This window comes from Hyla sarda, chromosome 4, assembly GCF_029499605.1.
Source record: "Hyla sarda isolate aHylSar1 chromosome 4, aHylSar1.hap1, whole genome shotgun sequence".
In the NCBI taxonomy this organism is placed as follows: domain Eukaryota; kingdom Metazoa; phylum Chordata; class Amphibia; order Anura; family Hylidae; genus Hyla; species Hyla sarda.
The window spans coordinates 361,776,029-361,848,117 of NC_079192.1; the positions used below are offsets into that span (position 1 = coordinate 361,776,029).

The 72,089-nt window shown below is 42.2% G+C and overlaps 1 protein-coding gene across 1 annotated transcript; it reads right to left on the reverse strand.

Annotated features, from left to right (window-relative positions):
- Positions 1 to 5,978: 5,978 nt before the first annotated feature.
- CXCL14 (C-X-C motif chemokine ligand 14) lies at positions 5,979 to 46,819 on the reverse strand. The gene is made up of 4 exons (XM_056516650.1): positions 46,504 to 46,819; positions 45,998 to 46,103; positions 25,211 to 25,321; positions 5,979 to 8,962 (listed from the first exon to the last, which is right to left on the reverse strand). Exons 1-4 carry the CDS (start codon positions 46,565 to 46,567, stop codon positions 8,947 to 8,949), a joined length of 297 nt encoding a protein of 98 aa, XP_056372625.1. The 5' UTR covers positions 46,568 to 46,819; the 3' UTR covers positions 5,979 to 8,946.
- Between the last annotated feature and the right edge of the window lie 25,270 nt (positions 46,820 to 72,089).

Below are 72,089 nucleotides of genomic sequence, written 5' to 3' on the forward strand. Positions count from 1 at the left end.
TGATTGGTATGGATTTTATTACTGACTTACCCCCATCCCATGGCAACACTGTTATTTGGGTGGTCGTTGATCGATTCTCCAAAATGGCACATTTCATCCCTCTTCCTGGTCTTCCTTCTGCGCCTCAGTTGGCTAAACAATTTTTTGTACACATTTTTCGTCTTCACGGGTTGCCTACGCAGATTGTCTCGGATAGAGGCGTCCAATTCGTGTCTAAATTCTGGAGGGCTCTCTGTAAACAACTCAAGATTAAATTAAATTTTTCTTCTGCATATCATCCCCAGTCCAATGGACAAGTAGAAAGGATTAACCAGATCTTGGGTGATTATTTGCGACATTTTGTTTCCTCCCGCCAGGATGACTGGGCAGATCTCCTCCCATGGGCCGAATTCTCGTATAACTTCAGGGTCTCTGAGTCTTCCTCCAAATCCCCATTTTTCGTGGTGTTCGGCCGTCACCCTCTTCCCCCCCTCCCTACTCCCTTGCCCTCTGGTCTGCCCGCTGTGGATGAAATTTCTCGTGACCTTTCCATCATATGGAGAGAGACCCAAAATTCTCTCTTACAGGCTTCATCACGCATGAAGAAGTTCGCGGATAAGAAAAGAAGAGCTCCCCCCGTTTTTTCCCCTGGAGACAAGGTATGGCTCTCCGCTAAATATGTCCGCTTCCGTGTCCCTAGCTACAAGTTGGGACCACGCTATCTTGGTCCTTTCAAAATTTTGTGTCAAATTAATCCTGTCTCTTATAAACTTCTTCTTCCTCCCTCTCTTCGTATCCCTAATGCCTTTCACGTCTCTCTTCTCAAACCACTCATCCTCAACCGTTTTTCTCCCAAATCTGTCCCTCCCACTCCTGTTTCCGGCTCCTCGGACATCTTCTCGGTCAAAGAAATTCTAGCTGCCAAAAAGGTCAGAGGGAAAAATTTTTTTTTAGTGGACTGGGAGGGTTGTGGTCCTGAAGAGAGATCCTGGGAACCTGAGGACAACATCCTAGACAAAAGTCTGCTCCTCAGGTTCTCAGGCTCTAAGAAGAGGGGGAGACCCAAGGGGGGGGGGTACTGTTACGCCGAGCGCTCCGGGTCCCCGCTCCTCCCCGGAGCGCTCGCTTCACTCTCCCCGCGGCAGCGCTCCGGTCACGTCCTCTGACCCGGGGCGCTGCGATTCCGCTGCCAGCCGGGATGCGATTCGCGATGCGGGTAGCGCCCGCTCGCGATGCGCACCCCGGCTCCCCTACCTGACTCGCTCTCCGTCTGTTCTGTCCCGGCGCGCGCGGCCCCGCTCCCTAGGGCGCGCGCGCGCCGGGTCTCTGCGATTTAAAGGGCCACTGCGCCGCTGATTGGCGCAGTGGTTCCAATCAGTGTGTTCACCTGTGCACTTCCCTATATCACCTCACTTCCCCTGCACTCCCTTGCCGGATCTTGTTGCCTTAGTGCCAGTGAAAGCGTTCCTTGTGTGTTCCTTGCCTGTGTTTCCAGACCTTCTGCCGTTGCCCCTGACTACGATCCTTGCTGCCTGCCCCGACCTTCTGCTACGTCCGACCTTGCTTTTGCCTACTCCCTTGTACCGCGCCTATCTTCAGCAGCCAGAGAGGTGAGCCGTTGCTAGTGGATACGACCTGGTCACTACCGCCGCAGCAAGACCATCCCGCTTTGCGGCGGGCTCTGGTGAAAACCAGTAGTGGCTTAGAACCGGTCCACTAGCACGGTCCACGCCAATCCCTCTCTGGCACAGAGGATCCACTACCTGCCAGCCGGCATCGTGACAGCATAGTCCATATAGGCCTTAGGGAGGCCGGTTACAGGGGGAACCACAGGGTCACGGCAGGGAGTACTGGGAACCGGTTTAAGGCAGTCCTTGAAACAAGAGGTACCCCAGCTCTTGATCTCCCCTGTGGACCAATCCAGGGTTGGGGAATGGCGTTGAAGCCACGGTAGTCCAAGGAGAATTTCGGAAGTGCAATTGGGGAGGACCAAAAACTCAATTTTTTCATGATGAGGTCCGATGCACATTAGGAGGGGCTCCGTGCGGTAACGTATGGTACAGTCCAATCTTTCATTGTTAACACAATTGATGTAGAGGGGTCTGGCGAGACTGCTTACCGGGATGTTGAACCTATTGATGAGAGAGGCCAAAATAAAGTTTCCTGCAGATCCGGAATCCAAGAAGGCCATAGTAGAGAAGGAGAAGGTAGATGCCGATATCCGCACAGGCACAGTAAGACGTGGAGAAGCAGAGTTGACATCAAGGACTGTCTCACCTTTGTGCGGAGTCAGCGTGCGTCTTTCCAGGCGGGGAGGACGGATAGGACAATCCTTCAGGAAGTGTTCGGTACCGGCACAGTACAGGCAGAGATTCTCCATGCGGCGTCATGTCCTCTCTTGAGGTGTCAGGCGAGACCGGTCAACTTGCATAGCCTCCACGGCGGGAGGCACAGGAACGGATTGCAGAGGACCAGAGGAGAGAGGAGCCGGGGAGAAAAAATGCCTCGTGCGAACAAAGTCCATATCCTGGCGGAGCTCCTGACGCCTTTCGGAAAAACGCATGTCAATGCGAGTGGCAAGATGAATGAGTTCATGTAGATTAGCAGGAATTTCTCGTGCGGCCAGAACATCTTTAATGTTGCTGGATAGGCCTTTTTTAAAGGTCGCGCAGAGGGCCTCATTATTCCAGGATAGTTCAGAAGCAAGAGTACGGAATTGTATGGCGTACTCGCCAACGGAAGAATTACCCTGGACCAGGTTCAGCAGGGCAGTCTCAGCAGAAGAGGCTCGGGCAGGTTCCTCAAAGACACTACGAATTTCCGAGAAGAAGGAGTGTACAGAGGCAGTGACGGGGTCATTGCGGTCCCAGAGCGGTGTGGCCCATGACAGAGCTTTTCCAGACAGAAGGCTGACTACGAAAGCCACCTTAGACCTTTCAGTAGGAAACTGGTCCGACAACATCTCCAAGTGCAGGGAACATTGTGAAAGAAAGCCACGGCAAAACTTAGAGTCCCCATCAAATTTATCCGGCAAGGATAGTCGTAGGCCTGAAGCGGCCACTCGCTGCGGAGGAGGTGCAGGAGCTGGCGGAGGAGATGATTGCTGAAGCTGTGGTAGTAGCTGCTGTAGCATCACGGTCAGTTGAGACAGCTGGTGGCCTTGTTGCGCTATCTGTTGTGACTGCTGGGTGACCACCGTGGTGAGGTCGGCGACAACTGGCAGAGGTACTTCAGCGGGATCCATGGCCAGATCTACTGGCACGATGCCGGCTGGCAGGAGGTGGATCCTCTGTGCCAGAGAGGGATTGGCGTGGACCGTGCTAGTGGACCGGTTCTAAGTTACTACTGGTGTTCACCAGAGCCCGCCGCAAAGCGGGATGGTCTTGCTGCGGCGGTAGTAACCAGGTCGTATCCACTAGCAACGGCTCAACCTCTCTGACTGCTGAAGATAGGCGCGGTACAAGGGAGTAGACAAAAGCAAGGTCGGACGTAGCAGAAGGTCGGGGCAGGCAGCAAGGATCGTAGTCAGGGGCAACGGCAGGAGGTCTGGAACACAGGCTAGGAACACACAAGGGAACGCTTTCACTAGGCACAAGGGCAACAAGATCCGGCGAGGGAGTGCAGGGGAAGTGAGGTATACATAGGGAGTGCACAGGTGAAGACACTAATTGGAACCACTGCGCCAATCAGTGGCGCAGTGGCCCTTTAAATTGCAGAGACCCGGCGCGCGCGCGCCCTAGGGAGCGGGGCCGCGCGCGCCGGGACAGGACCGAGGGAGAGCGAGTCAGGTACGGAAGCCGGGGTGCGCATCGCGAGCGGGCGCCACCCGCATCGCGAATCGCATCCCGGCTGGAGGCGGTATCGCAGCGCACCCGGTCAGTGGATCTGACCGGGACGCTGCCGTAGCGAGGATGTTGCGAGCGCTCCGGGGAGGAGCGGGGACCCGGAGCGCTCGGCGTAACAAATACTAGAAAGCTTAATTTAAAAAAGTTTTTTTCTGCCCTCGGGAATAAACCCCCGAGGGTTGAGGACTTCACTGGAGGACTTCACTGAATTTGTAAACTATCTAAATCATAATAGCATGAATATTAAATTTACCTCCAAATGGGACACAAAAGAATTGGAATTCCTGGATGTGCAGGTGGTGGTGGAGGATGGAATGCTAGTCACAAAAGGCTACAGAAAGGCTACAGCCTCAAATTCTTATTTGCATTTCTCCAGCTACCACCCTGCACATACCAGGAATGCAATTCCATATGGGCAATACTTAAGGTTGCGCAGGATTAATAGCTCGGATGAGCATTTCCTAACGCAGGCAAATTAACTTACCCTGAGGCTGAAAAATAGAGGGTACCCCCTGATGTGCTACAGCTAGCTTTTGAAAAAGCACACAAAACTAATTGCATGTCTTTGCTGGAGTCGAGGAAAAAAGTTGGCCGTAAGAAAAAAACTAGTGTTGGCGAGAACGTTAAGTTTGCGTGCACATTTAAGTTTAGCCCGATGGCAGATGCCATTAAACAGTCCATCCAGTCCAATTGGAGTCTGATCGAAAAAGACCCGTCTATGGGTAATGTCAGACTCCAAAAACCTGTAGTCGCATTCAAAAGAACAAAAAACTTAAAAGATGAACTAGTGCCTAGCAAACTTAGTGAAAAGAAAAAAGAAACATGGTTAGACAAAAGCTCCCCGAATGGGACCTTTAAATGTGGGAGGTGTAAATGGTGTTCTTTTTTCTGCGCAGGCAAACAGATACAGTTAGGCGGACATATGAAAGATATTACCGAATTCATATGTTGCAGGACTAGTTACGTGGTCTACGCGATTACATGTTCTTGTAGCCGGTTTTATATAGGGAGCACTGTGAGAGCCTTAAATACACGTTTCCGTGAGCTTGCATGGTCCATCTGCTCGGGAAAAGGCTCCCCCCGGCTAATAGAACATGTAAAAATGGCCCACAATAGTGACAGTAGTGTACTAAAATTTATGGGAATAAAAAGAATTATACCAGAAAAAGGGCAAGACAATTTAAAATTACTAAGAGAGATCGAAGCAAAAGGGAATTCTTAAAACCAGAGCACAAGAGCAACCTGGAATGAATGATAGAATCGATCTCGGGGATTTCTTGTAACATTGCTTGCTACAGTTTTTGTATTTTAATGTTATTACATGTTTTTAATACACTTACTTTTGTTGAAGCACCTCCCCGTGGATTACGTCAGCAAAAGTTCACGTATATAGCTGACTCTCATGGGACAGGTGGGATGGTCTGTTGAAGCACACACGCACGAAACAATTGTTACCACCTTCTTCCTGAACAAGGCTGGCGTCCGCCCTGCAAGGCGAAGTGCTGCCACATACCTGCACCGATGTCTAAAGAATAAAGCCGTTTGTTTCCAACTACAACGTGGTGAGTTGCCCTCTTTCATTACCTGCTCTGTTGTGATTGCAAAGTATATTTGAACTTTTAGAATCACCTCTAGAGGAAGACTGAGTCCTAAGATAGCATGGGTCCTTCGCTAACCACTATAGCTATAATAATGTCTATTTGAGTGGAGAACATTTTCTCAACAATTAATGATATAGTGATTTTAATATTTGGTAGATTACTTGCATGTGTCCCTGAATAGTCAAAAGGGTGGGGGGTGAATGCTAGGAAAAGGGAATGTGACACCCCTTAAATGTGATTTACACAACCCCTAATAACACCTCTGACCCTAGTATTAACACCCCATTCCTTGTCAACTATCCCTATAGCTTGATAGCAAGAAAATGAAAAACACCATTAGAATCCAGGCACCAAAGATTATAAAATATCAACAAAAACAAACCTGTGGTGTGCTGATTTTTTTGTACTCTTTTTTTAAGTGTGAGTCCTGCAAAACCCTATGCTATTTTCACTCAGTTTCTAAAAATGATTGTTTGACTTTGTATGTGAAAGTACTATGAACAACCTACATGTGCAGTTATAAATATCAAAATAAAAAAAAGAAAGCACGCCAGACATTTTCCCCAGTTTATTTAAAAAATGAATAAGAAAGCAACATGCAACTTTTCTACAAACTGAATATACTTAAATAAAATGATAATTTAGCAGTACAATACAAATACCAATAATATACACATTTATAGTATGAATCTTTTATCATTATAATCTATTTACATATTATGAAGTATTCATCTCTCCAACTACGTTCTGTAGGAAAGGATCAAATGCATGAGTATTGAATGAAATACTGACTTATCAGGCTTATATACATACAGAAGAGTAAATGTAGTGTATAAAGACTAGCAATTTGTAAAAATACATGTATAATGTTACTAGTGTTTCAATGGGAAAAAAAACAAGTGGGGGTAGGGTTGCTTTTATACTACTTTATATTACTTTAACACAGCCACATATTTGGGTCTGTACTATGGTTAACAACATAACCAATATTTACTATAAGGTTCCATGTTCTAAGTTCAGTTTGAGGGAACCCAGTAGGGCCAGATATTGTTGCCATAATATAGATGCTAAATTGCTGCTATCTTAAAGTGAATCCACAATACACACCACATTTAGGGGCAAAGTCACAATTATACATTTAGCGTCTTTAGCTTTCTAATCTGTCAAATTCAGAATCCAAATTTTTTGTTTTTCTTTTTTACATTTTTTTAAATGATAGTCAAAAGTAAAAGGATGAAAAAATATGAATTTAATTTTAAAGGAGATCTGTAGTGCTCTGAACTTTATACCCTATCCTAAGGATAGAGGATAAGTTTTAGATCGCGGGGGGTCCAAGCGCTGGGGCCCCCCGTGATCTCCTGTACGGGGCAACGGCAATGTGCAGTAAAGGGGCGTCCCGTCCCCACTTGACGCGGCAGCCAGCACGCCCCTTCATGAATCCCATAGAGATACAATTATACATTTAGCGTCTTTAGCTTTCCAATCTGTCAAATTCAGAATCCAAATTTTTTATGTTTTTCTTTTTAATATTTTTTTAAAATGGAAGTCAAAAGTAAAAGGATGAAAAAATATGAATTTAATTTTAAAAGAGGTCTGTAGTGCTCTGAACTTTATCCCCTATCCGAAGGATAGGGGATACGTTTTAGATCGCGGGGGGCCCAAGCACTCAGACCCCCCGCGATCTAAAACTTATCCTCTATCCTTCGGATAGGGGATAAAGTTCAGAGCACTACAGATCTCCTTTAAGCACATTTACATATGATATGTTTGTATGTATCTAATGACATTAAAGGCAAAATATCCATTTTTTTTATTGATCTGTTAAGTAGATTTATACTTGATCCAACTGACAAACAGTGTTAAGTTGCATAATTATATGTTCATCACCATAAAATTCTTATTGGTACACTGGACTCTGTAGAGCAGTATGAATCAGTGGTGGAGGGCCACATGTGGTTCTTAGCCCCCTACATATGACATGCCATCTTTTGATGGTTCTTGAAACTGTTGTGATCTAGTGGCGCCATAATGTCATAGCATTACTAGTATTTGTTACTGGGCCAAACCTGTATTCTTGCAAATATAAGGGATATATGATATTCTGTTACCTTCAAGAAACATGATTTTAAATCTGTAAATTTTAGGTTTAAACTTATTTTCATTCTCTGTTGTAAGTCTACAAATGGGGCATACTGAAATGTAGAGATGACTGCTTAGCTCAGAAATATAATGGAGAGGACTACTTAGACTTCTGTGTTTGCAGGCTTAGACTGGGTTTACATAACATGAAATTTTTTGTGAGCATGGTATATTCTGTAGTTGATATCATGCAAATTTTTTTCCAGATTACAGCCGCATTTTTGTGGCAAATCGATGTGTAATATAAGATGTGTGCAGAATTTAAGGTGTGAACCCAGCCTTTACAGTAGAAGAATGCAGTTGAGTAGAAAGGTAAAAACGACAGATTCTGAATGAGCATCTTTTAACCTATTTCCTTATTTTTTAAGGGGGGGGGGGGTGTATTAGAAGTGGCAGAGTCTTTTTCAGGTAAAAGCCATATTACTAGCCCAAAAAATTTACTAGGATTCTTAACTGTTCAGAGTGGCTCAACCTGATCTGTCATATCTGAAGATAGCGCGTGACCTACAGGTTGGGTATTTCTGCTCTAGGGGATGAACAAAATATGATACATCCAAATACCGGCTTTCTCACTTAATTGAATGCTGCATTTTTTTTTACAAAAATGTATTATTCGACTTGATGTTAATCATGTAGATAATTTTTTTTCTTTGTTTTTATTTTTTTTAGCGCGGGGGGGGGGGATTTTAAAGAAGTTATTTATTTCATTAGAAAAATATTACACTTGCTATAAAAAATAAGAAAACAACTTTTTTTATGCCTAATTTGTGCTGTCATACTTTTGTGGAAAGATGCTATTATTGAAAATCTTTTTAAAACAAAAAAACCTACGTAATGTAATTTATTAGTTTAAAAGACTGCTTATGAACCCTGACTAAAAAATTTAATAAAATAAGAATGGTCAAAGAAATAAAATTACTGAGATTTTTTTTTATTTTCAGAGAAACATATTACTTTTCATTTGTTGCACATCACTAAGATATGTTGTTAAGATAGAAAACGGATAATTGAAATAAATATGTAAAGAGGAAATTGGTGAACCAAAGTAATCTTTTTTATCTACATACTTAATGAACTTATAAAGCTCATACATACTATGAATCTTTATTTTAAACACACACAAGGTATCATAGAATTATAACACAAAATCTTTCCATTTCCAGAATAATAGAGACAGTTACAGCAGAATTCAGAAAAGTATGAGAAAACTATGGATTTCAAAGGTCTTCTTTCTATATATGGCTATAAATGTAAAAATGGACCCATGTTATAATATGAGCATAGATTGTCTGAATACTAGGAAAGACATTGCTGATTTGCTTGTGCTCCTTTTGGAGCAGTAGGTTGCCTCTGTCATTGTATCTTGCAGATGGAATCTCCTCTTAGTCTGCATACACTCTAAAGAAAACAAATGTTAAACACAAATTAATAATTCTTCCATTTGGAAAATGTTATATATCATAATATTGTTGATGAAAAACATTTATATGCATATATTTATTGAACATGTGTTTCAATCTAGACAACAGAAGCAATGTTGAAGTCATCTATACTGTTTAGTAATTTATTTAAACTAAATAACCTTTGCATGGACTAGTCTCACTATATCTCAGGTTAGTTTGTATTTTGGACAGAAAATATATTGAGGAGCGAATGAATATTGCTGTTGCTGTTTTTGTACTTCATTATGGGAACAGGAATGCAAACCATATGTCTGTATTATCATCTGACTGGTAGTTAAATTGCTTGCTGATCCCCATGCTTTGCTGGTATGAGGAACAACCATACCACAACATACAGGTGGATCACATTACTTTCCAGCAGATATTTATGCTACTGTATAAAACAGTTGATGATGTGTGTCACATCATTATCAAAACCAAATGTGCCTTCTATATACAAGATGGGAAGAACCTACAAAGCTGTTTTTTTTTTGTTTTGTTATTTTTTGTTTTTGTTTATGTAGTGGCATACAGTTATTGTCATTATCCATATCCCCTGACCCTGTGCTCAACTGGGCTTACCATCTAATATTCATACAATGTAATATTTCAGGCACAAGCATTTTATTCAGATATTGGCCCAGATTTACTACTGTTGTTGTGTTTTGGATTCCTAACAACTGAGTTTTTTCACCACCAGATGTATTCATCTGGTACATGTCAAAAGAAAATCATGGCACACCCATAAAAAGTGGTACATTGCACTCCAATCAGGTTTTGACAAACCATTAATCGACTACTATGTTAATTTTATGTAGATTTTATACATTATACTCTTTACAATTGAAACATTTCCTATAAAATAAAAAATGAAAGAAAAAAGAAAGATATTATTATTGTTATTAATATTATTATTATTAACCCGTTGGGGACCAAGGGCGTACAGGTACGACCTTGCGTCCCGGTACTTGAGGACCCAGGGCATACCTGTCCCATTACTGAGGTTTGAAGTGTGCTATCGGCCAATCAGGATGATGCCCGGCATTAACCCTTTAGACGCCGCGATCAAATTTGATTGCGGCATCTAAAACTAAAGTAAAAGTATCCCGGCAGCTCAGCAGGGCTGATTGGGACAATCACGGTGAAATCATGTTGTCCCGATCAGCTGAGAGGAGGCTCTGCAGGCTCTCCATAAATGTACGATCTAATATAATATGTTTATCTAAACTGCACGGTCAATCATGTACACTAGCGAATGAGCGAATCGAAGCTGACGAACCAGAATTCCTTACAAATTTCAGGAAACATTTAATTCGCAACGATTCTATCATGCAAATCGCCTCATTTAACTGCATTTTACAGCATTCCATGCTCCAGGGCATCAAAAATGGCAGATCCACATGCCAGTACATGGGGCAAGGGATGCTGGGAAGGTGGGAAGGCAAGGCGGAAAGGGAAGTAGGCGGGATGACCCTGAATCACATGCAGGATGCAGCCTATCAGCAGCCAGTCACCTCTGTGATGTCACAGCCCTATATAATCGGCAGCCATATTTCCGGCTCCTCACTTCATTACAATACACTGCAGAGGGATCATAGGACACAGAGCCTGTGTGTGTGTGTGTGTTACAGCAGAGAAAAGCACATTCCAGCAGTGTTTACATCCTCCTGGTCACATCAGTGTTCTCGTGGACAGAGAACATTGTTTTTTTCACGGGAAAGGATTAATTTAATGCAGCTGCAGGCATTAACCTCCCAGTCACTTTCTTCAGCATAGTATTACAGAGAGGAGCACATAGCTGTGTGTTGCCTCATACATTTCAACAAGCTGCATCAACTTCATAAACCTTAGCAGAGGAAGTGGGAATAATTTTTTCAGTGCAATTCAGTGTCTTTGTTCCACAAAAAATCATCTACTGGTTATACTAGTCTGTAGACGGTATAATACCCAGCAGTCCATTCCTAATAGTCTTTGCCTGAGTGCAATTTTGTGTTTAGTACAAAGTTTTTTTGGGGCTGCAGCACTGTTGTGTACTGCTGGTGTTTTACAAAAATATATATTTTTTAAGGATACTGTAGCGCATTTTTCTGTCATCATCAGTGCATACTGCATACCTACATCTAAGTAGTGTACTATTTTGTACTTGTACTTGACGCTAAAACTTGGGAGTTAAAAGTTCAATTTCAAGATCCTCAATTTCAATTTCAAAATCTTACATTTCTATTTCAAATTCTTAAATTTCAATGCTCTCCTCATGCTTTTGCCAACTCCACGCTGTGCCATTCAGACACTATATGGTATCCTCATGCTTCAGCCAACTCCAGGCTGTGTCATTCAGCCAATATATGGTTTACTGATGCTGCTTGGCCTGGGTCGTTCATTCTTTGTTGTGGTTCTTCAATTGCAGAATTAAGTTGTATCATGTTTTCCTGTTCCTCCGATGAGCTAATGTGACTGGAACACACAATACTCATATTGTCATCTAATGAATGATCCTTTTCTTTAGAGAATGTATGTATAATTTTATTATTTTGAATGTCAGGTGGTATTCTGACAATTTCTGATTATAAAGGAATTTTGGAACCTGGGACACAGGTAAAAATAAGTATTTTTAAGTGTAATGTAGCAAATGTTTCTGCCCTCATTAGTGCATACCACATACCTACATCTAAGTAGTGTACTATTTTGTACCTGTTAATCTGCCAAGGGCCTATATACTGTGAAAGGACAGCCAATAGTACACACCTGCTGCTGTATTGTTTTAAGCGAAGTGAAGCGTTTTGTACTCCCCTCATATACTCAATAAGTATGTCAAATAAGTATGTCATAAGTATGGCAGAGTAGTGAAATTTCAATTTCAAAATCCTTAATTTCAAATTCAAAATCTAAAATTTTAATTTAAAAATCATACATTTTAATGGTCTCCTCATGCTGCTGCCAACTCCAGGCTGTGCCATTCAGACACTATATGGTCTCCTCATGCTTCAGACAACTCCAGGCTGTGTCATTCAGCCAATATATCGTTTACTGATGCTGCTGGGCCTGGGTCTGGGCCTAAACATTTTTTATGGTATCACTAGCTACCCTAAATCTTCAATTTAAATTTCTAAATTCGTCTTTTTTTTCTTAGGGATTGTCAAGCCCTGGTGTCTACACATGCTGATGCCAACTCCAGGCTGTGCCATTCAGACATTATATAGTCTCCTCATGCTTCAGTCAACTCCAGGCTGTGTCATTCAGGCAATATATGGTTTACTGATGCTGCTGGGTCTGGGAATAAACATTTTGTCATGGTAGTACTAGCTACCCAAAATCTTCAGTTTAAATTTCAGAATTCATCTTTTAATCTTAGGAATTGTAAAGCCCTAGTGTCTACTCTTGCTGCTGCCAACTCCTGGCTGTAACATTCAGACACTATATGGTCTCCTCATGCTTCAGCCAACTCCAGGCTGTGTCATTCAGGCAAGATATGGTTTACTGATGCTGCTGGGCCTGGGTCTGGGAATAAATATTTTGTTATGGCAGCAATAGTTACCCAAACTCTTCAGTTTAAATTTCAGAATTCATCTTTTAATCTTAGGGATTGTGAAGCCCTAGTGTCGACTCATTCTGCTGCCAGCTCCAGGCTGTGTCATTCAGCCCCTATATGGTCTCCTCATGCTGCCAACACCTCCACACTGTGTTATTCAGCCACTATATGGTCTCCTCATGCTGCCAACACCTCCATGCTGTGTCATTCAGCCACTATATGGTCTCCTCATACTGATGCCACCTCCAGGCTCTGTCATTGTGACGCTCTGGGGCAATGATTCTATAAGTGATGCCTGTAATCTGCACGTCATTCTTAATAACAGTATTATTTCACTACCCCAGCACACTCCATATGCATGTTAGAACACAGCAAAGTGTTCTACTACCCTATTGAGGCTCTCTGTAGGCCAGAAATAGGCATTTTTATATATAGATTTGCCAAACCGATTTTTTTCGAACAATTCGTCGAATCGGCCGAATCAAATTCAAATGTTCGCTCTAATGTACACGTAAAAAAAATACCAAAGTCCAAAATTGTGTAATTTTTGGTCAATTCATATACCATTAAAAATTATAAAAATTGATCAAAAAGTCCCATAAAAACAAAAATGGTACCAAAAAAAACTTCAGACCACGGCGCTAAATATGAGCCCTCATTCATCACTGGATGTGGAAAATAAAAAAGTTTTAGGGGTCAGAAGATAACAATTTTAAACATACTAATTTTGGTGCATATTGTTATAATTTTTTTACAATAAAATAAAACCTACATAACTTTTTTTTTCTTTATTTCACCCCACAAATAAGTTTTTGTTTTTTTACGCAGAGTGTGTCATAAAATAAGTAATGTCATTACAAAGTACAATTGCTGGTGCAAAAAACTATTCCTTATGGGCCTGTAAAATTGAAAGCCTTAAGGTTTTTAGAAGGGGAGGAGGAAAAGACAAAAGTGCAAAAACAAAAATTGGCCTGGTCCTTAAGGCCAAAATGGGCTTGGTCCCCAAGGGATTATTATTAATAATAATAACATACATAAATAATTAATCATTTTAAGAAAGTAATTTTCCATATTTATAGTATCCTGTATTTCAAATTGGTAAAAAAAAAATCAAATTTCAGTTGTTGTTTTTTGGGTCAACTACCGGTAAACTATTGACTTGACAATGTAATTTGCTGGGTTGGGTTTTTTATTTCAAAGAGTTGCAAATGCATCCAATTTTGTCTCAGGGAAATCTGCACAACAATAATCTGCACAACAATTGTGTTGCAAAAGCCCACTCAAAACTATTTGAATTGGATTTGTAAATCTGAGCCATTATTGAAGGTCAGATTTAAATTTGGGATCCCGATGCTGCAAGGCATCAGTGCTAACCACTGATCTACAGGAAAATGGTATTCCCCCTGTACATATCTCAGAACATATATTTGGTGTCAGTCTTAGAATCAGTATTCTTCTTCATGGATTAAAAGTAATAAAGGTATCATGATTTCTTCTTAAATGGACATCATAAAAGGTATGTCACTTGCTTGGTAACCCTCCTTGAGCTTATACTTATTAGCTGACTTTAGCTGTCAATGTATGGCATAAAAGTAAAAAGAAAAGCGCTCCATAGAGTAGTAACGTTTAAAACCCAGTGGTGAGAAGAATATATTGATTTACTGCTCACCCCTGGGTGGTTGTGTAACCTCATACACAACAATGATAATAGTGTGTAATGGTAGGTCGTCTGCTGCCCTCCGGTAAGTATATAGCAATAGAGGAATTGGTTTCAACGGAACCCGGCTCCACGGAAGCCAATTCCTCTAATGTTTTGGCATAGGCAGCCATCCACTTTAATTGCTTTAATTACTATTCCCTTCTGGGCTTCCCTGCAACACCAACGACAACATGATTGAACTTGATGGACATGTGTTGCTTTTTTTTGTTAACTGTAATAGTTATCATAGCTTTCTATCAATCAAGATTTTTTTAAACTTCTTATATCATAGATAAAGTAAAATTCCCTAAAGACATAGGGAGGAATATATAATTGTTTTTACCCTAGCTTTGGTGTTAAAAACTCAATAGGGGATTTGCACAAAAATTTTGTGACTTTTCAATTAGACTTACAAGTAAACAACATGGTTGTGACATGGTTAGCTTTTTGCAGCCATTGGTGATTTTTCAACTGCACATTTTTAAAACTATTGCAAAATGTTTTTGCAAATACTAAAATTTTGTGCAATCTCAGAAATCTGCTTAGATCTATACTATTTAGCTATTTAAAAGGAACGTGCACCATTTTGATAAATTTTAGGGAAGTACTCAAACTCCAAGGCAAGCTGTGGCAAAAATAGCTTGATCTTCACAGACAATAATAAAATCTCCAAATGAATCTGAAGGTAGGCAAACCCTTGCCTCAGGTCTCCTTATGGGAAAAGAAATGATGCCAGAAAGATCATTAAATGTTCATTTTTATAGTAAAGGGAAAATGTTCATTTTGAATAACTTTCAGAAGTTACACTAATGCACATCACTGGCAAAAAACATAACCTTTAGTCCAGTATTTCATCTTTTTTTTTTCCCCTTTCTTCTTAGAGCAACAGTTACCTTTTACCTCTACCCTTCTACCTCTATAGTTATGCCACTTTGTTCACAGTTAGAAGCTGAAGGCACTCTGACATCGATGTAGGAATGCACACATGGCAGCCTGCAGAAACACACTAGGAGCTGGTAAAGCAAAAATATTTTAAAGGGGTACTCCTGTGGAAAACTTTTTTTTTTTTTTTTAAATCAACTGGTACAAGAACGTTAAACAGATTTGTGAATTACTTCTATTAAAAAATCTTAATCCTTCCAGTCCTTTTTAGGGGCTTTATACTACAGAGGAAATGCTTTACTTTTTAGATTTTTCTGCTGTCATGACCACAGTGCTCTCTGCTGACCTCTGCTGTCCATTTTAGAAACTGTCCTGAACAGGATATGTTTGTTATGGGGATTTTTTCCTGCTCTGGACAGTTCCTAAAATGGACAGCAGAGGTCAGCAGAGGGCACTGTGGTCATGACATCAGAGAAATCTAAAAAGTAAAGCATTTCCTCTGTAGTATACAGCCCCTAAAAAGTACTGAAAGATTACGATTTTTTAATAGAAGTAATTTACAAATCTGCTTAACTTTCTGGCACCAGTTTCCATTGCTTTCAACAGAGGGTATAGTTTGTTTTTTTGCCCTTGAACTTTAACTATGATTTGCCATACAAAAACAATTTCAGCTCTCCTGCAGATACCTTACCATGTTTTTCAAGGGTAAATTTGACAATATGTCATGAAATGGTGACCCAGTCCCCAAATACTATTGATTCCCTTAAGTCTCACACGTTCCCTTGTTCCTTTTCAGTCAACAAAATGAAAGAATTTAGATTCCTTTCTTCTTTCGCTACTTGCATTAGTGATCCTTTTCTTCACACCTCTTCCAGCTTTTTCCCTGCCTGTCAGTACTCTCCTATGAATATCAATAACCACTCTGGTGACTTGTGCCCCATTTCTGGCAGGCTTTATACCTATGAATCCATTGAAATGTAACCACTTTAATGCCAGACATAATGAACACAGAGATGACACCGGCTACTTATACTGTAATACCTGTGAAAATGTGCAGAGAACAATAGTATAATAATATCAACAACACTGGACTACACAGAATTATCCATATTCTGCCATGCATATCGGAGCCTATATATTTGACAGCTATAGTGCCGTGCCTCTCCGCTCTTAACCCTTTGCCACAAATGGACGTACATTCACGTCCATTTGCGGCTCCCAAGGTATGATGCGTGCAAAGCAGGTGAGCGTGTATCATACCAAGTGGGGTGATGTCTGGCATTAACCCTTTAACCCTAAAACAAAAGTATAAATTGACGGTTAGCTCAGTGGTGCTGTCCGGGACTGCGGCGGTGAAATCGCAGTGTCCTGAACAGCTGGCAGGACGCGAGGAGGATCCCTACTAGGGATCGACCGATTATCGGCTTGGCCAATATTATCGGCCGATAATCACGATTTTGGGCATTATCGGTATCGGTATTACCTTGCCGATAAGCCGATAATGCCCCGCCCCCCGCACCGGGAACGCTCCCCGACCCGCCGCACCGCGTCGCACCCCCCACGCACCGCCCCGGCCCCATTGCCTCCCCCATCCCCGGTTTTATTATTACCTGTTCCCGGGGCTCCTGCTGTGTCCTGCGTTACACTGTGCGCAATGACGATGTGACGTGCGCGACGTGACGTCACCGTCAGGAGGACGCCACCAGAGCCAGATGTAGAGTGGACCCCGGGCACAGGTAATTATAAAACCGGGGATGGGGGAGGCAATGGGGCCGGGGGGGATGGGGAGTGTGACGCGGTGCCGCGGTAGGGGGCGTGGAGCGGTGTGGCAGTGGGGGGAGCGGTGCGGTGGTGGGGGGAGCGGTGCGGGGGTGGCGGTGATAGGACCCCCGGAAAGGCAGGGGGAGAGTAGCGGGTGGCGGCGGCGGTCTATGGCCCCGCAAAGCAACTGCAGTGCATTGATTTAAAGCGCCCACTTTAAATCAATGATCTGCAGCGGTGTCGCGGGGGGATAAATAGCCGATAACTTATACCGGAATATCGGTATAAGTTATCGGCTATCGCCCCTAACCTCCACCGATTATCGGTATCGGCCCTAAAAAAACGATATCGGTCGATCCCTAATCCCTACCTGCCTCCTCGCTGTCCGATCGCCAAATGACAGGTCCGTGCCTGAAATCCAGGCAGAAGCAATCAAGCGGCGATAACCCCGATCAATGCCATGCTATTGCACGGCAGTGAACAGTGTAAGAGATCAGTGTATGCATTGTTATAGCCCCCTAGGGGGGCTATAATATTGCAAAAAAAAAGTGTAAACTAAAAATTTTCTAAATTTGATTTAACTCCTTCCCTAATAAAAGTTCAAATCACCCCCCCCCCCTTTTCCCATTTAAAAAAAACCTGTAAATAAAAATAAACATATGTGTTATCGCTGCGTGTGTGAATTTCCAAACTTTAAAAATATATCATTAATTAAACCACACGTTCAATGGCATTCATGTAAAAAAAAAAATTTATAAAAAGTGATCAAAAAGTCTGATCAAAACAACAATGGTACCAATAAAAACTTCAGATCATGGCACAAAAAAAATGAGCCCTCATACCGCCTCTTATATGGAAAAATAATAATAACGTTATAGGGGTCAGAAGAGGACATTTTTCAACGTATTAATATTTGTGCATGTAGTTATGATTTTTTTTTTTTGTAGTAAAATAAAATCTAACCTATATGAATTGGGTATCCTTTTGACTGTATGGACTTACAGAATAAATATAAGGTGCAATTTTTACCGAAAACTGCACTGTGTCGAGCCGCTAAAAATTACAAATTTTTAATTATTAATAGTATTACAAAGTAAAATTGTTGGCGTAAAGAACAAGCCCTCATATTTTAGGTGGAAAATTGGAAGTGTTATGATTTTTAGAAGGTGAGGAGGAAAAAACAAAAAATCGCCAAAGAGGGAAGGGGTTAATTATATACTGCTCTATAATAGATTCAATGCTCTCTGACACAGTTCTAACCTTGTAGCTACCCTGGCTACATGATTACACATATATTTATCTAGCTGAAGAGGTCATGTGTGTGGAAACACTCCATCCATATCTAACATACTTTCGACACACACAGTATTTCACCTTTTACAGTTTAATCCAAGTTAATGTCAACCTGATATGAATTAGCAGGGAATAAGTTAAATCATCCATCCAGACTTACAAACCCCTCACAACCTGAGACAGGAGCTGTCAGGTTTTTGATAAAATTTGCAAATTTAAGGCTCTATATATAAGTTTCTGTCTTCTTGTGGCTGCATGTGTAGCTAATCTGGATTCTACAGGGAAATTTTCATGCCCACAGCTGGGGCTTTTTCATGATGGACTGACACATGCTTCCAAATAAAATAATTAGAGTGAATTTTCTAGTCTAATCAGAACTTGCCGCCCTCGAGCAGAAAGTATGAACTCCACTCATAGGTGCTATTAATAGACGTCTACTGCATCTCATTATCACATTCCTGACAAGGACGGAGCAGTCTGGGAATGGTTAGCTAAGCCTACAATGGATTCAAAATAGTTGGGAGTAGAAAAATTCTAAAAACTTATATGAAAAGTCTTCAGATTCCATATATATTATATCAGCCCCCAAATTGTCCTTGTTATAATGTTGTATGTTATGTCAATTTCAAAAGTATTCAGTTTTTGGTCTTCTTATGGATTTGATATGCTGTGCAGTGCCAACAAGGTTGAGCTCTTGTTTATACCAGAGACAGAATCTATATATATAAAACCAAATGTGTGTATGTGTGTGTGTGTGTGTGTGTGTGTGTGTGTGTGTGTGTGTGTGTATGTATGTGTGTGTGTATGTTCCAGCATCAAGTCCAAACAGCTAAAGATATTAACATGAAACTTGGCACACATGTTACTTATATGTCAACAACAAACATAAGATAGGTGATTTAACCCTTACTCACCCCCAGTTGCCAGGTGCGGGGTTTATGTATTAAAGTCCCATACATGTCAATGGGAAATATATGTTACTGCATAACTTCCAAACGGCTAGAGATATTTCGATAGTACTTGGTCACATGTTACTTATATGTCCACTTAAAATATAGGATAGTTAATGTAACCCTTAAGGTTGAGATAGGAGGTCGGGATAGGAGGTCGGGATAGGGGGACGGGATAGGAGGTCGAGATAGGAGGATGGCAAGGGAGGTTGGGATAAGAGATCGGGATATGAGGACAGGATGTGAGGATGGCATATGAGGTAGAGATATGATGACGGGATAGGAGGTCGGCATAGGAGGTCAGGATAGGAGGTCAAGATAGGAGGTCGGGATAGGAGGTCGAGATAGGAGGACGGGATAGGAGGTCGGGATATGGGGTTGGGATATGACAACAATATATGAGGACGGGATATGAAGTCAAAAGCTTCCTCCTTTGTTTATTTTCCTCCCCAACAAGGATTAGGAAGGAAAAACCGGGCAACGCCGGGTATTCAGCTAGTGGCACATAAATCTGGGTTATTATGCCTCATACACTCATATGAATTATTGGTTCCACATGGTTCCACTGTACTTGTTTCATATAACCCCATACGTTTATATGAGTCCATATGGTTATTGTATGAGTTCCTTGAATGCGTGCAGTATGTCCCCCTTCACACATAGAAATCATTCCCAGTCTGTGATGTCCCCCCCCCCTTATCCCCAACCCGTGCAGTGTGTCCCCTTCATACATAGAAATCATCCCATGTCTCTTATGTCCCCCCTCCTTATCCCCAGCTCGTGCAGTATGTGCCCCTTCACACATAGAAATCATCAATATAGGATAGTTAATTTAACCCTTAACTACCCCAGGGTCAGGGTTTTTGTTTAAAGTCCCATGCAAATCAATGGGAAATGTATGTTCCCACATAACTTCCATAAGGCTGGAGATATTTCAATACCTGGTACACATATTACGGGTTGGGATAGGAGGCACGGGATAGGAGGTCAAGATAGGAGGACGGGATAGGAGGTCGAGATAGATGGACTGGATAGGAGGATGGGATAGGAGGACAGGATAGGAGGTCGGGATAGGAGGTCGGGATAGGAGGACGGGATATGAGGTCGAGATAGGAGGTCGGGATACGAGCAAGGGATGTGAGGATGGCATATGAGGTCGAGATATGATGACGGGATAGGAGGTCAGGATATGAGGATGGGATATGGGGTTGGGATTTGACAACAATATATGTGGACGGGATATGAAGTCAAAAGCTTCCTCCTTTGTTTATCTTCCTCCCCAACAAGGATTAGGAAGGAAAAACCGGGCAACGCCGGGTATTCAGCTAGTGGCACATAAATCTGGGTTGTTATGCCCCCTACACTCATAAAAATTATTGGTTCCACATGACACGGTGTAAGAAAGTGCAAACTGTACTTGTTTCATATGACACCATACATTTATATGAGTCCATATGGTTATTGTATGAATTCCTTGAACCTCTGAATGAGTTTTACATGGTGTTCTGTTTTGGGACAGTAAGAGTTCTGATTATTTTCTGCATTTACTGCAGTCAATAAAGTGAAGTACAACTTTTTAAAACACTCATAGTAAAAAACTCAAAATAGACATATGGTGCACGATTGACACAAGGAGGCATGAAAACCTCCATAAGATAACCACCATGGCTGAGACAAGGAGTAGACAGGGAGGAAGGATAAGTGACCACCTAAGGCAGTGATGGTGAACCTTTTTGAGCCCGAGTGCCCAAACCATAATGCACGCCAACTTTTTTTCCCTCAAAGTGCCCGCACAGCAATTACATCAGAATGCTGAGGTTTATGTTTGGAAAAAAACAACTCATACAGTTGCCATAACTAATTAACATCTTTTGTTGTGTGTTTGAGGGGTGCTGTGTGTGTGTGAGGTGCTGTGTTTGAGGGGTGCTGTGTGTGTCTGAGGGGTGCTGTGTGTCTAAAGGTGCTGTGTGTGTGTGTTTGAGTGGTGCTGTGTGTGTGTGAGGTGCTGTGTGTGTGACGTGCTGTGTGTTTGAGGGGTGCTGTGTGTGTGTGGGGGTAGGGGTGCTGTGTGTGGGGGGGGTTAGGGGTGCTGCATATTATTTATTTTTAATACATATAGAAATGCTCATTTATTTATATTTGACAATTATCCCCCTCCACTCCTCTCTTCTTTTTACCTTTAGAGAAGGAGGGAGGAGGACACAGTCAACCCTCGCGGTCCAGTGGTAAGTATGGTTTCTCCCGCGCATAATGCTGTGTGGCGCCGCAGCGCTCCACACAGCTTGCTCGTAGGAGGACGGATCTTTTCAAATCCCTCCTCCTACCTTTTCGGTTCAAAGCAGAGTATTCTGTGTGGCGCAGTGACACTCCACACAGCCTGCTCGCAGGAGGATGGATCTTTTCCGATTCCTCCTCCAGGCTTCCAGGTAGCATAGGATGATTTCCGCCCGTGCAGTATGTCCCCCTTCACACATAGAAATCTTCCCCAGTCTGTGATATCCCGCCCTATCCCCAGCCCGTGTAGTATGTCCCCGTAACATATAGAAATAATCCCATGTCTCTGATGTCCCCCCTCCTTATACCCAGCCCGTGCAGTATGTCCCCCTTCACACATAGAAATCATCCCCAGTCTGTGATGTACCCCCCCCCATCCCCAGCCCGTGCAGTATGTCATCCTTGACACATAGAAATCATTAGAGAGGGGAGATGAGGAGCCATGTACGTCCTCTCTTCCCTGCTCTTCTGCCTTCTTTTCCCCATGGAAATTTGCATCCTCCAAAGGCAGAGCAGGGAGAGGGGAGATGAAAAGCCGTGTATGTCCTATCTCCCCTGCTCTGCCTTCTTTCTACCATGCAGACCTGCGTCCTCCGGTAGGGGGATGTGAGGGGGGCATGGCTTCTTTCTCCTGTGCAGACCTGCATTCTCTGCTCTGCCTTCTCTCCACCCAGCTCTAGCTAAGGAAACCTTGGAAGAGCTGAGGGAGGAGCAGTCACAAGTCTGCACGCATCACAAGTTTCCACCTCACACCAGCGGAGCACATCAAAAGGCATCCATGGCGAACTATGGCCACGTGCCCACAGAGGGGGCTCAGCATGCCACCTGTAGCACTCGTGCCATAGGTAAGCCATCACTGACCTAAGGTGTCACATAGCAAGAGGCTGAGGTACAATTGTATGTACATAGTCAAGCCCCAACCCCCCATCCCCCTGTGCTTCATTGAAAGCCTATTTGGTTGCTAATAATAATTTTTTTTTAAGTGCACAAAAAATGGCGCTTTACCCCAATAAAATAACTATAGTGGCTACTAAGTGTTTCCTTTTTCCAATGTCAATTATAGTACTGTACTGTGTAAATCATTAGCCCAGCAAGTGCCGGCCTATTTAGCGCACTTTCACCAGCACTATGTCATGGTATAGCAGAGGGAGTTTATGACATTTAGAATTTACCCCAATAAAATAACTATAGTGGCTACTAAGTGTTTCCTTTTTCCAATGTCAATTATAGTACTGTACTGTGTAAATCATTAGCCCAGCAAGTGCCGGCCTATTTAGTGCACTTTTACCAGCACTATGTCATGGTATAGCAGAGGGAGTTTATGACATTTAGAATTTACCCCAATAAAATAACTATAGTGGCTACTAAGTGTTTCCTTTTTCCAATGTCAATTATAGTACTGTACTGTGTAAATCATTAGCCCAGCAAGTGCCGGCCTATTTATTGCACTTTCACCAGCACAATGTCATGGTATAGCAGAGGGAGTTTATGACATTTAGAATTTACCCCAATAAAATAACTATAGTGGCTACTAAGTGTTTCCTTTTTCCAATGTCAATTATAGTACTGTACTGTGTAAATCATTAGCCCAGCAAGTGCTGGCCTATTTAGTGCACTTTCACCAGCACTATGTCATGGTATAGCAGAGGGAGTATATGAAATTTAGAATTTAGAATTAAGGGCAATGAAGTCCATGTATGTGTACTATTGAAAAACAGCCTAGCTCTGTTCCTGTCCCACAAAATGAAGAGAATGAGAAATAGCTGTGCACTATGGAGGGAACTCTCAGGGGTTTTTAAGGCTTAACTTAACAAAACAATGTAGTTTTTTTTTTCTTTTGAAACGACGTGTATGCTTAAAAGGGGTTATACACCATAAGGTAAGTTTAGCACCTACCTGCCAGACAGTAATGAACATGCTTAAGAAGGATCTGCGCTTGTCTTTGGGTTAAATGGCTGTGTTGTGAAATTACCATAAAAATGTGGCTTTCTTTTTGAGAACCTCAGTATTTCATGTTGAAGTTTTCTTTTTTACTACAAATCCCACTTTCCTACCTCCCACACATCAGCCACCCCACCCATTGAACAACAAACAAGCTAGATTCAATGAAAAAGGTCAGTGCTTTCTAATCAGGGCTGTTCCACACATTGAAGCAGACAGGCTCCTTGTCATCACCTGACTAGTGATGTCAGGTCTCGGCCGCAGTATCCTGGGGAATACCCGAGACAGGAGTAATTTCGTATGCTGTTAAAAATGAACATCCAGAGCAAAGATCACATAAGAATACGAGACCAGCCTTTAGAGACAGGTACAGACACTATATTATGAACTACACTAAATTTACAGCTCCTGTAGCCTAATAAAATAAAATAAAAAATCCTGGAATACCCCTTTAAATAAATACATACATACAGTGAATAAATAATGATATATTTACTATTGCAGAATTTATCTGCGGCTGCTTTACCCCCTTTATGTGCACAGACCACACACCAGTTCCCTTTCTTATCCTGTAAGAATAGCGGAAGTTCTCATTAGTAAGTTTCACTGATCAATGAGTATTTCCTGCCATCAATGAGGAGAAAAGTATTCACTGGTGCATCGAAGGTTCTAGCAGCAGAGATCACAGCTCAGTGAGGGATTATTCACCTAACTGTAGCATTGATATTGGTAGCAAATTAAGTCGCTAAAACAGGCGGTGCAGCCTGTAAATATCTTTATGTGTGAACTGTTAGGTGCATAGAGTTTATTGGTTAAAGAAGGGAGGGGTGAGCAAGTGTCATTGGCCCTGTCTATCAAGGGAGAGAAGTCTGGATTTATGGAAAAGTTTACTGCTAGGGGGAACCATGGGGCAATTAAATAATAATTTACATCGGTGCATACACTGATGCAACCCATTTATGTTATAAAGAACAATGTTAACGGCCTATGTCTCAACACGTCTGAAGATTTTTCCATTATCTAATGTTGAACATTATTTCGAAGTGTCCTTATCATTTAGGAAAAACCTTGTCACATCTCCCAGAGAACATCATACGTTTTCATTGGTCGAGGTCTCCGTGCTGAGGCCCCCACTTATTGGAATCAGTCTGGAGAAGTGCATGCTTAAGCGCTTCATCTCCCCGCTATCCGTGCTCTCCATCCAGCTTCACTAAACAGCCCATAGGCTTACAATTAAACTGGATGGAGATTGCTGCAAGCCAGGGAGTGAAGCGCACTAACGTGTTTCTTTTTCCTCGTTATAAGGATAAGTGAGAGTCTCAGCACTGAGCCCATGACCAATGGCTCTGAGACATGTTCAAAGTTTTTCTAAATGACAGGTACGCGTTAACCTTTAATATACTTTCTTTCCCCCATGCTATAGGAATTAAGTTACATAAATGTTAAGTATCTATCATTGCAACAAACTTCTGACTTCGCAAAGTAACATATTTTGATCTGTGGGGGTCTGGGTTTTGAGATATCCACTGAATCACTTTCACAAAGAAGTAGAAGTGCTCTGCTGAGTGCTGAGACCCTTTGTTCAGCTGTTCTCAGAAATCCATGTATCACTCTGCTTTGCAAGGAGAACCGAACGGAAACTGAAGGTCACAGCACAGTATAGCTGACTGTTTCTGTCGCTTTATTTTAGAGATCAGTAGTACATTAGCAATACTTTATTAGTATTATTAATATTATATTAATATTATGGTACATATATATTTATATACATATATATATATATATATATATATATATATATATATATATATATATTTGTAGCAGTTTAAAAAGTAGTAAAAGTTGAAGCAGCATCAATAATGACTGAACACCTACCTGTTCTTTTCCCGATATATTGTGTACCACTTGAGGAACTTCTTTGTACTGTGTAGTTTAGGGTGTAAGCAGTATTGTTGTCCTCTTAGCCGGGATACATGCATGGTTACACTAAAACAAAAACAAAAATGTATGTAATATACTACCTAATAGAATCAACATCCATAATTTAAAAATGGTTGAAAAATAAACAAAAATACATAGTCTCAAACCTGTATAAAACATTTTCTTGTCAATGATATCTCTCATATATGCATTTATTACATATTGTATAATATACTCTATTGTTCTGTGCAAAAAGCTCTTCAGCATGTGCTTTTTAATATACAGTCTAGTTTAATGTAGAGTCAATCAAAGAACAGCTTAATTCCAGTACTGTGGCCCACACATGCTTATATATAGTGGAGGTAAATCCTTATATTCACCTACTGTATACCACATTACAATGAAGACCCACTACACCATCTTTATAAGGTGCAGTAAAAAAAAAGGATCCAAATAATCCCATAGTAAGCTCTATGCCAGTGTTACTAGACAATTTATTTGTGATGGAACTGACTAATGGTGGACGGAAAAACTAATGTACTCAACAATTGCTGATTATTTATGACATATTATCACTTTTTCAATAGTCCTCTCTTTAACACAGACAGGACATAAAGAAACAATTCATATGATCTGTTAACACCAACCGATGAATGGAAATACTTTTCAGACCAGATTTACTATTTCTTTCTTTATTAAAGGGGTATTCCTGCGCTAAACATCTTATCCCCTATCAAAAGGATAGGGAATAAGATGTGAGATTGCGGGGGTCCCCAGGGGCGGGATCCCCATGATCTTACATATTATCTCCTTTTCTTTTGATAGGGGATGAGATGTTTAGCGCCGGAGTACCCCTTTAAAGCTTTTATGTCCTTTTATAGGTTAAGAAAAACGTTACTATGTTATGTTTTCCTCCTACTTTTGATTTATATTAAACTGTGTATATTTACAAATTATATATCTGGTCCCAAGGATAAATGCTCCACAGCCTTCTCTTTCTCCCATATTAAATAGCTTAACATAAAGAGCCTATTAAATTGATATCCTGCAAAGAAAAAGTTACAGGTAAACAAGTCTCATGCCCAAAGTTTTTTTTAAAGGGTAATATTTCAAAAACAAGTAACATCCTTGTGTGCTTATGTGGCCACAGTGTACCCTCCTCCATGTAGACCCTACTACTCTACAGGCCCTGCTCGCTCCGCGTGGTCTATAAAGCAACTTTAAGACCAAGGAGTGCAGAAAAAGACGGGTTCACAGCTGTTTTAAAGCAACTTTGGCCATGGAACTAGGTCCATTGCTCTTTATAGGGATTCTGTGTCAGCTAACACAATTGAATAAAAACAATGAATACCACACATATAAGAGTCAGAAATATCGAACAGATTTTCCTTTTATTTTTTAAAGGTTAGGAAAGTTGTAAAAAAGATGGCATATTCGCCTCTCCAATCTCCCTGTAGCAGAAATCCAAATTTCTACTGTGGAATCTATAACAGATTTTTCCAGCAGAAAAATCCATTATTTGAACAGGCTCTTAGTGCCCCCTAAAGCTTAAACTAAAACTTCAGGCAAAATTAACATTATTATACAGACTAAAAAAGGCTATGGCAACATTGTGCCGCTATAGGACGTCCCATGCAGCCGTGTTTTCTCCTGCATGCAGTGATCACGATTTGGTACCTGTCCACTCTTGTTAGGCACAGGGCAGTGACGTTCCAGAGACAAAAAAATACCCTTTCAAGCAATTGTCCCCTTACCCAGTACTTTCTTATCCCTCACTGCAGCAGTCAGTGCCCCACAGCTATTGGCTGTTTTGCAAGGTACTGTCCAATTATCTCCAAAAATGTATAGTATTTGTGAACATTATGGTGTCTGGTAGCTGATTATTCCTCTGTATAGTGCCAATTTAACAGTGATATGTATTTCTTAAATAATGCACATTCCATAGGTGCTGCTTTGATGTGAGTGTAGACCATGGTTGGAGGCACACAGAGATAGGACTTCAAATGAGGGAGACCTCAAAGAGTCCTTTTGAATCTGTAAAAATCATTAACCTGACTAGAATCATTTCTAAAGTTCTTTGAACAATCCACATTTTTATGTCTGTTTTTGTGTTTCGTTGAGGTCTACTGTTGAACTTTCTCCATGGATCATTTTCCATCTGGGAACATATAAGAGTTGGTTCTGGATTTTTGGCAAAAAATCTGAGCTTTGAGATTTTAAAATTTTCGGAGCCAAACTGAAACAAGAGCATCACCGGCAGCATATACATTTTGTTATTGAATGCAATATTCGTCCCCTCCATAGCTTGACATTCTTTCTGCCATTTAATTCTGATTAAAACTGTTGATTAAAGGGGTACTCCGGTGAAAACCTTTTTTCTTTTACATCAACTGGTGCCAGAAAGTTAAACAGATTTGTAAATTACTTCTATTAAAAAATCTTAATCCTTCCTGTACTTATTAGCTGCTGAATACTACAGAGGAAATTCTTTTCTTTTTGGAATTCTCTCTGATGACATCACAAACATAGTGCTCTTTGCTGACGTCATTACAATAATAATAATAATAACTCTTTATTTATTGTTGTCCTTAGTGGGATTTGAACCCAAGGCCCCAGCACTGCAAGGCAGCAGTGTTAACCACTGAGCCACCATGCTACCTTTAGCATAGATATGCTATGCACGGTTGCTAAAATGGACAGAGATGTCAGCAGAGAGCACTGTGCTCGTGATGTCATCAGTGTTCCAAAAAGAAAGGAATTTCCTCTGTAGCATTCAGCAGCTAATAAGTACTGGAAGGATTAATATTTTTTAATGAAGTAATTTACAAATATGTTTAACTTTCTGGCACCAGTTGTTTTAAAAGAAAAAAGGTTTTCACCGGAGTACCCCTTTAAAACAGTTTTTACTAGACGAATTGCAATTAAACATAATTTATATGGAGACTAAAACCATGACAGCGAATTAAGAAAGTACTGCTAAATAGAATTGAATTTTCAGCACTAAGGGCTTTGGTAAAGGTAACAAAAAGAAAAAGTCTATAGAATCCTTGTAGTAACTGGTTAGTAATCCCAAAGCATTCGGAAGATTTAGATTTTTTTTTGTAGGAATTATTTCATTTACACTTATTACTGTGATAAACAGAAAAGTATCAAACTGATCAAACAGTGGGGGAGATTTATCAAAACCTGTGCAGAGGAAAAGTTGACCAGTTGCTCATAGCAACCAATCAGATCACTTCTTTCATTTTTTTTAAAAGGTCTCTGAAAATGATAGAAGTGATCTGATTGGTTGCTATGGACAATATCACCACTCTTCTTCTGCACATGTTTTGATAAATCTCTTCCAGTGTCTATCTATAGAGAAAGAGAAAATGACTAAACTTTGTCAGTTGTTTCCCCTATTTATTTAACAATTTAGATGGGGATTTGGTATTATAAGGAATCTGTCAGCTGGATAGGGTATAAAAGGAAATTGTACCTTTTCTGAAGCTGGTCGTGGTTGCCAAACTTATAAAATCACCTTTTTATTTCTCAGCCAAGCGTCAAGAAGGTTGGACTGAGCTCCTCAAGTGCCACAGCCTTGCATGTCTCCTAGCTCACCCTCACCTCCCAGCCCCCATGACATGAATGCCCTATAGGTCAGTCAAGGAAGGGCTGGAAGGTGTGGGTGTGCAAGGGAGTATTCATGTTTCAGCACTTGAGAAGCTCTGCTCCAACTCCTTGACACTTGGCTGAGAAATAAAAAGGCTCCAGGACAATGTAAGTTCTGTTTTTTCTTTAGGTCCCCAATTAACCACTTTAAATGAAAATGTAATTTTATGGCCAGTTTCAAAAGGCTATAATATATTCACAACACCTTGACTCCAATAGTATTAAAGCATACCTGTCAGATCCTACAAAAAAACAAAACTGTTATGTTACTCGCCCTCACCATCTACATGTAACTCATCCTGATCATCAACATGTAATTCTTGTGTCTCTATCACCCATAATTCACTTAAAAATAGCATATTACAGCTGCTCAATGTTTTTTTCCATCTTGTCAAAGAGAAGGGGCAGGTCCCTCTCTTGCCTGCACTATGATGACTCCTCCCCCTCCTTCACTCTGCTGACTCACTGCTCTGGGGAATGAGCCTGGCAGCCCTGCTCTGTAACCCTTTCCTCTCTGGATTTATGCTGTACACACACACACACAATTATTATTGGAGATTGCCTGCACTCTACCATCAAAGACAATATGGTGATTGTATAACTTACATCTTCCTATTCGTGGGTGTTATCCCTAGGCAGTCCTGTAATGCTGGGACTAGTAGTTTTGGAAGAGTTGGAGGTACACTGTTTGGTTACTTTTTTGCAGCAGTGTTGTCTTCAGCTGTGTGCCTACAGCTTTTGCAAAACTACAACTCCCAGCATGCCCATACATCCTTTGACTGTCCAAGCATGCTTGTAGTTGTAGTTTTGCAGCAGCGGGAGACATATGTTTACTAAAACTCTGTGTTACAGTAGTGTTGCTGCAGTCTGTGTTCATCCTGCAGCCTTATCAGTCAGCCATCTCGCGCCAATGACTCTTGGACACCCTAATCCTGCTGTGGGACTCATCAGTGTCCCAGGAGGTATGGGGACTCCTAATGGTGGGATTTCAAAGGCAGTTTTCTTTAATGAAATGTGAAAACTTTTTAAAGAGGTATATTAGAAAAATTATTGTTTTACCAAGATGTCAACATATGAAAAGTTTTGTAAAATCTGACTGTGCCCATTTCAGCTAAACTCTGATGATATATACTTACAAGTTAGCCAAAACTTGTGATCTCATGTATATGGCAACCTCTTGTTACCTAGTGGTGGATTTTAAGAAATGGGGGCTTAGATTGTGAACACCAATGGGGTCTAATATCGATATAAGTGATGACAAGCTCTGTACAGTTTTACAGAATATTATAGTATTTTTTAGATAAAGAAATTCCAAATTTGCCCAATTCTTTGTTACCACCACTTTTTTTTTGCTCTCCACATTGAAATAAAGAACCTCTGGGGGTTTGGTGTGGTGAATGTATTATGGCCATGTACAACTGGCCCAAAAGAATACACATGGCATTGAGCAGGTTTCTAAGTGTAGAAGTCTAAAAGGGCTCTGCAAATCTGTTCACAAATAGATATCACTACTTATATTAACTTACAGAATAACGCTGTAATTGGTACATGAAAAGCTCTTTTATACTTTTTGAACAATACTATTTTATATAATTAAGAAAATGTCTTCTAAATAAATTATATTTGTATTCTCTGCCTGTTTATGGAAGGTTTAGGTTTCAGTTCATAAATGACATGAAATAATATATACATGTGACATTCTGTCCTAGTGCCAAAAAGACTCTACCATCCTACTGGGCCACACATGTTGGGTAAATTAGACCCAGATCCTGCAGCCCCAAGCCAAATAACAGGATCTGCCTGCTCAAGGAGAGTCTGACCTCGGCAGTCCTATGTGACATATAAGCGTTCTAATAATGTCTGTTGTCAATTTTAGTATTGTTTTGAAATAACCTCCAGTATCAGTGATTTTTAATATATTCCCAACCGCACTTTGAAAAAAGAAATACATTTGGCTGCAATAAGATAACTAAGCACGCATACCAGCTGTGCCTGACAAAATGTAGGTCATCTGCAGTTAAACATTTGAAAGACCTGGCACCGGAACAAAATCTGCAAACACAATTTATTAGTAAACAATCTGTGGTTAATTTCCATTCTCAAGATGAGCCAATGAATTTGCACTTCTTGGTCTGAATGTGGATTATCTGGTTAGGTATTTAATCCTGCCACTTTCACACAGAGTATTCTCTTCTTGCTTTTGCAAAGGAAGTGCCAGCCTGTCCTCCGTATTCAGTTTTTTGTAGCCTAGCATACTATGTCTGAGCTCATGTTTCAGGGTTTTGTTAAAGCGGTCAATTAGTACAAAGTGTTTGTATAATGTTTCTTTTGAAAGAGTACATCAGAGACTTAGATAGTGTTCTGAACCGCACACCGTGCTAAATGAATTGTCAGTTTTGTTTTGCTAACTTTCCATTGGGTCAGTGTTTTTAAACTATTATGTATAATGTTACATATATAATTTAGCTGTATGTGACTGATTTGATTAAAGGAAAGCTGACAATGAAGGATTCTTTCCACTGATGGGGGAGGTAATCATAGGTAAATCCCAAGTTCTGAATACTTTACTTCTGGACTTTACTGACACTATATTCAAATGACCAACCCTTTCTGTTAAAGGAATACTGTAGTGGAATATAACTTCTCCTCTATCCGAAGGATAGTGGATAAGTTATAGATCGCGCAGGGGGGGGGGGGGGTCAGACCACTGGGACCCCCGCGATCTCCTGTGCGGGGCCGCGGCAATCCGCATGAAGCGATGTGCCGACCCCCGTAGGAAGTCATGCCAGACACGCCCCCTCCATGTATCTCTATGGGATACATGGTGGGGATGTGTCGGCTGCTGCGTCATGCGAGGGACGGAACGCCCCCTTCCTGCAGACTGCCCCAGCCCCGTACAGGAGATCGCGGGGTGAGGGTCCCAGCGATTGGACCCTGTGTGAACTATAACTTGTTCCCTATCCTTCAGATAGAGGATAAGTTATATTCCAATACAGTATTCCTTTAATTTTGCTAATTTTACTTTACATTACTTTCACTCATAGCATGTGCAACAAAAAAAAAAACATAAAAATTATACCAAAAAGTGTAGCTGCACCTTGTATTAAAACATATGTCTATAGGTGGAAAATACTCTAGATTCATCTGCATTTGAAAAAAAAATACTTCATACAAGCATCAGACTTCTCTCCAGTTGAAGAATCATCTTCAAGTCTTAAAATAATGTCAGGTCTGACCTGGCATTAAGTAACACAGTAAAATAAAAACATGGTTTCCAGCTCCAGAAAAAAGAATAAAACTTCAAAACTTTATGTTTTCAAAGTAAAAATGCTGCATACTGAAAGGTTAAAATATGCAAAAAAAAAATGTAAAATTTTGAGATAGTACTGCTATGCTTTGAGAAATGAATCAAGTATAGTGTAGGTGAATAATTTTTGTGCACCAAATTTTTTATTTTTTTTTAAATTGCAGGTGATATGGTGTTAGTACACTTTTTACTAGGGATGTCCCGATACCGATACTGGTATTGGTATCGGGGCCGATACTAGCCATTTGCATGGTATCGGGGACTCGTTTAACCCCTTAAGGACTCAGGGTTTTTCCGTTTTTGCACTTTCGTTATTTCCTCCTTACCTTTTCAAAATCATTACCCTTTCAATTTTCCACCTAAAAATCCATATTATGGCTTATTTTTTGCATTGCCAATTCTACTTTGCAGTGACATTAGTCATTTTACCCAAAAATGCACGGCGAAACGTAAAAAAAAAAATTGTGCGACAAAATCGAAAAAAAACGCCATTTTGTAACTTTTGGGGGCTTCCGTTTCTACGCAGTGCATATTTCGGTAAAAATGACACCTTATCATTATTCTGTAGGTCCATACAGTTAAAATGATACCCTACTTATATAGGTTTGATTTTGTCGCACTTCTGGAAAAAATCATAACTACATGCAGGAAAATTTATACGTTTAAAAATGTCATCTTCTGACCCCTATAACTTTTTTATTTTTCCACGTACAGGGCGGTATGAGGACTCATTTTTTGCGCCGTGATCTGATTAATGGTATAAAAAGTGACCAAAATACGCTTTTTGGGACTTTGGAATTTTTTTGCATGTACGCCATTGACCGTGCGGTTTAATGAATGATATATTTTTATAGTTCGGACATTTACGCACGCGGCGATACCACATATGTTTATTTATTTATTTTTTTACACTGTTTTATTTTTTTATGGGAAAAGGGGGGTGATTCAAACTTTTATTAGGGAAGGGGTTAAATGACCTTTATCTCAGGCACGGAGCAGTCATTCGTCGATCGGACACCGAGGAGGCAGGTAAGGGCCCTCCCGGTGTCCGGTCAGCTGTTGGGGACGCCGCGATTTCACCGCGGCGGTCCCGAACAGCCCAACTGAGCAGCCGGGTCACTTTCACTTTCACTTTAGAAGCGGCGGTCAGCTTTGACCGCCGCTTCTAAAGGGTTAATACCGCACATCGGCGCGATCGGCGATGTGTGGTATTAGCCGCAGGTCCCGGCCGTTGATGAGCGCCGGGACCGATGCGATATGACGCGGGATCGCGGCGCGATCCTGCTTCATATCGCGGGAGCCGGCGCAGGACGTAAATATATGTCCTGCGTCGTTAAGGGGTTAATGTCCCCGATACTAGGGATCGACAGATATCGTTTTTTAGTGCCGATACCGATAATCTGTGGAGGTTATGTCCGATAGCCGATAACTTATACCGATATTCCGTTATAAGTTTTTGGCTATTTACCCCCCCACCGCTGCAGATCTTTGATTTTTGATCTTTGATCAATGAACTGCAGCGGCTTTTGTGGTGCCATAGACCGCCGCCGCCACCCGCTTCTCTCCGCCTGCCTGTTCGGGGGTCCTGAGTCCTATCACCGCGACCTGCTGCCACTCTGCTGACCCATTCTCCTGTCCTCCCGTCCGCATCATAGTGTTCCATGGAGGAGCATGGGACACACACGTCACTCCGCCTTCTCCCCTGCGCCCAGCGTAACGCTACGGAGGAAGCAGAGTGACGTATATGTCACATGCTCCTCCATAGGATGCCATGATGCAGACCGGAGGACGGGAGAATGGGGCAGTGGAGCAGCAGCACAAGCACCCGACAGAGGAGGTGAGCTGCCTGCAATGAGGGGGGGCTTCTGCTGTCTAAACGGGGGGCACTGCTGCTGTCTAAACAAAGGGGCCCTGCTGCTGTCTAAATGAGGGGCCCTGCTGCTGTCTAAATGGTGGCCCTGCTGTTGTCTAAACGGGGGGGGGGGGGGCCCTGTTGCTGTCTAAATGGGGGCCCTGTTGCTGTCTAAATGGGGGGCCCTGCCGCTATCTAAACGAGGGCCCTGCTGCTGTCTAAATGGGGGGCCCTGCTGCTGTCTAAAATGGGGGCCCTGCTGCTGTCTAAATGGGGGGCCCTGCTGCTGTATAAACGGGGGCCCTGCTGCTGTCTAAATGGGGGGCCCTGCTGCTGTATAAACGGGGGCCCTGCTGCTGTCTAAATGGGGGCCCTGCTGCTGTCTAAAATGGGGGCCCTGCTGCTGTCTAAATGGGGGGCCCTGCTGCTGTATAAACGGGGGCCCTGCTGCTGTCTAAATGGGGGGCCTGCTGCTGTCTAAACGGGGGACCCTGGTGCTGTCTAAAGGGGAGGGCTGCTGTTGTCTAAAGGGGGGGCTGCTGCTGTCTAAAGGGGGGGCTGTTGCTGTTTAAATGGGGGCCCACTGTCTACATGGGGGCCCACTGTCTACAGGGGGCTGTGGTCTACAGGGGGGCTGCTGTCTACAGGGGGGCTGCTACTAATGACTGCCGGGGGGCTGCTGCTAATGTCTGCAAGGGGATACTACCTACTATTAAAGACAATCTTACAGCAGAGTCACCTGCACTAACTTGAATTTATAGGTAAATAGTGCCAGTGACCCGGTTTCTATCGCTGCTCACCATGTGGTCATCGGTCTCACCGCCAATGCAAATTCCCTGTTCTGTCCAATGGAGAAGAGAGAAATCTTTGCTCATACTACAGCAGCCACCTCCATTGTACACAACAAGGAACCCACATATACGGTAACCAGCGACAGAAACCGGGTCACCCTGGTGTCAGATTCCCTTTAAAATAAAAGTACTCGTACTTGGTATCGGCGAGTACTAGAATTAAAGTATCGGTACTCATACTTGGGCTTAAAAAATGGTATCGGGACATCCCTACTTTTTACCCTTCAGTACACCACTTTGTATGGTTCCTTCTCTGCTACATTTTTCTTTGACTTTTGAACCCATTGCACAAAAAAAAATACTACTTTTTTTAAATGCTGCCCACAGGCAGTTTTGTAAGCTAGGTCTGGGCTAGTATATGTTTGCAGTGTAATTAAAAGCATAGCGCTACAAAGTCGCACTTAATACACTCCAAAGTGAAAAACTTAAAATGTGTACCAACATTTTACTGGGCTTTATTTTTTGTTTTATTTCATAGAATATTCATTTTGTTTGGTACTTTAATTTTAGATATATATATATATAAATGTGAGTCAAAATATTTCTGTTTGTGCTACCAGTCTAAGGTTCTAATATGTTGCTTGTGGTGCTTCTTGGACTTGTTTTCCTCTTTATGCCTAAACCAAGTTTCTTGTTGGAGACAAATTCATGTTGCCAGAAATAAGAAATACATAGTTTTTTTCTAGGCATTAAAGAAAATGTCCAGCGGTTAGAAACGTATCCCCTCTTCGAAGGAAGTGAAGAAAAACTTGCCATCCCCTCTCCGCCCCCCCCCCCCCCCCGAGATGGAGATCATGTGACACTTTGTCCTGGCATTAAGCATTCTTGCCTGGTAAACCATTCCTCTACAGTCAAGCCACACACCTGTTATATCATCATTCAATTCTCCATCATAGTTAGTCAAGCCACGTCCCTTCTAACATCATATAGGAATGCCCCCTTTCTTCCGGTCTTGGCAGTGAGGACTGATGGGAAATGTAGTTGTAATAGAGTGTGCAGGAGGAAGGAGCAAAGAGAAAATAAAGCAGTGGGCAGAGAAGGATGGTGAATCGGGGAGCAGTGAGTGGTGCGCAGGAAGTGAAGAAAAACTTGCCATCCCCTCTCCGCCCCCCCCCCCCAACAGAGATGGAGATCATGTGACACTTTGTCCTGGCATTCAGCGTTCTTGCCTGGTAAACCATTCCTCTACAGTCAAGCCACACACCTGTTGTATCATCATTCAATTCTCCATCATAGTTAGTCAAGCCACGTCCCTTCTAACATCATATAGGAATGCCCCCTTTCTTCCGGTCTTGGCAGTGAGGACTGATGGGAAATGTAGTTGTAATAGAGTGTGCAGGAGGAAGGAGCAAAGAGAAAATAAAGCAGTGGGCAGAGAAGGATGGTGAATCGGGGAGCAGTGAGTGGTGCCAGAAACAAGCTAGGAGAACTATGTAAATACATGCCACACCATGTGGAATAATTTTTTTAAGGTCCCTTTTTTAATGTCCCTTTTAAGAGTCTGTTCTACAATTTTGCTTATATGTATCAGATCTTTAAAACTGTATATCCTTTGACCTTACCCAAACACCTTATAATATAAAGACATCTTGCTCTGTTATTGCAATCTGTCTCCACCAAACTACCTCTGAGCAGATAACTTTACTGTATCATACATAATTAGTGATTTTACTACTTCTCAATAAATTGTAGCTTGCATTTCCAGATTATTTGTTGAGGTTTCCCCGCTGGTGCAGTAGAAGAGCGGCGAAAGGGAACGGATAAACAAACTGATCTGTTCAAATTTATCTGGAACCTCAACTGAGATACGCCACATGGGGGAACACATCTTTCAGCATTCCCCCGTCTAGCCTGCAGAAATAATTGAGCGCTGGACCTACAGCCAACTGATGCACTTTTCCATTAATTGTGGCCAGTTACTAAGCATGATTACTGGCTATATGTTGCGGCGAGCGCTCCGGCCACTCACGATGGCCATGTGTGCTCTCCTCCTCCTTCCTCTGCCGCCTCCTTTGTCTCTTGCCGAAGAAGCTATGCAGGCGGATCGCTCTCGGCTGACTCAGTAGGAGAGATCACGTCGACGCAATGAGAACTTGTGCTTCTATTGTGCCAGTCTGACACATTTTCTCAAAAAGAAAAGCGTCAGGGAAACGCTCGCTCCTAGGGAACGTGGGAGAGGCGTCCCTGCGTGTGAATACTACCTCTCCTCATTTGACCTTGATGGTCCAAGTCTACACTTCTACCAAGACTTCCTTCTCCGCTTCTGCCTTTTTGGATTTTTTTGATGCCTCCTTGGTCCATAAATACCGTCTTCCTGTGATTTGGCTTGCTAAGCCATTATTCATTTCCTCTGTCAATGGAGAAAATCTGAATTGTACAGTGTTATTCCGCACAGAGCCTCTCATCATGCAAGTAGGAATGTTGCATAAGGAAAAATTGAGTTCTATGTGCTTCCACGTTGTACTTCGGAGCTTTTTGTCGGTCTTCCTTGGCTTCAACGTCACTCTCTGCATCTCGATTGGAAAACTGCTGAAGTCATACTCTGGGGATTGTTTTACCAGAACCACTGTCTTGTGCCTATCCAGTCTAAGGCTTTCTCTTCACCTCCTTCTATGCCAGGCCTTCCTCTTCCATATCAAGATTTTTAAGACGTATTCAGTGAAAAGCAGGCCGAGACTCTTCCACCACATCGTCTCTACGATTGTCCTATTGACTTACAGCCTGGGACCATGCCTCCCCTTGGAAGAATCTATCCATTGTCTATTCCTGAGACACAAGTTCCTGAGACACAAGAGAACCTCCAAAAGGGCTTTATCCGAAAGTCCTCCTCTCCTGCCGGAGCTGGATTCTTCTTTGCAGGGAAGAAGGATGGTTCTCTCCATTTTTGTATTGATTACAGGGGTCTAAACAAGATTACGATCAAAAATTGCTCTCCTCTTCCTTTAATTTCTGAACTTTTTGATCGTCTACGGGGTGTCATGGTCTTCTGGAAGTTGGATTAGCAGGGAGCATATAATCCTATTCGTAGCCTTGAGGGAGACTAATGGAAGACGGCCTTTAATACCCGAGATGGACACTTTGAGTATCTCAAGATGCCTTTCGGTCTCTGTAACGCTCCAGTTGCCTTCCAAGAATTTGTCAACAATATCTTCTGAGATCTTCTCCACACGTGTGTTGTTGTGTACCTTGATGACATCTTGATCTTCTTGCCCAATTTGGAGGAGCATCGCTCACATGTCCGTCAGGTCCTACAGAAAATCATCTTTATGCCAAACTTGTAAAATACCTATTCAAGAGATCTAGTCTGTCGTTCCTGGGTTACATTGTTTCCCATCATGGTCTTCAGATGGATCCTGACAAACTGACTGCTGTGTTAGATTGGCCTCGTCCCACTGGTCTAGGCTATTCAATGCTTTCTTGGGTTTCCAATTATTATCGTCAGTTTATCCCAAATTTTTCTTCCCTGGTTGCCCCGATTGTGGCTCTTACTAAAATGAACTGAAACCCCAAGTCTTGGCCTCCTGAGGCTGAAGAGGCCTTCACTATCTTAAAGTCTGCCTTTGCCTCTGCACCCGTCCTCTCAAGACCAGATCCAGAGAAACCCTTCTCTCTGGAGGTAGACGCTTCATCCGTGGGAGCGGGAGACATTTTATCTCAGAAAACCTCCAAAGGCAAGATTGTAACCTGTGGCTTCTTCTCCAAGACTTTTTCACATGTAGAGAGGAACTACTCTATTGGAGATCGGTAACTCCTTGTTATTAAGCTTTCCTTGGAAGAGTGGCAACATTTATTAGAAGGATCTTCTCGTCCGGTCAGCATCTATTCAGACCATAAGAATCTCCTAAATCTTCAGTCTGCTCAACGACTAAACCCTCGGCAGGCTAGATGGTCTCTTTTCTTTTCCAGGTTTAATTTATTTTTAACTTCCACCCTGCAAACATAAACATCAGAGCCGATGCTCTTTCTAGGTCCTCCGATGTGGTAGGATTGGAATCAGGTCCAAGGTATATTTTTCCTCCAGAACGACTGATTTCTGCAGCACCTGCCAATCATCAGCAAGTCCCACCTGGGAAATCTTTTGTGCCTATTCAACTGAGACGTAGAGTCTTGAATTAAGGACATTTTTCTTTGCTGGCTGGTCATTCTGGGGTACGGAAGTCCATTCAACTTATCTCTCGGCATTACTGGTGGCCGCACCTTGAACCCGATGTCACAAATTTTGTCCGTTCCCGTGCTACCTCTGCCTGCGATAAAAAACCAGCACGTCTCTTACAACCTTTGCCCATCCCATAAACTCCTTGGTCTCACATAGCTATGGACTTTATTACCGATCTTCCATCTTCCTGTAATAATATGGTCATCTGGGTGGTGGTCGATCGATTCTCTAAGATGGCTCATTTTGTTCCTTTACCAAATCTTCCATCTGTTCCACAGCTGGCAAACATTTTCTTCAACATATTTTTCCCCTTCATGGCCTTCCGACTCACATCGTCTCGAATCGTGGAGTACAATTCGTTTCCAAGTTCTGGCGTGCTCTCTGTTCCCGTCTTAACATCAAGCTGGACTTTTCCCCTGCCTATCACCCTCAGACCAACGGCCAGGTGGAGAGAGTGAACCAGATCCTGGGAGACTATCTTCGTTATTTTGTCTCGGCTGGACAGGACCATTGGGTTGATCTATTGCCTTGGGTGGAGTTTTTTTTTTACAATCACAAAGTCTCTGAGTCCACAAAAATATCTCCATTTTTTTGTGGTCTATGGACATCTTCCTCGTATTCCTCTTCCAGCCGCTTCTGGAGTGCCAGCTGTTGATGATCAAGTATGGGATTTTATGTCCATCTGGCAGGAGACCCACCGCTCTTTGATTCGCGCCTCTTCCCGTATGAAATCCAAGCGGATAAGAAAAGAAGATCTCCTCCAACTTTCTCTCCTGGCGGCAAGGTCTGGCTCTCCTCTAAGTGTGTTTGTTTTAGGCTTCTCAGTTATAAGTTCGGTCCTTGCTTCCTGGGAACGTTTGTGGTTTCGCACAGAATCAATCCTGTGTCTTACAAGCTCCGTCTGCCTGCCTTCTTATGTATCCCGAATTCTTTTCATGTCTCCCTCCTCAAACCAGTTGTCTTTAATCGGTTTTCACAAAAACACATTGTTTCCTCTGCAGTCTCTGGTTCCTCAGATATTTTTGAAGTCAAGGAAATTTTGGTCAACGTAAGCGGGAAACAATTTTTTTTAAGTAGACTAGAAGGGGTTCGGTCCTGAGGAGAGGTCATGGGAGCTGGGGAAGAATATTCAAGACTACGATTTGCTTCTAAATTTTTTAAGACCCAAAAAGAAAGGAAGACCAAAGGGGGGGGTGTACTGTTGCGGTGAGTGCTCTGGCCAGAGTGCTCTGCTCTGGCAGTGAGCATTCTCCTCCTTCTTCCTCCGGCAGGTCCAGGATTCGCATTGTAGGACGCTCCTGCATGCAAATCTCGGGCTGTCACTTACCCCTTGCACCTGCTGGCCTCTCCGCTGGTTCTGTCCCCCTCCTCCTAGGGCACGTGCGAGTCGGCACCCTGTCATTTAAAGGGCCAGTATTCCCTTAAATGTTTTCCACCTGTGCTGACTCTATAAGTGTCAACACTTCCTATTTCCTGTGCCGGATCTTTGTGTGCCCTGTGCCCAAGAGAAAGCATTACTGCGTATAGCCTAACCTGTGTTTTGACCTTCTGCTCCGTGACCTGACCTTGCTTCTGTGCTGCTTTCCTGTTGACCTCCTGCTACATTTCCTGACCATGCGTCTGTGCCGCCTGCCCTGACCTTTTTCTGGTCCTGACTACAAGTTGCCTGATCCTTCCAGTGCTACATTTCATCTCAGCAGCCTGTGTGGATGATTCGTACCAGGGGTAGTGACCTGTGTGCCTCCTGCCGCAAGTCCATCCCGTTTTGTGGCGGGCTCTGGTAAAAAGCAGCAGCACCTTAGACTCCGCTCTCTGGTATGGCCCACATCATCGTCCACACAGGTACAGTGGATCCACTACCCCTGTGAGTGTTACAATATATATGAATATAGCCATATTATTCAGTTCTTTGATTATTTGATAACTGGGGGGAGGTTGTGTGTGTTTTTTTTATATTTCACAAAAAAACACATCTTCTAGAAATACATGTATAACAGAAAAGCTTCAATATTTTATCAGGGTAAATAGTATTTTTGCATTTGACATCAATTCAAAAGGTACATTGTATAGTAGCCCTTCTTTCCAGTTGTTTGAATGCTTCTTTTCGGTTTTATTCAAACATGTCATGTTTTATGTCATAGCTTTTTGAAGATTTCTGGAATTTTACTGTGTATTCAGAAAAAATGTGGCAAGACTTGCGACATTACCGGAACCTTTTAAATATTAAACCTTTTTAATTTTGAATTACTTTTTCTTCAGTTATACTATGCCCTGCTCTACTGGCATCTGCCATAACTAGATTTCTTCTCCAAACTGCCAGATGGTAAAGTGTAAATAATGACTCTGCTTAAAGGGGTATTCCAGGCAAAACCTTTTTTTATATATATCATCTGGCTCCGGAAAGTTAAACAGATTTATAAATTACTTCTATAAAAAAAATCGTAATCCTTCTGATAGTTATTAGCTTCTGAAGTTTTCTGTCTAACTGCTGAATGATGATGTCACATCCTGGGAGCTGTGCATGATGGGAGAATATCCCCATAGGAACTGCACAGCTCCCGGGATGTGAGTCATAAGAGAGCAGTTAGACAGTAAACAACAACTCAACTTCAGAAGCTAATAACTATTGGAGGGATTAAGATTTTTTAATAGAAGTAATTTACAAATCTGTTTAACTTTCCGGAGCCAGTTGATATATATATATATATATATATATATATATATATATATATACAGTTTTGGCCTGGAATACCCCTTTAACAGTTTTAATAGTACAATGTTTCATGGCACCAAGTACTACACCACTTCATACCATTCCTTGGTATAGTTCAAAGTGATCCCAGTGATACCCAACAGTAATAATTATGAGGCTGCTTCATAGCCTGTAAGAGTTTACCTTGTGGTCAGGCTTTAATACTTTGTAGTTCTTTACTGGAAGATTGTGTGACTGTGTCACAACTAAACATATGTCACTTTTAGATGTCTCCACTTCACAATGACTGCTTACATTTAAAGGGTATTCTCATAATTACAGCGCTAGCCATAGAGAATGAATGGAGAATGATAAACGCTGGCGTTCCATATTTTGTCCTCTATTCTTAGGATCACTTGGGGTCCCAGTGGTCAGACTTGTGCCCATACATTAGTTATCCCCTATCCTGTAGAGCAAAGGTTACTTTTGGATGTGAGATTGTCCCTTTACTTGGGGTGCTCTACCAGTAAAGACATTATGTATATTTAGTGCAGAAATATACATTTTTAAGAAAAATTAACCACTAACAACATTTTAAAGTGTTCCTGCCACTTAAATTAACATGTTGCACTGACATGTCAGAGATTGGCATCCGTTGGGTTAGTCAGTGCTCAGACTCTGACTGATTGTAGCCAGCTGAGGCATGTGGCAGCGCGCTTCACTCTTCAGCTCATCACACAATCTGTCTCTTTGACCTAGCGCACTTCACCCAACTTAAGCTAATGAGAACTGAGACCCCGATTGATCTAAAAGCGCAACTGTTAGCAGGATTTAGTCCATAAAGCTATGGACAGTGTGTAAAAGCTGTTTAGCACAGTAATGCAGTCATACCTTTGTATTCCTAACCGGTTGTTGTTGGATGATAAAAAAAAACACTTTTTTTTTATAAAAACCACAAACAGTCAGAGAGACTTGACTGGGGATCCGCAATGCCCCTGGCCACCACACCTCTCTTGAACAACGTCACAGCATCGGCACTGTCCAAGCGACATATAGCTTCTCCGCACATGCGCTTCGACCATAACAGCACTTGCTGAGAAGTCCTGTCACTAGAGAGTGAGTGAGCTCTCTGCTTCTATTGGTTGGAGATGACGCATGTGCAGTGGAGCTGTATGTTGCTCACACAGGGCAGATGCCCCAGCCACGCCTCTCCAACTGTTTGAGGCTTTTGATAAGAATTTTCATAATCCTAAAACCACCCATTAGGAATACAAAGGTATGGCGGTATTACTGTGCTATTCAGCTTTTACATACTGTACCTAGCTTTAGGGGCTAAATCCAGTTGCGCTTTAACTTTTGACATGTCTGTGCAACATGTAAAAAGTTAATTTGCATAACAGTAATGTTTTAAGTTTAAAATCTTTTTAAAATATATAATATTACTGAGAAGGAATATAAGATGGCACTCACATTCTGTGGGGAAAAACTTGGTATTGGGGCAGCATTGCAGTAAAAACAGGAGAGGTGCTTGGGACAACAACCATTTTGCAGGTGCTACCTGCTTCCACTGACCCCTACCAAGCAGGTAACACCTGTGAAACAGTTGTCGTCCCAAGCATATGTATCTCTGAGTATTGAGCACCACTACATACTGCGGGTCAGCAGCGTGGTGGACCTTGTGGTCGCACGCATCGGTGAAGTGTTTCTATAAGGAGTCTGAATAGCAGTGCTGACTTTGTTATTCAGTGCTCCAGATTTATCCTGTGATAACTCTCTACATACATCTTTAAAAACATGTCTTGATTCTCCAATAGACAAATCATTTTATAATTCTAGTCAACTACCATGTCCACTTGTGATATCAACATGAGCAACACCAGATGACAAACTCCCTATTTCTACATACATGGGCTTTTGCTCAATTTTATATACGTACATTTATTGTATTATCATGTACATGAATAAAGACACTAAAACTATTTACCTATGCAGGTTCTGTTGTGGCAGAGCTTCCTTTCTTGTTTACAGGATTTGTTAAATTTTTTGTGACTTGTCACATTGTCATATTTGGACTGTTGCAATATACTCAGCAAATGTGGAGATCCAACAGTGTTACTCACATCCAGTAGAAGGAACAGCAGTAGATGGATGAAGAGTAATATAGTGGGTAGGATTGTCTGGATTATTTTTTTAAAGAATCCTGTTATTGCCAAAAGAACAGGCTGCTGACTGGGTAATCATATATTGCACTGATATATACAGTAATTCAGAGCATGAGAAGTTCTCTGGAGTATCCACAACAGCTGTCTCCACCTCCTCACCAGTACAACTGGAGACAAAATCCTCTTCTTATGAGCACTTGATAAAGGAGATATGTCTGAAATACCATGCTCTGCACCTTCTTTCACATATGAAATTCTCTGCTAATAACTTTAAAGGTAATCTGTCAGCTCCTACTACATTCCATATGGCTGACATTGTTAGCTAGCTGTTAGGGCAAGGAGACAGATGATACCTTTCAGATTTCTACCTGTGCTTCCATAACATAGAAGAATGGTTTTATTCTCCGGTGCTAAGTACTTCCCCTCCCAGCTCTGTCCCTACTTGATTGACAGTCAGCTGGAAGCTTAGTCCTGTTTGCATCTGCGCATCATTTCAACACAGAAACGATACTTGGCAACAGGGCTTGATGCTGGAAGCTGTGTCTTGATGGTCAATCAAGCAGGAGCAAGGATAGAAGGGAGAGTGAGGAGGCGTTCCAACCTTCACTACTTCAGAGGATTGGGAACAACTCTTTGACACTTGCCCTCAGAGAAAATTTGTATATGTTATGAAATCGTAGAGAGATATATGACCATGCATCTCCTTGCCCTAACAGCTATTTGGAATGTGAATTGCAGCTGACAAATACTCTTCAATTTTAAGGATAATATCACGATGCATTGCTTCTCCCATGAATCCGTTTGCTAATAAGCACCTTAATTGGTTCTCTACGAATGAAATATGTTTTTTTGTGGAGACATGAAGTATGCTAATGTCTTTGAACTAAACTGCAATGAATTGCATTTAAAGGAACTTTGCTCTATTAACACCATTAAGGATAGTGAACTAAACTCAAACCATTTATTTATGCACCACTGGTTGGATTGCTTTTGCTCATTACCTATTTACATAGTCACATAGTTACATTGATCTACTATTAAGGAACTCTCTAAATCATACAGTAGTCCTTGGAAGACAGTCCTATAAGACGCTCATAGGAATTCCAGTCTTAACAGTAGATTCTGATTTGGACAGGCAAAGTACAGTTCATGTGGTCTAGCAGACGTACCAAAACACAACTTATAATTCAGTAATAAAGCTCTAAAATTTAGATCATCCACATTACCAAAAACGTAGAATATAAAGAGCCAGAGTGATTCTTAAAAGGGGTTATCCAGGATTTAAATAATCAAACAAAAGAAATAAAACAATAGCTGTTTTCTTTCAACAACAGTGCCTCATCTGTCCTCAAGTTAGGTGTGGTACTTCAACTTGGCTTTCTTTAACAGAACTGAGCTGCAACACTTTACACAAACTGAGAACAAGAGTGGCACTGTTTCTATATAAACCATCTTAACCACTGGTTACATATATGACACCATTTACAGTTCTGAGAGTACTAATGTATTATTGTCATACCTGTCACATTTTACAGATCCTCTACCCCTCCCCACTTATAACATTTCAATTATTAAACAGTGATTGATTATAACCAGTAGAGTCATTTCGGTTATAACAGTACTGTGATCTGACATAATTTTCATACAGTGGACTTAACAGGGTGAGGGTTACTCATTTGATAAAACTCATAATACATGTGGTTTTCTATCAGATACATTGTTCTAATTCTTGTATTCAAACCATACAGCCACAAAATTAAATAACAAATTCAGCTCTGCTGCACCTCTGTATTACTAGCAAATTGAGACACAACTAAGCACGTGCATAGCCTTCGTACTTGGTAAATAAGACTTTAATTATATGCCTGAATCTACATATGAGAAATATATGTACAGGTGTTGTAATGCTGTGTTTGTCAAGTATAAAAGATATGACTTGGCACAAATGGTAGTGATTTGCATATGGTTTTACATAGGACTATTAAGGGATGTTTAACTTAAACAGTCATAATCATGTTACAAAGAGTTAAATGAAGACTTTAGCATACAGAAAATAAATAAAATGACATACATGACCATCTTTTCCTCGCAGTATGGATGCCTTGGTTTGATTTCCAGCTTTTGCACATCAGAAAATCTTATTTTTGGACCCTTTCGGGAACATTTGCATTTTGACCCTGGAGAAAAAGAATTAAATGATAAATGCAGGAAGAAAAGTTACAACTTGTAATGGTTTCATAAATTTTACATAAGTCAAACAAATACACAAACATTTTTACAATAAGCTACTGTGTAACTAAAAATAAAGGTAAAGTAACATTTCACAGAATTGCAATTGGAATTTTTTCTCATTTTGGTAGGTGAATAATAAAGGTTAATAACAATATAGGCATGCACTTCACCAAAGTACTCCGTTCTAACATGAAAGTATGACATGCAAAAGCTCTACGAAAAAAGAGTTGTCAGGTGGCCGATGATAACCGTAAATTATACATGTAACAATCTTCTTTGAATATAAATACATAGCAGAGCTGAGTTTGCGCTCACTAAACTATCATTAAGAATAAGAAATCTCACCTTCTACGTGTAGTGTACACACAGCTATGAGAAGGAGAAGGAAAGCTGCTACAAAGGGTTTCATGTCCCTATTGCTCTTGTTTTATTGATGAAGTAGTGGATAGGTTCAGGCTGCCCTCCTGTGTATTCTCTGATGGCTTGCTCTGTGCCTCTGTCCTGTCTCGACAGAATCCACCTCCAATGTGAGGCTCGCCTTTCTCGCCTGTCCTCTTTTAAAACAGATCCTACAGCCCAGGGTGCAAAGTCATTAACATGCGTAGCAACCAAACTACACACTGCAATTTCCTCACTGTGTGGAGGGTGGAGATTTCTTGCTTACTCTGCCCTGTTCTGTCTGAATGGAATGAGTGAAGACTCGATGGGTTTTGTAACTGATCTGTCATATATTTTACAGCTCTTCTCTCAGTAAATACATGTCCTCAGATTAAAAACACATTTGATCTTTCTATAGAGAAAAATATAATACCAAAACATCTAAATGAGAAAAACACTTTTTTAATCCAATTAAACTTTTACGACAATTTTCCCAAATATAAAAACATAGTTTTACGTAAATAAAAACACTTGGATTGCTAAATGTTCTTTCAAATAGTTTATTAGTTGTATTCATTTCTAGCTGGGCATTATTACCCATATAGCTTTCACTCCTATTCACACAGGTCGTGGCACCCAACTTTCCTAATTATGAAATAAAATGAGAGTAGAAGATATAAATGCTAATCTAGGAAAGTTTACCATTCCGATATTTGAGGAAACTCCTTTGAAAGTATATTGGTAGTTACCTAGCTTTTCAGAAATAAAGTTATGTTCAGACACTGCAGACATGTGCTATCGATTTTCTGCAACACATTTGTGTTTGAAAGTTCTGTAGCAAATTGCAGTAGCAGAAAGGAGATGGGATTTGTAGGTCAGTAAAAAAAAAATCTGCAGACATTCATAACATTTCTAGTTTCCATGCTTTTTCAATTGGAAATTGTATGAGCCATCCTAAATGTAAAAACACATTATGCAGCTGCATTGTTGTGTGGTTACGTTGCAGTTGGCTATATGCAGTAAATACTTCTGAAAGGCTGAAGTTAAATTATGTTCACATGGCCAAATTTTCAAGTGAAGTCTGGTGGAAAAATTCAGCTTGGAAATTCCATTACAGCAGAGTCCAATAGTTTTCAATGGGATTCTGCTGCATCGTGCACAAAGAGGAATTTCTGCAGAAACATCTGCTGCGAAAATCCCGATTTAGGCCTATGCAAAAATAATCGACATGTCAGTTCTTTCTGCGGAATCCCCTCAGAAATGCATTACTGTCTATGGAGACCCATTTCCTAGAGGTGTCACTTCTCCAAATTAAGATGGTGAATATAAAAGATAATTAAACACTAGGTAATTAGAAAGTAATAGGAGAAAATGAAAGTGAAAAGAAGCATTTATATTGCAGTTACACAGGAAAAAATGCAATGCAACCTGATTGTGTGGTTCTACCCTATATTCCCATTGTTACGCCGAGCGCTCCGGGTCCCCGCTCCTCCCCGGAGCGCTCGCTACACTCTCCTCACTGCAGCGCTCCGGTCAGATCCACTGACCCGGGGCGCTGCGATACCGCCTCCAGCCGGGATGCGATTCGCGATGCGGGTGGCGCCCGCTCGCGATGCGCACCCCGGCTCCCGTACCTGACTCGCTCTCCGTCGGTCCTGTCCCGGCGCGCGCGGCCCCGCTCCCTAGGGCGCGCGCGCGCCGGGTCTTTGCGATTTAAAGGGCCACTGCGCCGCTGATTGGCGCAGTGGTTCCAATCAGTATCTTCACCTGTGCACTTCCCTATTAATACCTCACTTCCCCTGCACTTCCTTGCCGGATCTTGTTGCCATTGTGCCAGTGAAAGCGTTTCCTTGTGTGTTCCTAGCCTGTGTTCCAGACCTCCTGCCGTTGCCCCTGACTACGATCCTTGCTGCCTGCCCCGACCTTCTGCTACGTCCGACCTTGCTTCTGTCTACTCCCTTGTACCGCGCCTATCTTCAGCAGTCAGAGAGGTTGAGCCGTTGCTAGTGGATACGACCTGGTCACTACCGCCGCAGCAAGACCATCCCGCTTTGCGGCGGGCTCTGGTGAAAACCAGTAGTGACTTAGAACCGATCCACTAGCACGGTCCACGCCAATCCCTCTCTGGCACAGAGGATCCACTACCTGCCAGCCGGCATCGTGACAGTAGATCCGGCCATGGATCCCGCTGAAGTTCCTCTGCCAGTTGTCGCTGACCTCACCACGGTGGTCGCCCAGCAGTCACAACAGATAGCGCAACAAGGCCAACAGCTGTCTCAACTGACCGTGATGCTACAGCAGCTATTACCACAGCTTCAGCAATCATCTCCTCCTCCAGCTCCTGCACCTCCTCCGCAGCGAGTGGCCGCTTCTGGTCTACGACTATCCTTGCCGGATAAATTTGATGGGGACTCCAAGTTTTGCCGTGGCTTTCTTTCCCAGTGTTCCCTGCACTTGGAGATGATGTCGGACCAGTTTTCTACTGAAAGGTCTAAGGTGGCTTTCGTAGTCAGCCTTCTGTCTGGAAAAGCTCTATCATGGGCCACACCGCTCTGGGACCGCAATGACCCCGTCACTGCCTCTATACACTCCTTCTTCTCGGAAATTCGAAGTGTCTTTGAGGAACCTGCCCGAGCCTCTTCTGCTGAGACTGCCCTGTTGAACCTGGTCCAGGGTAATTCTTCCGTTGGCGAGTACGCCGTACAATTCCGTACTCTTGCTTCAGAATTATCCTGGAATAATGAGGCCCTCTGCGCGACCTTTAAAAAAGGCCTATCCAGCAACATTAAGGATGTTCTGGCCGCACGAGAAATTCCTGCTAACCTATATGAACTCATTCATCTAGCCACTCGCATTGACATGCGTTTTTCCGAAAGGCGTCAGGAGCTCCGCCAGGATATGGACTTTGTTCGCACGAGGCGTTTTTTCTCCCCGGCTCCTCTCTCCTCTGGTCCCCTGCAATCCGTTCCTGTGCCTCCCGCCGTGGAGGCTATGCAGGTCGACCGGTCTCGCCTCACACCTCAAGAGAGGACACGACGCCGCATGGAGAATCTCTGCCTGTACTGTGCCAGTACTGAACACTTCCTGAAGGATTGTCCTATCCGTCCTCCCCGCCTGGAAAGACGTACGCTGACTCCGCACAAAGGTGAGACAGTCCTTGATGTCTACTCTGCTTCTCCACGTCTTACTGTGCCTGTGCGGATATCTGCCTCTGCCTTCTCCTTCTCTACTATGGCCTTCTTGGATTCCGGATCTGCAGGAAATTTTATTTTGGCCTCTCTCGTCAACAGGTTCAACATCCCGGTGACCAGTCTCGCCAGACCCCTCTACATCAATTGTGTAAACAATGAAAGATTGGACTGTACCATACGTTTCCGCACGGAGCCCCTTCTAATGTGCATCGGACCTCATCACGAGAAGATTGAATTGTTGGTCCTCCCCAATTGCACTTCCGAAATTCTCCTTGGACTACCCTGGCTTCAACTTCATTCCCCAACCCTGGATTGGTCCACTGGGGAGATCAAGAGTTGGGGGCCCTCTTGTTTCAAGGACTGCCTAAAACCGGTTCCCAGTACCCCTTGCCGTGACTCTGTGGTTCCTCCTGTAACCGGTCTCCCTAAGGCCTATATGGACTTTGCGGATGTTTTTTGCAAAAAACAAGCTGAGACTCTACCTCCTCACAGGCCTTATGATTGTCCTATTGACCTTCTTCCGGGCACTACTCCACCCCGGGGCAGAATTTATCCTCTGTCCGCCCCTGAGACTCTTGCCATGTCTGAATACATCCAGGAAAATTTAAAAAAGGGCTTTATCCGTAAATCCTCCTCTCCTGCCGGAGCCGGATTCTTCTTTGTCTCCAAAAAAGATGGCTCTCTACGTCCTTGCATCGACTACCGCGGTCTTAATAAAATCACGGTAAAGAACCGCTACCCCCTACCCCTCATCTCTGAACTCTTTGATCGCCTCCAAGGTGCCCACATCTTTACCAAACTGGACTTAAGAGGTGCTTATAATCTCATCCGCATCAGAGAGGGGGATGAATGGAAAACGGCATTTAACACTAGAGATGGACACTTTGAGTATCTGGTCATGCCCTTTGGCCTGTGCAACGCCCCTGCCGTCTTCCAAGACTTTGTTAATGAAATTTTTCGTGATCTCTTGTACTCCTGTGTTGTTGTATATCTGGACGATATCCTGATTTTTTCTGCCAATCTAGAAGAACACCGCCAGCATGTCCGTATGGTTCTTCAGAGACTTCGTGACAATCAACTTTATGCTAAGATAGAGAAATGTCTGTTTGAATGCCAATCTCTTCCTTTCCTAGGATACTTGGTCTCTGGCCAGGGACTACAAATGGATCCAGACAAACTCTCTGCCGTCTTAGATTGGCCACGCCCCTCCGGACTCCGTGCTATCCAACGTTTTTTGGGGTTCGCCAATTATTACAGGCAATTTATTCCACATTTTTCTACCGTTGTGGCTCCTATCGTGGCTTTAACCAAAAAAAATGCCGATCCCAAGTCTTGGCCTCCTCAAGCGGAAGACGCCTTTAAACGGCTCAAGTCTGCCTTTTCTTCGGCTCCCGTGCTCTCCAGACCTGACCCATCTAAACCCTTCCTATTGGAGGTTGATGCCTCCTCTGTAGGAGCTGGAGCGGTTCTTCTACAAAAAAATTCTTCCGGGCATGCTGTTACTTGTGGTTTTTTTTCTAGGACCTTCTCTCCGGCGGAGAGGAACTACTCCATCGGGGATCGAGAGCTTCTAGCCATTAAATTAGCACTTGAGGAATGGAGGCATCTGCTGGAGGGATCAAGATTTCCAGTTATTATTTACACCGATCACAAGAACCTCTCCTACCTCCAGTCTGCCCAACGGCTGAATCCTCGCCAGGCCAGGTGGTCTCTGTTCTTTGCCCGATTTAATTTCGAAATTCACTTTCGGCCTGCCAATAAGAACATTAGGGCCGATGCTCTCTCTCGTTCCTCGGATGCTTCGGAAGTTGAACTCTCTCCGCAACACATCATTCCTCCTGACTGCCTGATTTCCTCTTCTCCAGCCTCCATCAGGCAAACTCCTCCAGGAAAGACCTTCGTCTCTCCACGCCAACGCCTCGGAATCCTCAAATGGGGTCACTCCTCCCATCTCGCAGGTCATGCAGGCATCAAGAAATCTGTGCAACTCATCTCTCGCTTCTATTGGTGGCCGACTCTGGAGACGGATGTCGTGGACTTTGTACGAGCCTGCACTGTCTGTGCCCGCGATAAGACTCCTCGCCAGAAGCCCGCTGGTTTTCTTCATCCTCTGCCTGTCCCCGAACAGCCTTGGTCTCTGATTGGTATGGATTTTATTACTGACTTACCCCCATCCCGTGGCAACACTGTTATTTGGGTGGTCGTTGATCGATTCTCCAAAATGGCACATTTCATCCCTCTTCCTGGTCTTCCTTCAGCGCCTCAGTTGGCTAAACAATTTTTTGTACACATTTTTCGTCTTCACGGGTTGCCCACACAAATCGTCTCGGATAGAGGCGTCCAATTCGTGTCAAAATTCTGGAGGGCTCTCTGTAAACAACTCAAGATTAAATTAAACTTTTCTTCTGCATATCATCCTCAATCCAATGGACAAGTAGAAAGAATTAACCAGGTCTTGGGTGATTATTTACGACATTTTGTTTCCTCCCGCCAGGATGATTGGGCAGATCTTCTACCATGGGCCGAATTCTCGTATAACTTCAGAGTCTCTGAATCTTCCTCCAAATCCCCATTTTTCGTGGTGTACGGCCGTCACCCTCTTCCCCCCCTCCCTACCCCCTTGCCCTCTGGTCTGCCCGCTGTGGATGAAATTTCTCGTGATCTTTCCATCATATGGAGAGAGACCCAAAATTCTCTCTTACAGGCTTCATCACGCATGAAGAAATTTGCGGATAAGAAAAGAAGAGCTCCTCCCATTTTTTCTCCTGGAGACAAGGTATGGCTCTCCGCTAAATATGTCCGCTTCCGTGTCCCTAGCTACAAGTTGGGACCACGCTATCTTGGTCCTTTCAAAATTTTGTGCCAGATTAATCCTGTCTCTTACAAACTTCTTCTTCCTCCTTCTCTTCGTATTCCTAATGCCTTTCACGTTTCTCTTCTTAAACCACTCATCATCAACCGTTTCTCTCCCAAACTTGTTTCCCCCACTCCTGTTTCCGGCTCCTCGGACATCTTCTCCGTCAAAGAGATTCTGGCATCCAAGAAGGTCAGAGGGAAAACCTTTTTTTTAGTTGATTGGGAGGGTTGTGGTCCAGAAGAGAGATCCTGGGAACCTGAGGACAATATTCTAGACAAAAGTCTGATCCTCAGGTTCTCAGGCTCTAAGAAGAGGGGGAGACCCAAGGGGGGGGGGGGGTACTGTTACGCCGAGCGCTCCGGGTCCCCGCTCCTCCCCGGAGCGCTCGCTACACTCTCCTCACTGCAGCGCTCCGGTCAGATCCACTGACCCGGGGCGCTGCGATACCGCCTCCAGCCGGGATGCGATTCGCGATGCGGGTGGCGCCCGCTCGCGATGCGCACCCCGGCTCCCGTACCTGACTCGCTCTCCGTCGGTCCTGTCCCGGCGCGCGCGGCCCCGCTCCCTAGGGCGCGCGTGCGCCGGGTCTTTGCAATTTAAAGGGCCACTGCGCCGCTGATTGGCGCAGTGGTTCCAATCAGTATCTTCACCTGTGCACTTCCCTATTAATACCTCACTTCCCCTGCACTTCCTTGCCGGATCTTGTTGCCATTGTGCCAGTGAAAGCGTTTCCTTGTGTGTTCCTAGCCTGTGTTCCAGACCTCCTGCCGTTGCCCCTGACTACGATCCTTGCTGCCTGCCCCGACCTTCTGCTACGTCCGACCTTGCTTCTGTCTACTCCCTTGTACCGCGCCTATCTTCAGCAGTCAGAGAGGTTGAGCCGTTGCTAGTGGATACGACCTGGTCACTACCGCCGCAGCAAGACCATCCCGCTTTGCGGCGGGCTCTGGTGAAAACCAGTAGTGACTTAGAACCGATCCACTAGCACGGTCCACGCCAATCCCTCTCTGGCACAGAGGATCCACTACCTGCCAGCCGGCATCGTGACACCCATCATGTGAATTTATGCTATGTAAAGGTAGCATATTCTGTGTATATTTTCCACATTGACTTTAAGGGAGAAATAAAAATCTGCAATAATTTGGGATTTTGCTGTGTGAAAGGACTGAACCAAAATCCATTGCTGTTGGTTTCAAATACACAGGTGTTTTTTCCCTATAACATCAAACTAATCTGCTTCAAAATCCAAATGGTGCTGTTTTTGTGCGGCAGCTGTTGGTAAGAAAACGCTGCAGAGTTTCTGCCCTGTGTTGATATACCCTAACATAGAAAACTACTGAATAAATGTAAACATTTCTAATTTGCAGTGACATTAGTAATTTTACCCAAAAATGTACGGCGAAACGGAAAAAAAATCATTGTGCGACAAAATCGAAAAAAAAACACCATTTTGTAACTTTTGGGGGCTTCCGTTTCTACGCAGTGCATATTTCGGTAAAAATTACACCTTATTATTATTCTGTAGGTCCATACGGTTAAAATGATACCCTACTTATATAGGTTTGATTTTGTCGCACTTCTGGAAAAAATCATAACTACATGCAGGAAAATTTATTCATCTTCTGACCCCTATAACTTTTTTATTTTTCCACGTACAGGGCGGTATGAGGACTCATTTTTGCGCCTTGATCTGAAGGTTTTATTGGTATGATTTTTGTTTTGATCTGACTTTTTGATCACTTTTTATCCATTTTTTAATGGTATAAAAAGTGATCAAAATACCATTTTTGGGACTTTGGAATTTTTTTGCGCGTACGTCATTGACCGTGCGGTTTAATTAATGATATATTTTTATAGTTCGGACATTTACGCACTTGGCGATACCACATATGTTTATTTATTTATTTTTTTACACTGTTTTATTTTTTTTATGGGAAAAGGGGGGTGATTCAAACTTTTATTAGGGAAGGGGTTAAATGACCTTTATTAAGAAATTTTTTTTGCAGTGTTATAGGTCCCATAGGGACCTATAACACTGCACACACTGATCTCTTATCCTGATCACAGGCGTGTATTAACTCGCCTGTGATCAGTGTTATCGGCGCATGACTGCTCCTGCCTGGATCTCAGGCACGGAGCAGTCATTCGTCGATCGGACACCGAGGAGGCAGGTAAGGGCCCTCCCGGTGTCCGGTCAGCTGCGTCGTTAAGGGGTTAAATACACCTTAAAGGGGTTGTCTGTGGATAAAAAAAAGAAAAAATCATGTATGGCTGGAGTTACTAAGAAAATGAAAAACAAGTGATACTTAGCTTCCCCAATCCCCTATCCACTCAACCGGGGCAGTCACTGTAGGGAAGACATGTCACAAGAAAAAGAAAAAAAGTGACAAAGAAGTACTCATACAGAGCTATACAGATGGCAGCTTTGAGAGATGAGGGATGTGAGTATAATTTTTTATTTTTTTATTTCTATAGTGCCCCAGCCTTATAAGATTTTATATCCATGGACAACACCTTCAGAGAGTTGTACAGGTCCAATAAAGATTATTATTTTAATTTTCGAATTTGAAAGAAAAAAAACCACTATGGAGTTTCGGACCAGAATTCTCCTTCTGAATTTCGGTAAGAATTCCGCTGCCTGAAGGTAAAATGCAGGTGAATCGGTTTTCCATTAACTCTGTTTCTGCACTTTGAATCTCCGGCTGGAGATTCTAAGTGTAAACCCGGCCTAAGAGAGTTGCAGTATGTTTAAATTTGGTTGCATCTAGAAAGTTTTACCAAATTTTATTTTTTAAATAAGTTCACCCTTAAGTGCATCTGATCATCATTGGTCATCAAATTCTAATTCCATTTAAAAGATACCTGAGGCATAAGGAGTGGGGCACCACAGTCAATAAATGGTGGTCACTAACTATAATCAGTATATCTATGATAGAAGGACGAATGAGTATAAAGTATAGACGTCTGGCTTTTTTTTAATATTATATTGTAGTAACCAGGATAACAAAAAAAAACATTGTAATAATAGTAGTAGTTTTTTCCCTATTGATTCAGCATCAATAATAAAAAATAAGAAGAAGAACAAATAGCAGAAATGTATAGTTTGATAAGGTAAAGGAATGCTGAGCAGCTGTTTTGTCAGCAGAAAAGTGTTTGCATTTGTTCAGTTGCCGTTGCACAGTGGCAAACCATATGAAATTATTTGCTTTGACTACTGATGACTTTATTGCCACTACAAAGGCACCCAGGTGAAGCAGCCTTGAAGCTTATAAGGTCACAACTGCATTTATATGTGTTATCTGCCGCTCAAGTGCCGTTTGCGTAAGTAAGTGAAATAAAGTGATCAGAATCTAGATACTGCACATTCCTCACCATCAGATTACTGCGCTTACCTATCCGGTTGGCCATTCACTTAATACTAGTTCTGAGTTTTCAAAATAGCAGAGTCGGATACATGACGTCAGGTTAATGCAACACCCATGTTTCTTTTTTTATTATAGTAAAGAGCACTTCACCTAAAATAAATATAGAAAAGTCTTTGCAAATTCTATGCAATGCAAGAAACAAAGTTAAAGGGGTACTCCGGCGCTAAGACATCTTATCCCCTGTCACAGCTGTCACGCCCCCTCCATAGGCTTGCATTGAGGGGGGGAGCTTGATGTCACACAGAAGATACAGCAGCACTGTATCTCATGTGAATATATGGACTATTAAATTGCATTATTGCTATATGTACTATAAATCTAAAATTAAGGTTTTTAGTGTACATTTATATCCCATTGTGTGAGGCTGTTTTGAACATCAAAGTAACTTTTCCTGACTGAACCTATTCTAAACAGAGTCATCTCTCAAGGGCCTAGGCCCCAGGGCAGGAAGCGTTTTGGTAAACTCTGCGCCAAATTAAAAACAGCCTTGGACATCTAAGACTACACTGACAGGAGACACCAGTACCAGGAGGGAGAACAATAAAAGCTAAGACCAAAAGTGTCAGCCTTCGCTACAAATAATTACCACTATAGCTATATCATTTTTGCAGACCATTTGTCTATGAGCTGTGATGACTTCTACTCAACTCCTGGCAGCTTCTAACCAAATCAAGGATAATCTGTACAAAGACATGCAGGGAGGACAGAGTGAATTAGAAATCCACTAGGAACACCCCTTTTTAAACTCAACAAGATGCACAACCAACCAACCAACAAGTATCCAGATGGTTAGAGATGAGCAAATCTCCCGAGATTTCTTTTGGATCTGATTAGACAAATCTTATTGTCAGATTAATCACAGATTTGAATCCTGATTCAGACTTCAAAGTGCCCGATTTCCCTTCAATTGCCCACAAAAAAAGTATGTACACGAGCAGGGACCTCTGTCAAAGGCAAGAATCCCTACTCCTGTACACTGAATGTCTGGCCCAGTGAATGGAGTCAGTGGAATCTGCAATTGATACAGCATTGCTGCTTAGAGTGAGGGTTGTTCAGTGAACATGAGAAGGAATGAAACTGATCTGCAATGAATAACAAAAAGATTTTGGATGTTATGGGAGCTCCTTGCTTTACTGTAAAATGATTATCAAAGAGTTTAAATAAAAGTTCTATTTTAATCTTCTGAAAAGATAATTTTGATATATTTTGTGCCAAGTGCATTTAGATTAGTGTATCTAAGAATATCTTTTCACCACAATTATTGTGTATTGAGTATTGCAGCAATTCAATAAAAATTATCAATAAATTCAGAAACGTTATGCATGTGTATCTCTTTGAAAGGAAAAATAACTTAAAACAGCACCCTACAAGCAATCTATTAGATGCCATAAATAATGCAGGTCAACCCTCTATATGCAAGTTCAAGTCCCACCCTTGCATGCAAATAATTTGTCGTGTTTGGCTGATGTATAGTTACAAACTGCATCTTTCTTACCACAGTTTTACAGGACTTTTTGATTTTATTAGTTAGAAGCAGCAGAATGGACAATATGTTTCAGCACTAGCATGCCTTCCTCCGGTCCAATGTAAAGACACCTCCCAGCATCCTGGCTGACCTTTACATTTACCTACTTAAAGGTGTATTACGGCCAAAGACATCTTATTATACAATGTCTGATTGCATGGGGCCTGCCACTGGGACCCCCACATACTCTGTGCAGCACCTGCATTCTATGTGGGGCTGCTGGTCCAATCTCAGAAACCTTTGTTATTCGGGGACTGGAGACGTCATGTTGCGCCCCTCCCATAGACATGAATGAAGGGGGCACGGCGTGACGTCACATCTCCAGTCCCGGAAACACAGAGACTGTGTCCCGAGACTGGAGCAGCAGGACCACATAGCATGCAGGTGCTGCACGGAGATCGCGCTGGGGTGGGGTGGTGGGGGGTTGTGGAGGGTATTTGTTGTCCCAGTGGCTTCATTCTTTAGAGCAGCATACTATTTTGTCTTTATCCTATCCTCTAGCACAACCCTAAAAGGTTAGTAGACACCATAGGTGTGAAGGCGGGCTTCCTCAAATCTTAATGCTACACAAAAGAGCACCCCTCTGTTTTTGTTTCCTCCATCTGTGTAATGTACAGTATATATATATATATATATATATATAATGTCTCAACTGGCGTGGGCCCACTGTTACACCTACCAGTTTGGCTTTGGTCCAAACTTGGGTGGGAAATCTAAGTATTTTCAAGTTTGCACCCTTTACCCTGCTCCAGGAAGCAGAATCTGGGCTGCAACAGAGGGGATACAGGGTCGCTACTGCAAGAGTAGTCCTAGTTAGGTGGTAGCTGGCTCAGCAGGCTAAGCCAGGCCAAGAACAAGGGATACAAGCAGAAGAGGCAAGCTATTGCTGACAATGGTTGTAGCACAGCACAGCAGAGTACAGAGTAGCAGAACTGTAATGGTGTTATAGTAGCTCAAAGTCTGTGGATCAGCAGAACCCAAAAGCTGAGATGCAGTCAGGTGGTGCAGACTTGATGGTAGCTCAGGCATGGTCGACAGACTGGGTCATACACTGGAGAATCAAGCAGGAACAAGGTATCAAGCAGAAGCATGGTCAGGATATCAGGCTCTGGTCAGACACATGTGGTAGCCCTTGGGGGGTGTATGGTGGTGGTGGTATGGTATCGGTATATGAGGGGTTAATATTAACCCTGTCACTCGTGACGCCAGGGTGAGGGCTGGTATTACTGAGGTATAGCTTCGGCCTATCGCCGCCCTTCCCAGAAATGACAGGCGTATGCAGGTAATGACTGAAGGTCCACACTGGAGTTAAACTTGAACTGAAATAAACTTTACTCTTGAACTTGCGGTACATTCAGAATATATTTACAGTCTCTGCAATACACTTCTATAGACTTCAATGACTGACAGTTGCTGCGGACCTTCTGTCTTTTTCAGGTTAATAGAATCAAGGTAATTGGTGCGTGGATCCGTCCGGATTTAGGGGTAGATTAGGTCCGGTGGTCCCGCAGAGTGCTTGGGGATTGATACACTCTATATTTGCTAAGGATCGGCCGTTGCTGCGAGGCTTGGGCCTAACTAACGGTTTTTAGCAGCGCAGGTTCTATGGAGAGATGTTGCTCGCTTGGCAACCCAGGAACAAAGAGAACTAAAATGGCTGCCGCGTCCCTTATATGGACAGGGGGCGGGGCCTAATTTGATAGGGCCAAGGTCAGCTGTCACTCACCGTCACACAGGCTTCTGGGTGATCATCTGACTTCTTATACAGGTCCTATACATATAATAAAACCAAAACGAGGCTAGAAATACCAAAGTGAGGCCTGGAACGCCTCCAGAGTGAGGCTTGGAACGCATCACATGACCCGAAGGCCCTGCGACGCCATGGAAACAAGTAAAACCATTTATTTACATATACTATCCTATTTACATTAACCTATTTAGAGAATTATACACTAGAACAGAGGCGACTAGGGGTAGACTGGCTAAGAGGGATCCCTAAGTCCTAGGGACTCTGGCTATCGGGACCATAAATAAACAAGTACTGTATAGAATGCGGTACTGGGAGACCACACACAGGTATGCAGATCAGGAACCACAGACAGACACCTTTACTTGTAGTTACTACAACTTTGCTTAGGCACCACAGGAAAGGAGGAGTGCTCTCATATAGGCAATGCCTGTCAGGGATTGAGGAGGACAGCAATTAGGATCAAGCACTAGCTCTATATAATTTGTCTAGTGTACAAAATGCCAGGAACTGTCGCAGCATGCAACAGTGCAAGAGAGAGGAACATCTGGAGCCTACAGCGAGGTGGGGGAGCTGCACAAACGCTACTGATAAGCAGCAGTACACACCGAACACTGCTATACCACAGGTGAAGTTTAACCCCTTAAGGACCAAGCATTTTTCAGTTTTTGCACTTTCGTTTTTTCCTCCTTACATTTAAAAAATCATAACCCTTTTAATTTTGCACCTAAAATCCATACGATGGCTTTTTTTTTGCACTACCAATTCTACTTTGTAATGACATCAGTCATTTACCCAAAAATCTATGGCAAAAAGGAGAACAAAATCATTGTCCGACAAAATTGAAGAAAAAACTGCATTATGTAACTTTTGGGGGCTTCTGTAAAAATGACACCTTATCTTTATTCTGTAGGTCCACACGATTAAAATGATGTCCTACTTATAAGGGTTTGATTTTGTCGTACTTCTGGAAAAAATCATAACTACATGCACAAAAATTAATACGTTTAAAATTGTCATCTTCTTACCCCTATAGCTTTTTTATTTTTCCACGAATGGGGCGGTATGAGGGCTCATTTTTTGTGCTGTGATCTGAAGTTTTTTCTGTACCATTTTTGTTTTGATCAGACTTTTTGATCGCTTTTTATTACATTTCTATGGTATAAAAAGTGATAGAAAATACGCTATTTTGGACTTTGGAATTTTTTTCACGCACGCCATTGACCATGCGGTTTAATTAATGATATATTTTTATGGTTTGGACATTAACGCACAAGGCGATACCACATATGTTTGTTTTTATTTTTATTTACACACTTTTTTTAAATGGGAAAAGGAAGGTGGTTCTGATTTTTATTAGGGAAGGGGTTGAATCACATTTATTAACTTTTTTTTTTTTACTTTTTTTTTTTTACTTTTTTCATGCAATGTTATAGCCCCCTCTCGGGTCTGTAACATTGCATATACTGATTGCAGGCACTGTTCAATGCATTGCCATAGGAATGCATTGATCAGTGTTTTCTGCTCTTGATTGCTCAAGCCTGGATTTCAGGTTTGGAGCAATCAAACACCGATCGGCCAGCCGGGAAGAAGGTAAGACACCTCCCGCTGTCCTCTCAGCTGTTCGGGATGCCGTCATTTCACCGCAGCAGTCCCGAACAGCTCCACTGATTTAACTGGCAGTGTATTCTCCTGTCTTAGATGCCGCAATCAACTTTGGACATAAATATACATCCTCGGTCGTTAAGGGGTTAATAGAAACATCCATTAAATTACTGCAAAACCAACTGTATAGTCACCTAAATTGCAGTTTAGGGATAGTAAATAGCTTCCTTGTATTCATGGGTGGTGCAGTAACTCTCAGAACAGTACACTCCAACTTCCAGCATGCATTATCAGTTCACACAGCTGTCAGAAGATGTCAAATCACAGTAGAACAGTACAAAAACAGTAAGCACATGCAAGAATTACTATATATTAATTTTATCAATATATGATAAAAATAGCAATAATTAAATACAGCAGAAGAAAGAGAACTGCCTATAAGAGCTTACAACACATAGCCCATGCCTAATATCTCGAACTGTCTCATTCTTCTCATAACAAAATAAATGATGAATCTCTACATAAATAAAATATTAAGAATGTAGAACATACTGTATGGGATATTTAGGGAAATATTCATTAGTTCTATGAATTCAAGCGGTGACTGTAAAATGTATAAAGTTATTGTTCGCAACATACTTTACCTGCTGGGTTAACATTGAGCTGAGAGCAAGGAAATTTCTAAAGAACATCTGCAAACTATAATTTTCTAAAAGTATTTCCATCTTTTCAACACCCTATTAAGCATACTGTGTAGGATTTGTACATCACCCTTCAAGCAAATATTTGAATGAGGCTATAGAAAGCTATTTTTAGTGTTTTCTACAAGCCCTTTTTCATGACCGAGACAGCAACCTTCCCCAATACTTCAAAGCAACATCATACTTGTCTCTGTTATTCTAGCCTTTTTGATAAGAGAGTGTGATGCTTATGCATGTGAAATGTACCTTTCATACAATGAACCATATCTATTAACTGCATATAGATACAGCAGCACAAATTTAAACGCAGTGTTGAACCGGAGTGCAAGCAGTAAAGCGTCATTCAGTGGCTTGCAAGATATCCACAAAAAAGAGTACAGCAGCACCTCCAATAGCAGAAATGTGGCTTTATTCAGCACAAAAATGCCAGAGCAATAAGTGACATCATCACTAGTGATGAGCGGCATATGCCATATTCGAATTTGTGATATTTCGCCAATATATGGACGAATATTCGTCCTATATTCGTGAAATTCGCATATTCGATATAATCGCAGTTATGTTCGCATGCGCATGTGCATAACTATATACCTATCTAGCTATACTATCTATCGATATTATCTTTCTATAAATCTATCCATCTATTTATCTAGCAACAGAAGAATGCAGCAGCACACTGCCAGCACAAGGATATAGGTGAAACATGAATATGCAGTTAAAACATGGAGAGCTATACAGCTATGGTGTAATAGATGCAAATGTGAAACTATGAAATAGTGAGGCACTTAGCTCGCAAATTTGTCTCCGCCGGCGGTCAATTAGCTTGCACCATCCCACCGCGATAAGGTGGCCTCATTGGGACGGACCCTGCACTGTGAATATGCCTCTGTGTGAACAGTTCAGTAAGCATGGCAGGGTCTGGAACATCCAAGACACCTTATATACACACCTGATAGAGGTGGGTGGGGTGCAAGGCCAATATGGAGGTAGTCACTCCCCCGTATGTGCAATACAGACAAAGAATAAGTCAGCCAGCACTTTAGTTGATACCAAACTATTATATGGATTATTTCATAGTTCCACATTTGCATCTATTACACCATAGCTGTATAGCTCTCCATGTTTTAACTGCATATTCATGTTTCACCTATATCCTTGTGCTGGCAGTGTGCTGCTGCATTCTTCTGTTGCTGTATATTTAGCCTAGTAGCGTGCACCTGTAGGCCAGGTCCATATAATAGTTTGGTATCAACTAAAGTGCTGGCTGACTTATTCTTCATCTATTTTTCTATCTATGTATCTTCTAATATTCTTTAGTGACGATATTCGCGAATATGAGGATATTCGCATATTCTCATATTTGCGAAAATCCGCTCTCCAGTCTAATACAGTAAATAATATAGGAGCCTTCTTTAGACCACAAGTTGGAAGCAGGGAGGGATGAGATCACTGTGATGTGTTCTGTGGGGGAAAAAATTATGAATATTCGTAAATGCTAATATTTAGTCCTACATTCGCCATATTCATGAATATGCGATGCGAATATATAAAATTTTGCAATACATATTCGAATTGCAAATATTCGCACTCAACACTAATCATCACATATTATTAGATAATTGCATAAATATGCCACACAATAATATTGACACACGTAAGTTCAGGTTACTGTATTAAATATCGCCAAAAGAATAATCACACTCATACAAAACATTTATGGGGGACTGATGCACGTAACAATAAAGTGATACACTACAAACATTTAGGATTATTGCGCACAACAATAGTGAAAATAGTGTACATACTAAGTGTAAGTGAAATACCTTGTGGGAGCAGAAAGGGTTAAACAATGAGAATATTATGCAATAGGATACACATGGCAACAAAATAAAGAAACATACCAGCATGTACACTATGTCCGGTGCATGATCGGCATCCCGGAAGTGACATAGAACCATAACAGTGGGAGATCACTCTATATCAGCGCACACATGCGCAGTAAAGCAATAAGGCTAAGGGAGCCATCTAACTTATGGGCATGCCCAAGCTGTCACGATAACCATTATATATAAACAAGTTCACTAGAAATGTACCGCATCAGGCGCATATACAGGGGTACTAATTACAGATGTGGCATGTCTGTCTCGCAGAATCACGGAAATGAGATACAGCGCCGTGTCCTGCGTGACCCCCTGTAAGCGTCAGAGAGATCCTATTTAGGACATAAACAGTGGTGATTGGGTTGCCACACTGTGTGTAAAATACCCCACTGCAGATGCATAAGTAAATCAGGAGGACTCATCCTCTAGTGGAAAGTGTAAGGTTGTGTTGACATAAAATAATAGTGTACTAATTGAGATATATATATATATATATATATATATATATATATATATATATATATATATGTATGTATATATATATATATATATATATATATATATATATATATATATATATAGTCTACCATCATCACCCGGGAAAGCTGTATTAAATAAATATCAATTTAAAAAAGGCAAAGGAATTACAAATATAATATAAATAGCCATGTGATTCCGGAACACTTCAAAATTCAACAAATGATGATCACAGTTATCCAATTCTGATTAGGTTTTTTTTTCATGGAGGACATTAATGATGCAGAAAGGTAGTCATTTTGTTCACCCTAAGACTGGCATCAGTTATCCAAAGAGTTTTTACCTTACCTGTAACTCTGAATTTGTCATCTACGCACTTTGGTGCCCTTGAGATATGGTATAGGTTGGTGACACTACGGGGGATTTTAAAATACGTAATAATCACCACCGTTACACCATTCGCAAAAAGTGACAGGACCTGCCAGTCTCCAAACAATAACAAGTTTATGTTATTGGATCATGTTCCGCCCCTTAACCTGTTAAGGATGGAGAGCATACCTGTGCGCCCTTCGTATTTCCGATCACCACCGCTCGTCAGGCGGTGATTGGAATGGGATGCTTGCTGAAATCATTCAGCAGGCATCCCGTGAGATCGCCCAGGGGGGTCCTGGGTCCCCCCCTCCTCCCATAACGGCGATCACTGTGATTGTATGGTTAATTCTGACCGTTCAATAACAGCTTTTCCCGGTTGAGCGGGTCTCTGGTGACCCGATCGCCAGGAAAAGAAGAGTGATCGGAGCTGTCAAAGATAGGAGCAACCGAACAATAGCAGGCAAGGGAGGGAATTTTGTATACATTCCTCACTCTGTCTACCCATCCTGGGTCCGGGTAGAGTGGGGAGATCAGCGGCAGTGTATGGGGAGATCAACGTTGGCGGTGTGGCGGGATCAGGGGCGGTGGTGCGGCAGGATTGGGAGTTGTAGTTTTGCAACATCTGGAGAGCCCTATCGTATTTCAAGGCAACAGTTTAGGGCCACAAATTGTCACGACTGGGCAGGGAAGGAGTGCACACTATTCTCGCCCACTCCCCTATCCCTGCCTACTTACGTACCCACCCTAGACAACGGGTCCGTAACCATGGTGACAGTCCCTCCCTAGACAAGTGAGTCAACTGTCAAAATAATAAAATACAATAATACATACACAGGTCAACAAGGTACATTAGGGAGCAGACAGACTTACAGAAGCAAAACTAACACATTCACATAATAAATCAAAGTCCACTATCCACATAAAAAAACAGGAGTTGTCAAAGTACAAAATCGCTAATACCAGAGAAGAGTCAGAGAGCGGAGCCAAAGGGTCAAAATGGCAGATATACAGACACAGTAGAAAGCTAGCTAGGAGTACAAACTGAGCTCTTTAGCAGGCAAAGACTGGGAGTAGACTGCCAGAGCAGGTGCTCCAATCAAGGTCAGCTGATCAGTCCAGACAGCCAGGCGTAACCCAGCAACAAAAAACAACAAAGAACCTGTCAGAACCTTTTAACCCGGTTCTTACACATATGGGGTATTTCCGTACTCGGGAGAAATTGTGTTACAAATTTTGGGGGTCTTTTTCACCTTTAAATTTAATTTTTTACACTAACATGCTGGTGTTGCCCCATACTTTTCCTTTTCACAAGATGTAAAAGGAGCAAAAGGCCTCCAAAATTTGAAACGCAATTTCTCCCGAGTACTGTTTCTAAATGCGACATCCCCTCCAAAAACCATTTCAGCAAAATTAGCTCTCCAAAAGCCCAATGTCACTCCTTTCCATCTAAGCCTTGTAGTGCACCCACATATGAGGTATTTCCTTAACCAAAAAAAATTGAGTTACACATTTTGGGAGGGCTTTTTCTCCTATTACCCCTTATAAAAATGGGGAAAAAAATGGGTCTACAAGAACTTGTTAGTTTAAAAAAATTGAGATTTAGATTTTTCTCCTCCACTTTGCTGCTATTCCTGTGAAACACCTAAAGGGTTAACAAACTTTCTGAATGTCATTTTGAATACGTTGAGGGTTGCAATTTCTATAATGGGTTTATTTATGGGGGACTTCTTTCAGGAAGGCACCTCAAATCCACAAAACTTCAAACTGGACTGTCACAAAATTCAGATTTTGTATTGTGATGGTGATGCCTGATTCACTGACCATAATTATATCACCTGTGAAAGACTAAGAAAATCCAGAAAACATGACCTGTTGGGGGTGCTTGAGGACCGCGTTTGGGAAACACTGCTCTAGAGTCCTCCTGCTGCACCTATGCATCTGCAGTGGGGTATTTTGCACACAATGTGGCAACCCGATAGCCGCATTTTGTGTCCTAAATAGGATCTCTCTACCGCTTTTGGGGGGGTCATGCAGGATGCAGTGCTGTATCTCAATTCCTGTCTGCAAGACAGACATGCCACATCTGTGATTAGAACCCCTGTACTATGCGGTACATTCCTAGTGAATCTGCTTATATATAATGGTTATCGTAACAGCATGCCCATAAGTTAGATGGCTCCCTTAGCCTTATTTCTTCACTGTGCATGCGTGCGTCTGATATTGCGGGATCACTTACACTTAGTATGTACACTATTTTCCCTATTGATGTGCACAACAATCCTATATATTTGTATGTAATGTATCACTTTATTGTTACATGCATCAGTCGCCCATACCTGTTTTGTTTGAGTGTGATTATGCTTTTGGTGATATTTGATACAGTAACCTGAACTAATGTGTCAATATTATTGTGTCACGTATGCAATTATCTAATTATATGTGTGGGGAGAAATGGTGGAAAAAAGCCAGTACAGTGGAGGCGCTGCTCGAGTGGTGAAATTACTGAGAAACTCAGGCGGTGCAGGATAACGATTTTTATTGAAAGTATTGGGACAACGCGTTTCGGCATCTGCTGATGCCTTCCTCAGGTCCACTTAACAATTCTAAAATAGTAAAAGAAGGTATATCTGTATATCTCAACCTAATTGTATACATATATCTCGATCAAAAACATATGGACGGTGTTAGGTCTGGTACAGAAAATATATAGAAGGTAAAAAGAAAATATATATAGTATAAAAAGAAAAAAAATTTTTTGGGAACAGTAAATCCATATTTCTCTATGCATGTCTAGGAACTCGCCAACAAGTATAGAAGGCAAATAAAATACAGATAGAAAAATAAATAAATCCATGTAAATAGATCAGCAGTGTCACAATGGATGGTCTATGGGCTGACAGATGAGTAGATAAATACTTGAATGGAATGACATGCATAAGACATAGATGGTAAAAAGATTTTTTTCATGTAATAAAAACAATTAAAAGTATGGTCCATAGATAATTGGAATGCAAAAAATAGTTGGGCTGTCAGAAATGCAAAAATAGTTGTGCTGTCAGAAAAATTGGAATAAGTATGTATATATATCTAGATTGTGTGGCTTATGTTGCATACATATATATTTTATATATTTGGGAAGTTCCAGGGGGAGAAGGGTTGGAAAATTAACTGTCAAGATGGTATGAAAAAGGACTTACCCCAAATTCCATTGATGTTCAATGTGAGAGAGCTGGGGGAGGGAGGCAGAAGGTAGAGGGTTAAGGATAGGGCTGAGTTGGTGATTATATATAGTAGGGTGGGGAGGCAGAGCATTGCTCGTCTCTAGGAGGGGAACAGGTACCTGAAAGATGATCCTGTCTGACGTCTGCACTGCTGCTTGTATGTGCAGTGTGCTGGGAGCGCGCGCTTATGTACGCTGTTACCCGCGCGTCACTTCCGGTGGGTTGTCTCGGCAACCACAGACGCCGGACTGGAGCGATATGCTCCTGTCAGCTGATGAGCTGACAGGAGGAGCGCAGTGGTGTGGTGCGGGCAGCTGGGAGTGTCCGCTGTTATAGTAAACAGCGGACACAGGGGCCGATGCACGGATCGTTGGAGCGATGCACTCCTGTCAGCTGATAAGCTGTCAGGAGGATCGCGGGTGTGTGTTGCGGACCGCTGGCGGTGTCCACTAAGTTAGCGAGCGGTGGACACAGAGGGCCGATATGTGGATCACTGGAGCGATGCGCTCCTGTCAGCTGGTGGGCTGTCAGGAGGATCCCAGATGTACAGTGCAGACCGCTGACAGTGTGGTGTGGGGCATATGTATGGGAAAGGTGTAAGTGACAGGGGTGAGGATGGGTGTGTGATGTGACAATGTGCTGGGGATGCTGGGGGGGGATAGGGGAGAAGGGGGGATAAATGGAGCTGGTGAGCATGTCTGGGTGTGGTAGGGGTGATGGGGATATGAAGGCATGTGTGTTGGATGGGTATATGGATGAATCTATATGGATCCATATGGGATTGATTGACTGTGGGTGTGAATGATGCTCTGTTCGGTGATTAGATTCCGATGATATGCGTCCTTTAGGATCGGGGCTGGGTAATTTTTCTGTAAAAAACGTTTGTGTAGGATTTTGGATTGGGATTTGTAGTCCTTGATATTCTTTTCTGCGGAAACGGCTCAACGGTCAACCTTACAACTGTTCCATTGGGTTCCAAAAGCACAGCGTCTCCCGCCATCTGGCCGAAAAACTCAACAAATATTTCAACCTAATCAGGATCACTCCGATTGAACAAATTTCACCCATCACAGAAAATAGGACAGCTGTACTGAACAAAAGAGAGGCATTTTGGATCTACAAAATGCACTGCCTCCAGCCAGATGGACTAAATGAGTGAATTGAACTTTAAAAAGCCAGATGAATCTCCTCAACATCATATGACAGTAAAACATATCATGATCCCACATCAGCATCTCTCGCCTATTCTGCCAACCCTACCAAATCATTCACACCCACAGTCAATCAATCCCATATGGATCCATATAGATTCATCCATATACCCATCCAACACACATGCCTTCATATCCCCATCCCCCCTACCACACCCAGACATCCTCACCAGCTCCATACATCCCCCCTATCAGCTGACAGGAGTGCATCGCTCCAACGATCCGTGCATCGGCCCCTGTGTCCGCTGTTCACTATAACAGCGGACACTCCCAGCAGCCCGCACCACACCACTGCGATCCTCCTTTCAGCTCATCAGCTGACAGGAGCACATCGCTCCAGTCCGGCGCCTGTGGTTGCCGAGACAACCCACCGGAAGTGACGCGCCGGTAACAGCGTACATAAGCGCGCGCTCCCAGCACACTGCACATACCAGCAGCGGTGCAGACATCAGACAGGATCATCTTTCAGGTACCTGTTCCCCTCCTAGAGACGAGCAATGCTCTGCCTCTCCACCCTACTATATATAATCACCAACTCAGCCCTATCCTTAACCCTCTACCTTCTGCCTCCCTCCCCCAGCTCTCTCACATTGAACATCAATGGAATTTGGGGTAAGTCCTTTTTCATACCATCTTGACAGTTAATTTTCCAACCCTTCTCCCCCTGGAACTTCCCAAATATATAAAATATATATATATATATGTATGCAACATAAGCCACACAATCTAGATATATATACATACTTATTCCAATTTTTCTGACAGCACAACTATTTTTGCATTTCTGACAGCACAACTATTTTTTGCATTCCAATTATCTATGGACCATACTTTTAATTGTTTTTATTACATGAAAAAATTATTTTTACCATCTATGTCTTATGCATGTCATTCCATTCAAGTATTTATCTACTCATCTGTCAGCCCATAGACCATCCATTGTGACACTGCTGATCTATTTACATGGATTTATTTATTTTTCTATCTGTATTTTATTTGCCTTCTATACTTGTTGGCGAGTTCCTAGACATGCATAGAGAAATATGGATTTACTGTTCCCAAAAAAATTTTTTTCTTTTTATACTATATATATTTTCTTTTTACCTTCTATATATTTTCTGTACCAGACCTAACACCGTCCATATGTTTTTGATCGAGATATATGTATACAATTAGGTTGAGATATACAGATATACCTTCTTTTACTATTTTAGAATTGTTAAGTGGACCTGAGGAAGGCATCAGCAGATGCCGAAACGCGTTGTCCCAATACTTTCAATAAAAATCGTTATCCTGCACCGCCTGAGTTTCTCAGTAATTTCACCACTCGAGCAGCGCCTCCACTGTACCGGCTTTTTTCCACCATTTCTCCCCACATTGCATATCGGCTCCTTACTTAGGAGCTCGATGGCCGTGGGAGAGCAGCAGCTCATCCAACGTTAGGGCTGCACAGGTCCCAGTGCGGCCCATCCAAGGTCGGTATATCACTGTTGGTGTGGTGGAGGGTGCACATCAGTGAATACATTTCTCTCAGGGAGCGCCCCCTGCACCTTTTTCTCCCCTCTCGTCTCCTAGCTAATTATATGTGATTATTTCACTTATTGCCTACCCTATTTAAGGCACTCACTTTGTATCATTTGCTGCTTGACAATGGCCGTGAGAGACTGCCGAAAGGTCGCTCTGGCATTTTTGTGCTGAATAAAGCCACATTTCTGCTATTGGAGTTACTGCTGTGCACTTTTTTGCAAACTTTTTTGCAAACTGCAAATTCAATAAAATTATGAAATAATAATAAAGATTGGATCTAATCTGCAATTTGAAACCAATTGGATGTTTTCAGGACCAAAATCTATTAATGCAAAGCTATGTTTCATATAACTTACAGTTATCCCTTATCCACGGACAAGAGATGACAAGCTGACCGATCAAAAGAACAGAGAAAAACTGACCCCCACATGAAAAGAGCACCATGCGTGCACAGCAAGTGATACATTTATGCTTTATCCATTCATTCTCCAGCATTGAGCTTAGAACGCATGTAGTTAGAAGCACGTTAGAAAATGAATGGAGCATGGTGTGCTTCATTCATTGTTGCAGCAGTCAGATGACTGATTGACTTGCTAACCCCTGGACTGTGCCTAGAGGATAACTTTGAGTTATGGTATACGTTTTCTTGTTTCTGATTTGGAAAACTGCTCAAAGATGCCATCCTTATGCCAAAACTATTTCATACAGTTTTTGATGCAATTCATCCATTCAGAAATAGATCCTAATGGTTGAAAAGTTATAAAAGTTACACTTCTTGTCTTTTTGTCTTTCTTTTATATTACAAATAGCACTGTGTGAATCTAGCCATGTTCTCCAATATATCTTGTTCAATGCATTGAACCTCACTACTCACCACTGCTGTGTTCAAGTCCTAGGAGAAGCAAAATGTTGGCAAAACAGCTTTCTCCAATATATGGAGTACTTCAGCATCAATAGTTCTCAACGTCTGCCTTTAAAAAGTTCTTGTATGTTGATATTGGGTGGCTTTATTCCATACCACCTGACACTATTATTAGGAATGAGCGAATCGAATCTGACGAATCAGAATTTGTTATGAATTTCATGAAAAATTTGATCCAGAACGAATCCGAATATCGCCGCGATTCAATGAAACAAATCACTTCACTGAACTCCATTTAGTGTGGTCCAGGCTCCAGGGCATCTAAAATGGTGGCTCCACATGTGAGGACATCGGGCAACCCTATCAGCAGGCAGCCAACCCTGTGATGTCACAGCCCGATATAATCGTCAGCCGTTACTGCAGCCAGCCATATCAAAGTTTTATTGCAGAGAGAGCACTTTTTGCAGAGAGAGAGAGAGAGCAGTGTGTGTGTGTTGCACAGAAAAACTACTTTACAGCAGCGATTCAACACAAGCCCAAATCACTGCAGAAAAGCACTGACAGGGAAGGGAGAGAGAAAGTACACTTTTGGGTGTACTACACAGCGGCTCTGTACTGCTGCACTGGGGTGTACAACAACTCTAAAGCTAATAGGGGCCAGTTAGGGTGAGCAGTGCACTAAAATCCATAGTCACCAGATTTTACTGCCTAATACAGGTTGCATAGCGAAGCATATTATCCTCTCATAAGTGTACACACCTACGTGGTGTACTTTTTTTTACCTGTTAAACTAATTTTGGCCTAGTTACTGTGAAAGGCCAGTCAAAGCTACACACTTGTTTCTGTAGCTCAATACAGTTTGTAGCAGAGCGTATTGTACTCCTCTCATAAGTGTAAACTGTACTTACACCTACGGGGTGTACGATTTTATTCCTGTTCAACCAGTTTGGGC

What these genes read in the sequence shown, in the direction of transcription:
- CXCL14 (XM_056516650.1), bottom strand. Translation starts at nt 46,567, where the DNA reads ATGAAACCCTTTGTAGCAGCTTTCCTTCTCCTTCTCATAGCTGTGTGT. An exon ending in GTGTACACTACACGTAGAAG is followed by an intron (nt 46,104 to 46,503) that starts GTGAGATTTCTT and finishes CTTTTTCTCCAG; the next exon opens with GGTCAAAATGCAAATGTTCC. An exon ending in TGCGAGGAAAAGATGGTCAT is followed by an intron (nt 25,322 to 45,997) that starts GTATGTCATTTT and finishes TTTTTGTTTTAG; the next exon opens with TGTAACCATGCATGTATCCC.